At 46.4% G+C, this 70,643-nt stretch overlaps 7 protein-coding genes, 1 long non-coding RNA gene and 1 other non-coding gene across 9 annotated transcripts; 4 read left to right on the forward strand and 5 right to left on the reverse strand.

Moving 5' to 3' along the window:
• The first annotated feature begins 16,508 nt into the window (after window positions 1-16,508).
• On the forward strand, window positions 16,509-18,202 carry LOC109743557 (disease resistance protein RGA2-like). Its single transcript, XM_020302659.3, has one exon. The coding sequence runs from the start codon at window positions 16,509-16,511 to the stop codon at window positions 17,970-17,972; it is 1,464 nt and encodes a 487-aa protein (XP_020158248.1). The 3' UTR covers window positions 17,973-18,202.
• Window positions 18,203-19,167: 965 nt separating this feature from the next.
• Window positions 19,168-20,460, reverse strand: LOC109743556 (uncharacterized). The gene is made up of 2 exons (XM_020302658.1): window positions 20,010-20,460; window positions 19,168-19,751 (listed from the first exon to the last, which is right to left on the reverse strand). The coding sequence occupies exons 1-2, from the start codon at window positions 20,458-20,460 to the stop codon at window positions 19,168-19,170; spliced, it is 1,035 nt and encodes a 344-aa protein (XP_020158247.1).
• Window positions 20,461-23,353: 2,893 nt separating this feature from the next.
• On the reverse strand, window positions 23,354-26,792 carry LOC109743548 (disease resistance protein RGA2). The gene is made up of 2 exons (XM_020302650.4): window positions 25,118-26,792; window positions 23,354-25,016 (listed from the first exon to the last, which is right to left on the reverse strand). Exon 2 carries the CDS (start codon window positions 24,938-24,940, stop codon window positions 23,990-23,992), a length of 951 nt encoding a protein of 316 aa, XP_020158239.1. The 5' UTR covers window positions 24,941-25,016; window positions 25,118-26,792; the 3' UTR covers window positions 23,354-23,989.
• Window positions 26,793-27,853: 1,061 nt separating this feature from the next.
• LOC109743554 (putative disease resistance protein RGA4) lies at window positions 27,854-31,106 on the reverse strand. Its single transcript, XM_020302657.4, has 3 exons — window positions 30,587-31,106; window positions 30,275-30,463; window positions 27,854-29,671 (listed from the first exon to the last, which is right to left on the reverse strand). The coding sequence occupies exon 3, from the start codon at window positions 29,558-29,560 to the stop codon at window positions 28,070-28,072; it is 1,491 nt and encodes a 496-aa protein (XP_020158246.1). The 5' UTR covers window positions 29,561-29,671; window positions 30,275-30,463; window positions 30,587-31,106; the 3' UTR covers window positions 27,854-28,069.
• A 693-nt stretch (window positions 31,107-31,799) lies between these two features.
• LOC123493348 (uncharacterized) lies at window positions 31,800-33,851 on the reverse strand. Its single transcript, XM_020302656.4, has 2 exons — window positions 33,191-33,851; window positions 31,800-33,102 (listed from the first exon to the last, which is right to left on the reverse strand). Exons 1-2 carry the CDS (start codon window positions 33,479-33,481, stop codon window positions 31,996-31,998), a joined length of 1,398 nt encoding a protein of 465 aa, XP_020158245.1. The 5' UTR covers window positions 33,482-33,851; the 3' UTR covers window positions 31,800-31,995.
• A 2,048-nt stretch (window positions 33,852-35,899) lies between these two features.
• Window positions 35,900-37,405, reverse strand: LOC109743553 (uncharacterized). Its single transcript, XM_020302655.1, has one exon. The coding sequence runs from the start codon at window positions 37,403-37,405 to the stop codon at window positions 35,900-35,902; it is 1,506 nt and encodes a 501-aa protein (XP_020158244.1).
• A 5,473-nt stretch (window positions 37,406-42,878) lies between these two features.
• On the forward strand, window positions 42,879-44,967 carry LOC109743544 (uncharacterized). Its single transcript, XM_020302648.2, has 2 exons — window positions 42,879-42,968; window positions 43,459-44,967. Exons 1-2 carry the CDS (start codon window positions 42,879-42,881, stop codon window positions 44,965-44,967), a joined length of 1,599 nt encoding a protein of 532 aa, XP_020158237.2.
• A 2,270-nt stretch (window positions 44,968-47,237) lies between these two features.
• On the forward strand, window positions 47,238-47,376 carry LOC120973010 (small nucleolar RNA Z247). The gene has a single exon (XR_005767138.1). It is a non-coding gene; the product is annotated as a small nucleolar RNA Z247 (small nucleolar RNA).
• A 3,214-nt stretch (window positions 47,377-50,590) lies between these two features.
• On the forward strand, window positions 50,591-53,170 carry LOC141042209 (uncharacterized). The gene is made up of 3 exons (XR_012204012.1): window positions 50,591-51,392; window positions 51,546-51,797; window positions 52,006-53,170. It is a non-coding gene; the product is annotated as an uncharacterized lncRNA (long non-coding RNA).
• The last annotated feature ends 17,473 nt before the right edge of the window (window positions 53,171-70,643 follow it).

Below are 70,643 nucleotides of genomic sequence, written 5' to 3' on the forward strand. Positions count from 1 at the left end.
CGGGCCCCGCAGGCCCCGTTGACTGGGTTGACCCCAGTCAACTGCTGACTGGGCAGGCCCCGCCGCATAATTAACAAAAAAAATTATTTTTATAAATAAAACTAATTAATTAATCTAAATAGGCACTGACAGGTGGGGCCTACCTGCTAATAACCTTGTTTAAGTTAATTATAAAACTCTGTTAGTGCCCTGTCAATGACATGTGGGTCCCACTGGACCCACCTGTCTGGTTTGACTGGTCAGCCGACCTGTTGACCTGCTGACGTCAGCATTACATCATGCTGACATCATAATTCATTTTTTCTAAATTCAAATAATTCCAGAAATTCAAATAATCTTCAAAAATTCATATCTTTTAAACCGTAACTCGGATGAAAATGTTTTCTACATGAAAGTTGCTCAGAACGACGAGACGAATCCGAATACGCAGTCCGTTCGTCCACCACACCTCCCTAACCTATCGAACTAGCAACTTTCCCCCTCCGATCCGTCTGTCCGAAAACGCGAAACATCGGGAATACTTCCCGGATGTTCCCCCCCTTCGCCGGTACCACCTACTGTCGCGTTAGGACACACCTAGCACCGCTCATTGTCATGTCACGCATCGTCATGTTTATGTTTGCATTGTATTTACTGTTTCTTCCCCCCTCTTCTCTCCGGTAGACTACGAGACCGACCCTGCTGCTGCCCAGTTCGACTACGGAGTTGACGACCCCTCCTACTTGCCAGAGCAACCAGGCAAGCCCCCCCCCCTTGATCACCAGATATCGCCTAATCTTCTCTATATTGCTTGCATTAGAGTAGTGTAGCATGTTACTGCTTTTCGATATCCTATCCTGATTGCATAGCCTATCCTTGCTACTACTGTTGTTACCTTTACCTGCAATCCTACATGCTTAGTATAGGATGCTAGTTTTCCATCAGTGGCCCTACATTCTTGTCCGTCTGCTGTGCTATACTATCGGGCCGTGATCACCTGGGCGGTGATCACGGGTACATACTTATATACTATTTACATGACACATGTGATGACTAAAGTCGGGTCGGCTCGTAGGAGTACCCGCAAGTGGATCTTTGTGGCGGAGCGACAGGGCAGGTTGAGACCACCCAGGTGAGAGGTGGGCCTGGCCCTGGTCGGCGTTCGCGGTTACTTAACACGCTTAACGAGATCTTGGTATTTGATCTGAGTCTGGCCATTTGGTCTATACGCACTAACCATCTACGCGGGAGTAGTTATGGGTATCCCGGCGTCGTGGTATCAGCCGAAGCCTTCGTGACGTCAGCGACTGAGTGGCGCGCGCCGTGTTGGACCGCTTTGACGTAACCGCCGTGATCGTGTGGGTTGCTAGGTCTGCTCGCGGCCGCGTTCGCAACGTGCAGGTGTGCATAGGGCGATGGGCCCAGACCCCTGCGCACTTAGGATTAGACCGGCGTGCTGACCTCTCTGTTGGGCCTAGGTGGGGCTGCGACGTGTTGATCTTACGAGGCCGGGCATGACCCAGAAAAGTGTGTCCGGCCAAATGGGATCGAGCGTGTTGGGTTATGTGGTGCACCCCTGCAGGGAAGTTTATCTATTCGAATAGCCGTGTCCCTCGGTAAAAGGACGACCCGGAGTTGTACCTTGACCTTATGACAACTAGAACCGGATACTGAATAAAATACACCCTTCCAAGTGCCAGATACAACCCGGTGATCGCTCTCTAACAGGGCGACGAGGAGGGGATCGCCGGGTAGGATTATGCTATGCGATGCTACTTGGAGGACTTCAATCTGCTCTCTTCTACATGCTGTAAGATGGAGATGGCCAGAAGCGTAGTCTTCGACAGGACTAGCTACCCCCCTTTTATTCTGGCATTCTGCAGTTCAGTCCACTGATATGCCCCTTTACACATATACCCATGCATATGTAGTATAGCTCCTTGCTTGCGAGTACTTTGGATGAGTACTCACGGTTGCTTCTCTCCCTCTTTTCCCCCTTTTCCTTTCTATCTGGTTGCCGCAACCAGATGTTGGAGTCCAGGAGCCAGACGCCACCGTCGACGAAGACACCTACGACACTGGAGGTGCCTACTACTACGTGCAGCCCGCTGACGACGACCAGGAGTAGTTAGGAGGATCCCAGGCAGGAGGCCTGCGCCTCGTTCGATCTGTATCCCAGTTTGTGCTAGCCTTCTTAAGGCAAACTTGTTTAACTTATGTCTGTACTCAGATATTGTTGCTTCCGCTGACTCGTCTATGATCGAGCACTTGTATTCGAGCCCTCGAGGCCCCTGGCTTGTATTATGATGCTTGTATGACTTATTTATGTTTTAGAGTTGTGTTGTGATATCTTCCCGTGAGTCCCTGATCTTGATCGTACACATTTGCGTGCATGATTAGTGTACGGTCAAATCGGGGGCGTCACACCAGTTCTTCCTGGACGGAGGTGTGGAGCGAGAAGAGCGTAGCAATGACGGTGTGAGTGGCACGCAGAGACAACAGAGAACAGCTGGAAATTAGTACTCGCAGCTGCCAAAACTAGGGGCGGCTCAGACACTTTTTGCCTTTTCCATCGGATTACCATCCAACGGTGGAAACAAACGGAGTCCAAACGGAATGAAACCTTCGGGAACGTGATTTTCGGAACGAACATGATCCAGGAGACTTGGACCCTACGTCAAGGAAGCTTCTAGGAAGCCATGAGGTAGGGGGGCGCGCCCTCCACCCTCGTGGGCCCCATGTTGCTCCACCGACGTACTCCTTCCTCCTATATATACCTACGTACCCCCAAACGATCAGATACGGAGCCAAAAACCTAATTCCACCGCCGCAACCTTCTGTACCCACGAGATCCCATCTTGGGGCCTGTTCCGGAGCTCCGCCGGAGGGGGCATCCATCACGGAGGGCTTCTACATCAACACCATAGCCTCTCCGATGAAGTGTGAGTAGTTTACCTCAGACCTTCGGGTCCATAGTTATTAGCTAGATGGCTTCCTCTCTCTTTTTGGATCTCAATACAATGTTCTCCCCCTCTCTCGTGGAGATCTATTCGATGTAATCTTCTTTTGCGGTGTGTTTGTTGAGACCGATGAATTGTGGGTTTATGATCAAGTTTATCTATGAACAATATTTGAATCTTCTGAATTATTTTATGTATGATTGGTTATCTTTGCAAGTCTCTTCGAATTATCAGTTTGGTTTGGCCTACTAGATTGATCTTTCTTGCAATGGGAGAAGTGCTTAGCTTTGGGTTCAATCTTGCGGTGTCCTTTCCCAGTGACAGTAGGGGCAGCAAGGCACGTATTGTATTGTTGCCATCGACGATAACAAGATGGGTTTTTTTATCATATTGCATGAATTTATCCCTCTACATCATGTCATCTTGCTTAAGGCGTTACTCTGTTCTTATGAACTTAATACTCTAGATGCATGCTGGATAGCGGTCGATGTGTGGAGTAATAGTAGTAGATGCAGGCAGGAGTCGGTCTACTTGTCTCGGACGTGATGCCTATATACATGATCATACCTAGATGTTCTCATAACTATGCTCAATTCTGTCAATTGCTCAACAGTAATTTGTTCACCCACCGTAAAATACTTATGCTCTTGAGAGAAGCCACTAGTGAAACCTATGGCCCCCGGGTCTATCTTCATCATATTAATCTTCCAACATTTAGTTATTTCTGTTGCTTTTTATTTTGCTTTTATTTTACTTTGCATCTTTATCATAAAAATACCAAAAATATTATCCTATCATATCTATCAGATCTCACTCTCGTAAGTGACAGTGTAGGGATTGACAACCCCTTATCGCGTTGGTTGCGAGGATTTATTTGTTTGTGTAGGTGCGAGGGACTCGCGCGTAGCCTCCTACTGGATTGATACCTTGGTCCTCAAAAACCGAGGGAAATACTTTCGCTACTTTGCTGCATCACCCTTTCCTCTTCAAGGGAAAACCAACGCAGTGCTCAAGAGGTAGCAAGAAGGATTTATGGCGCCGTTGCCGGGGAGGTCTACGCAAAAGTCAACATACCAAGTACCCATCACAAATCATTATCTCCCGCATCACATTATTTGCCATTTGCCTCTTGTTTTCCTCTCCCCCACTTCACCCTTGCCGTTTTATTTGCCCTCTCTTTTTCGTTCGCCTCTTTTTCTCTTGCTTCTTGTTTGCTCGTGTGTTGGATTGCTTGCTTGTCACGATGGCTCAAGATAATACCAAATTATGTGATTTTCCAATACCAACAATAATGATTTCCTTAGCACTCCGATTGCTCCTCTTACCGATACTGAATCTTGTGAAATCAATGCTGCTTTGTTGAACCTTGTCATGAAAGATCAATTTGTCGGCCTTCCTAGTGAAGATGCCGCTACTCATCTAAATAGCTTAGTTGATTTGTGTGATATGCAAAAGAAGAAAGATGTTGACAATGATATTGTTAAATTGAAGCTATTCCTTTTTCGCTTAGAGATCGTGCTAAAGCTTGGCTTTCGTCTTTGCCTAAAAATAGTATTGATTCTTGGAATAAGTGCAAAGATGCTTTTATCTCTAAGTATTTTCCTCCCGCTAAGATTATCTCTCTTAGCAACGATATTATGAATTTTAAGCAACTTGATCATGAACATGTTGCACAAGCTTGGGAGAGGATGAAATTAATGATACGTAATTGCCCTACACATGGTTTGAATTTGTGGATGATTATACAAAAATTTTATGCCGGATTGAATTTTGCTTCTAGAAATCTTTTAGATTCGGCCGCGGGAGGCACTTTTATGGAAATCACTTTAGGAGAAGCTACTAAACTCGTAGATAATATTATGGTTAATTATTCTCAATGGCACACTGAAAGATCTACTAATAAAAAAGTGCATACGATAGAAGAAATTAATGTTTTAAGTGGAAAGATGGATGAACTTATGAAATTATTTGCTAGTAAAAGTGTTTCTTCTGATCCTAATGATATGCCTTTGTCTACTTTGATTGAGAATAATAATGAATCTATGGATGTGAATTTTGTTGGTAGGAATAATTTGGTAACAACGCGTATAGAGGAAACTTTAATCCTAGGCTTATCCTAGCAATTCCTCTAATAATTATGGTAATTCCTACAACAATTCTTATGGAAATTTTAATAAGATTCCCTCTGAATTTGAGATTATTGTTAAGGAGTTTATGAATTCGCAAAAGAATTCCAATGCCTTGCTTGAAGAAAAATTGCTTAAAGTTGATGAATTAGCTAGGAACGTTGATAGAATTTCTCTTGATGTTGATTCTTTGAAACTGAGATCTATTCCTCCTAACCATGATATCAATGAGTCTCTCAAAGCCATGAGAATTTCCATTGATGAGTGCAAAGAAAGAACCGCTAGGATGCGTGCTAAGAAAGATTGCTTTATAAAAGCGTGTGCTTCAAATTTTTATGAAAATAAAGATGAAGATCTAAAAGTTATTGATGTTTCCCCTATTAAATCTTTGTTTTTCAATATGAATCTTGATAATGATGGGACTGAATATGATCCACCTTTACCTAGAAGGCGTTCCAAAAATTCGGAGTTTTTAGATCTTGGTGCTAAAATTGATAAAAGTGGGATTGAAGAGAACAAAACCCTAGATATTAATAAACCCACTATTTTGGATTTCAAGGAATTTAATTATGATAATTTCTCTTTGATAGATTGTATTTCCTTGTTGCAATCAGTGCTAAATTCTTCTCATGCTTATAGTCAAAATAAAGCTTTACCAAACATATCGTTGATGCCTTGATGCAATCTTATGAAGAAAAGCTTGAGTTGGGAGTTTCTATCCCTAGAAAACTTTATGATGAGTGGGAACCTACTATTAAAATTATGATTAAAGATCATGAATGCTATGCTTTGTGTGATTTGGGTGCTAGTGTTTCCATGATTCCAAAAACTTTGTGCGATTTGCTAGGTTTCCGTGATTTTGATGATTGCTCTTTAAACTTGCACCTTGCGGATTCCACTATTAAGAAACCTATGGGAAGAATTAATGATGTTCTTATTGTTGCAAAAAAGAACTATGTGCCCGTAGATTTATTGTTCTTGATATAGATTCCAATCCTTCATGTCCTATTATTCTTGGTAGACCTTTCCTTAGAACGATTAGTGCAATTATTGATATGAAGGACGGGAATATTAGATTCCGATTTCCATTAAAGAAAGGCATGGAACACTTCCCTAGAAATAAAATAAAACTACCATATGAATCTATCATGAGAGCCACTTATGGATTGCCTACCAAAGATGGCAATACCTAGATCTATCCTTGCTATTATGCCTAGCTAGGGGCGTTAAACGATAGCGCTTGTTGGGAGGCAACCCAATTTTAGTTTTAGTTTTTTGCTTTTTGCTTATGTTTAGGAATAAATATTTTATCTAGCCTCTGGTTAGATGTGTTTTTATGTTTTAATTAGTGTTTGTGCCAAGTTAAACCTATAGGATCTTCTTGGATGATCGTTATTTGATCTTGCAGAAAATTCCAGAAACTTTCTGTTCACGAAAACAATTGTTAAAAATCACCAGAACGTGATAAAATATTGATTCCAATTGCTTCTGATCAATAAACAAATTTTCTAGGTCTTCCTATTTTGGCTGATTTTTTGCAGTTCCAGAAGTTTACGTTAGTTACAGATTACAACAGACTGTTCTGTTTTTGACAGATTCTGTTTTTCGTGTGTTGTTTGCTTATTTTGATGATTCTATGGCTAGAAAAAGAGTTTATAAACCATAGAGAAGTTGGAATACAGTAGGTTTAACACCAATATAAATAAATAATGATTTCATTATAGTACCTTGAAGTGGTCTTTTGTTTTCTTTCGCTAACGGAGCTCACGAGATTTTCTGCTGAGTTTTGTGTTGTGAAGTTTTCAAGTTTTGGGTGAAAGATTTGATGGATTATGGAACAAGGAGTGGAAAGAGCCTAAGCTTGGGGATGCCCAGGGAACCCCCAAGATAATCTAAGGACACCAAAAAGGCAAAGCTTGGGGATGCCCCGGAAGGCATCCCCTCTTTCGTCTACTTCCATCGGTAACTTTACTTGGAGCTATATTTTTATTCACCACATGATATGTGTTTTGCTTGGAGCGTCTTGTATGATTTGAGTCTTTGCTTTTTAGTTTACCACAATCATCCTTGCTGTACATACCTTTTGAGAGAGACACACATGATTAGGAAATTATTAGAATACTCTATGTGCTTCACTTATATCTTTTTGAGTTATATAGTTTTTGCTCTAGTACTTCACTTATATCTTTTAGAGCACTGTGGTGGATTTGTTTTATAGAAACTATTGATATCTCATGCTTCACTTAGATTATTTTGAGAGTCTTAAATAGCATGGTAATTTTCTTAAATAATCCTAATATGCTAGGTATTCAAGAATAGTAAAAACATTCTTATGAGTGTGTTGAATACTAAGAGAAGTTTGATGCTTGATGATTGTTTTGAGACATGGAGGTAGTGATATTAAAGTCGTGCTAGTTGAGTAGTTATGAATTTGAGAAATACTTGTGTTGAAGTTTGCAAGTCCCATAGCATGCATGTATGGTAAACGTTATGTAACAAACTTGAAACATGAGGTGTTCTTTGATTGTGCTTCTTATGAGTGGCGGTCGGGGACGAGCGATGGTTTTTTCCTACCAATCTATCCCCCTAGGAGCATGCCCGTAGTGCTTGGTTTTTGATGACTTGTAGATGTTTGCAATAAGTATGTGAGTTCTTTATGCCTAATGTTGAGTCCATGGATTATACGCACTCTCACCATTCCATCATTGCTAGCCTCTTCGGTACTGTGCATTGCCCTTTCTCACATTGAGAGTTGGTGCAAACTTCGCCGGTGCATCCAAACCGCGTGATATGATACGCTCTGTCACACATAAACCTCCTTATATCTTCCTCAAAACAGCCACCATACCTACCTATTATGGCATTTTCATAGCCATTCCGAGATATATTGCCATGCAACTTTTCACCATTCTGTTTATCATGACACATTCATCATTGTCTTATTGCTTTGCATGATCATGTAGTTGACATAGTATTTGTGGCAAAGCCACCGTTCATAATTCTTTCATACATGTCACTCTTGGTTCATTGCATATCCCGGCACACCGCTGGAGACATTCATATAGAGTCATACTTTGTTCTAGTATCGAGTTGTAATCATTGAGTTGTAAATAAATAGAAGTGTGATGATCATCATTTTCTAGAGCATTGTCCCAAGTGAGGAATAAAAAAAGAGAAAGGCCATAAAAAAAGAGAAGGCCCAAAAAAAGAGAGAAAAAGAGAGAAGGGACAATGTTACTATCCTTTTACCACACTTGTGCTTCAAAGTAGCACCATAATCTTCATGATAGAGAGTCTCTTGTTTTGTCACTTTCATATACTAGTGGGAATTTTTCATTGTAGAACTTGTCTTGTATATTCCAACAATGGGCCTCCTCAAGTACCCTAGGTCTTCGTGAGCAAGCAAGTTGGATGCACACCCACTTAGTTTCTTTTGTTGAGCTTTCGTATATTTATAGCTCTAGTGCATCTGTTGCATGGCAATCCCTACTCCTTGCATTAACATCAATCGATGGGCATCTCCATAGCTCATTGATTAGCCTCGTTGATGTGAGACTTTCTCCTTTTTTGTCTTCTCCACATAACCCCCACCATCATATTCTATTCCACCCATAGTGCTATGTCCATGGCTCACGCTCATGTATTGCGTGAAGGTTTATAAAGTTTGAGATTACTAAAGTATGAAACAATTGCTTGGCTTGTCATCGGGGTTGTGCATGATGAGGGCATTCTTGTGTGACGAAAATGGAGCATGACTAAACTATATGATTTTGTAGGGATGAACTTTCTTTGGCCATGTTATTTTGAGAGGACATAATTGCTTAGTTAGTATGCTTGAAGTATTATTATTCTTATGTCAATATGAAATTTTATCTTGAATCTTTCGGATCTGAATATTCATACCACAATTAAGAAGAATTACATTGAAATTATGCCAATAGCACTCCACATCAAAAATTCTGTTTTATCATTTACCTACTCGAGGACGAGCAGGAATTAAGCTTGGGGATGCTTGATACGTCTCCAACGTATCTATAATTTTTGATTGCTCCATGCTATATTATCTTCTGTTTTGGACATTATTGGGCTTTATTATTCACTTTTATATTATTTTTGGGACTAACCTACTAACCGGAGGCCCAGCCTAGAATTGTTGTTTTTTGCCTATTTCAGAGTTTCGCAGAAAAAGAATATCAAACGGAGTCCAAACGGAATGAAACCTTCGGGAACGTGATTTTCGGAACGAACATGATCCAGGAGACTTGGACCCTACGTCAAGGAAGCTTCTAGGAAGCCATGAGGTAGGGGGGCGCGCCCTCCACCCTCGTGGGCCCCACGTTGCTCCACCGACGTACTCCTTCCTCCTATATATACCTACGTACCCCCAAACGATCAGATACGGAGCCAAAAACCTAATTCCACTGCCGCAACCTTCTGTACCCACGAGATCCCATCTTGGGGCCTGTTCCGGAGCTCCGCCGGAGGGGGCATCCATCATGGAGGGCTTCTACATCAACACCATAGCCTCTCCGATGAAGTGTGAGTAGTTTACCTCAGACCTTCGGGTCCATAGTTATTAGCTAGATGGCTTCCTCTCTCTTTTTGGATCTCAATACAATGTTCTCCCCCTCTCTCGTGGAGATCTATTCGATGTAATCTTCTTTTGCGGTGTGTTTGTTGAGACCGATGAATTGTGGGTTTATGATCAAGTTTATCTATGAACAATATTTGAATCTTCTGAATTCTTTTATGTATGATTGGTTATCTTTGCAAGTCTCTTCGAATTATCAGTTTGGTTTGGCCTACTAGATTGATCTTTCTTGCAATGGGAGAAGTGCTTAGCTTTGGGTTCAATCTTGCGGTGTCCTTTCCCAGTGACAGTAGGGGCAGCAAGGCACGTATTGTATTGTTGCCATCGACGATAACAAGATGGGGTTTTTTTATCATATTGCATGAATTTATCCCTCTACATCATGTCGTCTTGCTTAAGGCGTTACTCTGTTCTTATGAACTTAATACTCTAGATGCATGCTGGATAGCGGTCGATGTGTGGAGTAATAGTAGTAGATGCAGGCAGGAGTCGGTCTACTTGTCTCGGACGTGATGCCTATATACATGATCATACCTAGATGTTCTCATAACTATGCTCAATTCTGTCAATTGCTCAACAGTAATTTGTTCATCCACCGTAAAATACTTATGCTCTTGAGAGAAGCCACTAGTGAAACCTATGGCCCCCGGGTCTATCTTCATCATATTAATCTTCCAACATTTAGTTATTTCCGTTGCTTTTTATTTTGCTTTTATTTTACTTTGCATCTTTATCATAAAAATACCAAAAATATTATCCTATCATATCTATCAGATCTCACTCTAGTAAGTGACCGTGTAGGGATTGACAACCCCTTATCGCGTTGGTTGTGATGATTTATTTGTTTGTGTAGGTGCGAGGGACTCGCGTGTAGCCTCCTACTGGATTGATACCTTGGTTCTCAAAAACGGAGGGAAATACTTACGCTACTTTGCTGCATCACCCTTTCCTCTTTAAGGGAAAACCAACGCAGTGCTCAAGAGGTAGCAGCGGTCGCGGCCAACCTTGCCCCGAAGGAGAAGGACGACGAGTGGCGGCGCATTCGCGAGGAGCAGAGATCGAAGTTCATCGATCTCGTCAGCTCCGACGAGGACTGAGCTCCTCCACCGCGTCGTCCTCGGCCGCGAGCTCGTCCATTTTGGTATATCGACCTCGGCCTCGCTGCCGCGAGATCCCCCTCCCTCTAGTAGTAGTAGTAGTAGTAGAATGCACTATGTATGATAATGTAGCATGTGGATATGTGATGATGAACTATGAATGATCATGTAGTATGGACGTATTTGGTTGCCTGCATACCCCTCGACCAGGCCCACATGGGAAGGATCTAGCCTGTTTGGTAGCCCGCATATACTATTGGGCCTGCACCGCATGCTTCTTAAAGCATCTCTGGGCCTGGCTCGCTGGAAACGCAAAGATCGGCAGTTTCTCTGGAGCCAGGCCGAGCGGGAGCGCAGCGAGCGGGCCCCTGCACGAGGAGAAACATGAGGATGCGAGGTGTTTACGTGGTGTCTTCTTCAACCTCCGGTAAGGTCCTATCTAATCTCCTCTCTTTCATGCCCCTCTAATCTACACAACGATGCTTCGATTCATGGTAAGCTCTACACGAAAAAGATGCACATCGATGCTACGGTTCCATTCAGACGATCGGTTCGTAGTTTCGCCGGCCGTAAGTTCTTAATCTCGTGTTCCCATTTGGAGCTATTCTGGACGAATTTTGTCAGATTCATCGCGCACGGTCGATCATTTGAAATTTCCTTTGACCAGCAGCCTAATCTCACAGTTCCTCACAACATTCATGTTGTAAGTTTTTGGTTTCGACGATTGTAGCATCATCTCTCTTTGAACAGCAGTCTACTGCACTGACGCCGTCATGTCGAGCTCCTCTGTCCTCTGCTTTGAGCCCTCCTATTCGTCCCTCTCGACGCCGAAGCCCTTCCCCTTGATCTCCTTGTCCGCGTGCTACTACACTAGAATCGTTTCCGGCGTCGCTCATCTCGGCCTACTCTCTGTCGTCCTCCTACTGCACTGACGCTGCAATGGCGCGCGCACTGCTTTCTTGTGTCCTCTGCCTCTGTGCACACTGCAGTTCGCCGCGCCGCCGACGAGGTCGATCATCTTCGCTTCCTCTCTCTCGCCCTACTACACTGGAGTCGTTTCCGACGTCGATCATCTCGGCCTCCTCTCTCGTCCACTGCACCGACGATACCATGGCACTAGCACTGCATTCTTCTCCTTTGTCCACTGTCTTTGTGCGAGCACCGCAACTAGTTCGCCGACGGTGTCACTCGCCGTGCCGCCGACAGGGGTCGCTCGTCATGTCGGACATGGCGCCACTGTCACTATCCACCACAGTCGCCATGGTCTGGCACACACTGCATTTCTTCTCCCCCTTCCTCTGCTAGCTCTTAACCCTGTGTGCTAAGTGCAAGTGCTAACTCTTAATCATACCCCATGCGGGCAACCAAACATCGTGTAGTTGCATGCGACGAGACAATGCAGGCAACCAAACAACGTGCCAAAGTTGATCTCCTAATGCAGGAAGTCCATATGCAGTCAACCAAACAACTCGCAAATGTCGCATATGAGGATGTTTTTCTAGAGCCAGGCTAAGTGGAGAAGGGTATGCAACGAAGGTCCTGTAGCGCACGGCAACCAAACACACCCTATGTGATGAACTACTATGGTTGCAATTTCTCCCGCGAAACTTTTTTTCAAATTATGCAGTTTCATATACGGTTTTGGTTCGGTCGCGCACGTTTTCAACCCGCAAACGAGATCTTCGTCGAACTACAAACGCGTTTTGCGGGTCCGGATTTTGCGGGGTCTGCTAGAGATGCTCTTCGATTTTACAAGTTCGAGAGAAAACAAATAGAGGATCCTGTGAATCTTTAGAATAGATCTCATATTTTCGTAGAAAAAAAAAGATCTGGCTCAACAGCCACACAAACACACGCGCACAGGATACAAACTCCGACACGGCGCTTAAGGCTCAAAAGCCAAGCAGACACCGAAGAGATAACACTCTCCGTCTGGGAGAAATTTGAGCCTGACTCAATGCCTTTGTTCCTTTTTTTTTGCGAGATAACGCCTTTGTTCCTGATGACTTTGTCTCTCCATGTGTGGCTATATGAATGTGGGCGATGCTCTTCCCAAGGCGAGCTCGACTCAACTGGGGCGGGGATGAGTGTCTCCATGGTAGTTCATGGTTGATATCTAATCTTGCTCAAGGATGAGCTTCCCTATCTTCCGATGGTACGGTGTCCCTCGAGCCAGCAAGAGGGGCAGGGGTCCCCTTCGGAGATGGTTTCAGATTGGTTGTTGCAGCTCACCTCTTGTGGTGTAGATGAGGGCTTGCTTCCTCCCTTTGTCGACGTCTCGTTTTCTTCGTGCTTCCACTTCAACTCTGGTGCTCATCCCGCGGTAGGGGGCATCATCTACATCAAACGAGCCACTGTTTTTCCATTCTGTTTTAGTGCTTAGTGTAGTTGATGTTTTTAAGTTGTTCGGTAGCACTCTGTATCTATTGTTTTATTTCTGTTGTAAGGTGTTGTCCGATGTAATTGCTAGCCGGTTGATGGCTTTGTTAATTCAAAGACGGGCACTCTCTCAAACCTTCGTTCTAAAAAAAGATTTGAGACGGACGTGCCTCAACTACCGGCTCTAACTTGCACCGCCTGAAAAGTACCAATATGATGGCACATGCGCTGGATGCCATCTTCAAGGGTCGATGAACCTTGTGCCTCGAACAATGGCTTCCACAACTGCAAAAAGATGGTCATTTTGTACACACAATTAATCATCCGACTGCCGGATAAAGTGCCCTTCAATAAGGACTTTGTTATGCACATGGCAAAGAATCCACACTAACGCGACAAAGGTGATCCAAGCGACGTGGCGTCCAGTTCCAGACAGCCTATTGATGAGGGTATGGAATTGAGGAAACTATGTCGGTGCCCTTGTGCAAGCGGAAACAACCCATATACAACTCCAATGTCGATGATTTTTGTTTTCAAATAGATGATTTTTTTCAAGTTCTGATTTTTTTTCTTTCAAAAATCATTAAACCTTTTCAAATCAGTGGACTATTTCCAAAATTTTATGTTTTTTTTTTCAAAATCGATGAACCGTTTTTTGAAATCCATGAGAATTTTTGTTTTCAATTCTTGTTTCTGTATTTTTTATAAAAAATCTCGAAACAGTAGAACAAAGATCGAATCAGCGAGCAGACAACTTTGGGTATTCATAGAAATAACCCATATAAGGACACTGTAGTCACCAGTTCTCCTTACTGGCGCCTTCAGCGTCAGTTAGGAGTTCCCATTAACAAGAGGGCTCCAAGAAGGGCAGCTCTATGTCGCGCTTATAGCGAGACCTAGCGTGCCCTCGCATCTGACGCTTCCCTAAATGGGTTGGCCCATGTGTGCGGGAGGCCATGGCTTTTTTTTGTTTTTTCACTTTTTCACTTTTTTTCTTACTTTCGTTTATACATTCAAATATTCTAAATAAATATAATACAAAAAGCACTTACCAAATAATATTTGGATTTTTTTAACCTAGCATTGGAAAAAATTTAAATGTGTATAAAGATAATGTTTTCATGTATATAAAGAATATACTATATATGTGAAAAAAGTTGATCATGTATATAAAAAATGTCAATCAAGCATTTGAAAAAAATGATAAACACTATTTGAAAATGTTAATCAATCATTTTAAAATATTAAATGTGTATAGAAAAAATATTCACAATGTATTAAAAATTTCAAAATTGTATTTGAAAAATGTTAAATTTGTAGAGAAAAAATGTTCACTATGTATTCCAAAATTAATATTGTATTCGAAAAATGTAAATCAAACATTTAAAAATGTTTAAATCTATATAGAACAAATGTGGCTCATATATTCACGAAATGTTAATCTTGTATATAAAACTGTTAATCAAGCATTTGAAAAATGTTAAAAACGTGTATAGAAAAATATTGACCATGTATTAAAAAAGGTTAAACTTGTGTTTGAAAAATGTTAGTCTAGCATTTATAAAATGTTAAATATGTATAGAAAAAATGTTGACCATGTACTTAAAAACAATATAAGCTTGTATTTCAAAAAAATTAATCAAGCATTTGAAAAATGTTACATGTGTATAGAAAACATTTTGACCATGTATTCAAAAAAATTATCCTTTATTTTAAAAATGACTTGTACATATATATATATATATATATATATATATATATATATATATATAGTAAAAACAAAGAGAATTTTTTTGATGAAAAACGAGAAAAAAAAAAAGAAAACCGAAGAAGCTGAAGAAAGAAACACTTTAGAGACATGGAAAAACGGAAACCCGAAAGCCGTGAAAATCCATGAGGAAATAAAGAACCAAGAAAAATAGGAAAGTAAACAAGAAAACCCAGAGAAAACTAGTGTAAAAAAGAAAAGGAAACACATAACAAGAACGAAGGAAAACGATAAAGAAACAAAAAAACTGAAGAAAAGAAGAAAGAAAATGAAAAACCTAGTGAAAACAAAGAAATATATGAAGAAAATGAAAAATCAAAGAAAATGAAAAACCAAAGAAAACCATGAAGAACGAAAGGAAACCCGTAAGAACTGTGTGAAAAAAAAATTAAAAACGATGAAAAAAGAAAGAAAAATAGAAAACTGGAAAAAAAACGTAAAGAAAAAGATAATAAAACAAAAAGGAAAAAAACTCGGACTGAACGAGCGACAGATCGAACAAGTTAACGAGTAGTGAGGGAGCAACAGTGCGAGGGAGGAGAAGAAAATGGACCTGCCCAATGCGTACACAAGAGCAAATTCCTTCATGCGAGAGCAGCTATAAAAGCAAGACATAGCTCTCGCGGTCCAATAGAGGCAAGAAACAAGTGGAAATTGCAGACTCCTGGTCCTGGGTATGAATTGCCCTGCACGCCAATTGCTGAGGTGTTGCACATAGAGACTTTTCATTGCCATTTGTGGTGTGAATTAATCCACTCATAACTTGGGGTGTTTCACGTGGATATAGACTAGTCCTGAGTCCTGACTCCTGGAAGAGCCAGTCTGTAGTATGGACGAACCGGGGAACTCCTTGTCCAGCAAACTTTTCTGATGCAACAGCTGCCATCGATGAGCATGGTGAGGAGGGTCATACAGTCATACTTCAGAAAGGGTTGTTTTGGCAATATGGCCTACATAAAATAGGTGTAAGAAATGCGATACAAGGGCACAAAAGTCCATCAGAAAGGGTTGCCTCAGCCAACCAAATGCCCTTAATTACCAGCTAACTAAGTCAGGGAAAAAAATCATTGTCTTTACTAATAGTAGTAGAGTACTACTAGACTACTAACGGTAGGAAAGGGCAAGAAACTAAGTAAGTTGGAAATGAAAGGAAGTGAAGATTACTCTTTTTTTTTCTCTCAAACGCGCCTTCAAAAGAAACTAAGTAAGTTGGAAATAAAAATAGCGACTTGAATGTATTACCTTCAAAAGGCAGACCGCAGTTTGGACAAGACCTTGACGAATTGCATCTAGCTTGCTGAAAGCTCAGAAGTTTGCTCCCATGCCATAGTCTTTCTTTTTCCTGTGATGGAGCAGCAGCCGTAGGCTCAGAAGGTTGACTAGAAATTCTGTCCATCTCACCAGCCTCGCAACAGCAGGAAAATAGCCGCTCACCTGTCACTATATATAAATAAAACAGGTTCCAGGACATCAACTGTGAACGCAGACATAGTACCTGACCAAGGGAGTTTTTCTTGACCGGAATATCGGTCGCATATATATACATACAGAGTATATCAATGACTTATACCGTGCTCTCATACACCACCTACCTTAGCACATCTCAAGATGGATCTTGTCATAGCCGCTGTCGCAGGTGATCTCTCGAACCGTTTCATCTCTTTCCTGATGAACAAGTACGCAGATCACGCGTGCTTGGAGGACAAGGTGGAGAGACTGCAACAGCTCTTGCTGAGAGTTGGCATGGTTGTTGAGGAGGCAGACTCGCGGTACATCACCAACTCTTGTATGCTCATACAGCTGAAGACCCTGGCGGCAGCCATGTACCAAGGCCACCATGCACTCGACACCATCAAGTATGGGAAACAGAAGGATGTTGCAGAGGAATTGGTATGTGACGCATTCGCCTTATCTGTCTCCACTCCTTGCAAACGTTCTCGCACATTCGGTAAACGTGCAACAAACAGGGTTCTCGAACCAGAGTTGCAAAGCGCGCTGCAGAACCTAGAGGCTAGTGTTGCTAACATGGCGGAGTTTGTCGTGCTTTTGGGGGGATGCGAGCGCATCTCCCGTAGACCCTATGATGCATATCTTTACATCGATAACTTCATGTTTGGTCGCCATGTCGAGAAGCAGCAGATCATCAGGTTCTTGCTGCACCACAACACCCCTGGTTCTCCGGCCGTGCTTCCAATCATTGGTGGTGCTGGAGTTGGGAAGAAAACTCTTGTCGCCCATGTATGCGACGATGAGAGGGTGCGTTCTCACTTTTCTGTGATTTTGCACCTGAATGGAGATCACCTTTTCAGAATGACAGACCATGAAAGATTGTCAGGGAGGATATTGGTAGTTATTGAGTTTGTTTCATATATAGATGAAGATGACTGGACAACATTCTATCATTTTGTTATGAACATGGACAGGGGAAGCAAGGTGATGATCTTAGGTCGATCCGCAGAGCTAGAGAAGTTTGGAACAGTTAAACCTATATCCCTGAAATGTTTGGCATTAGAAGAGTTCAGGTACCTGTTCAAGACACTCGCATTCGGAAGTGCGAACCCAACAGATTATCCGCGATTAGTCGCGATGGTCGAAGAGTTTGTCATGGTGTTGGGAGGGTCACTCATCTTAGCAAATGTGCTTGCAGATGCACTGAGGAAAAATCTAGGTGCCCGTTTCTGGATGTACAGGTTGAACGCGGTCAGAGATATGGTCAAGGCGAACATTTCTTGTTTTGGCGCCCATCCACAGATGCTTCTGAATCAAGGTCACCCAGTGCACCTAATCGGCGGCAACATTTTGTCTCCTGCTGCTCCATCGCGCGTTGTAGACTGTGCTATCGGTATGGCTAATGCGCCGGAAGATGGTCTACCTAGGATTATGTTTGGGGACTTAATATCAGCAGCAGGTCACCTTGTCTTACCCAAAGGAGATTTTAGGCTAATCTCATGGGAATCAAGGCTACCGCCTTACACACAATTTATTCACTTGGTGCACTCTGTTCCAAGCTGCCGCAATGATAAAACTGTAACACCCTTGTCAGGGAAGAAGCGTCCGGGTTTATTTGCCTAACTTTTATGTAATGATGTATTTGAGTAGTATTTTGTGAGACCTTAGGAGTTGTGCATCCAGTGAAGCATGCCAATTGAAGGCGGGTCATAATTTTAATTTGTCTAGACCATCAGACCGTGTTAATGTCTCTTGAGGAAGGGTTGTTAATTGTTATGGCAATATGGCCAACATAAAATTGGTATAAGAGATCAAAATACTAGTGCATAGAAGTCCATCTGAAAAAGGTTAGTTCAGCCAACTAAATACCCACCAACTAACCAAGTGAGAGAGCACATGTGCTAACCAAATCAGGCAACAAACTTTGTATGGCGTTGCTACTTGCCAGTTTCTAGTCGTATCTAACAAGTGAGAACCAATGCAAGAACCTTAAATTACTCGCAAGTCTAATAAGATGGGGAACCGTGCGCTGACCTTGGTGGCGTGGCAGACCAGCAATCTCACATCGTCAGCTCTTCAGACAAGGTGTTGGTGGCTTCATGGTCATACATGGAACACCATCCGGGCACCAGAGCGGCGCTGACTTCCCCCGCACCCTGCCTTATTGAAGACAGAGGAAGTGACACACAATAAAGATGGTTAACGAAAAACCGAGTGCACCAAAAAAGGTATTTTTTTCCAAGAGGTTTACTTTAATGAAAAAGTTTGTATGAAATGCAATACAAATGGTTCTTTGGATAAAATTCCTATGAGATAATATCCTATAAACCAAACATCGTACACACATACGCGCGCGCGCGCGCACACAGACAAAATACATGACTTCCAAGAAGGCTCGCATTCAATATTTTCTAACTTCCACTGCAAATATATATCCAAAATTATTTATATTAATTGAATGAAAATGGCATCATTAAAACTTTCAAAAAATTAAAAATATAACATTCCATGATCAAAAGATATGTATTGGAGACCATGTCAATATTTGAATTATCTCTTTATAAACTGAGCGAATACTTGAGATTCCAACTCTACAAAATCCCCGTAGAAATTGTCCGAATCAAAAGGCCTTACAAAGGCACTGCTCTACGCTTCCTCCCAGACAGGGGAGTACTCTGTTCCGCCACACCTGGAGCACCATTTCGATTTGGAACAAAATGAACAAACGAGGTGTAAGGCGGCAACCTTGATTCCCAAGAAACCACATTGAAATCCCCTCGTGGTCTAACTCCAGGATCCATCACCAGATCCCCAAACCTCACGCTCGGTAGCAATTCCCTTTCCGCCGTAACTTCAGTGCGGCTGCTGCCACTGGTACAGGAATACACGACCCGGAGTGGAGAATCCTGGGATGCAAGACCAAGTCAGTAACGTCTATCTGGTGGCGTCTCCGGGCGAGGAGCTTCGGGTGCTCCCCAAACAGGGATAAGTTCCTCTCGACTACCCTTCTCAGCCCGCTCAAGATGCAAAGCCAGAAATGGACACTGAGGTTCCTCCTCATGATGTCTGCAAATAGATTTGCAGTGCCGATTGACCATTCGGATTGGAATTCCCTGGCCAGCTCGTCTGCTATCCGCGCTAACCGTGGGTGCTGCGCCGGGTTTGCGCTCCCGAATGGTAGTGTCTTGAAGAGATAGCTGAACTCCTCGTATGACAGGGTGTTGAGGAAGATTGGCACTGTTCCAAGTTGCTCTGTACTTTTAAGCCAGCTGACGATGATCACCTTGCTTCCACTGTCCATGCTCACCACGAATGAGCAGAACTTGGCCCAATCCTCCTCCTCGACATCTGAGACAAGCTCGACAACCACCAGTATCTTCCCTGACATAAGACCACCATGGTCTGCAATTCTACAAAAGGAATCTCCATTCAGCTGCAGAATCGAAGAGAAGTGTGAGCGGACCCTCTCGTCCTTGCATACATGGGCGAGCATAGTCCTCTTTCCGACCAGTGGACCACCGATGATCGAGAGAACAGCCGGAACACCACCGGAAGAGCTATGCTGCAACATGAAGTTCAGGAGCTTTTGCTTCTCAGCGTGTCGTCAAAACATGATGTTGTCATTGTATAGACACGCATCGTATGGTCGACGCAGCATACGGTCGCATCCACCCAAAAGAACAACAAACTCCGTCATGGCAGCGACTACATCCTCCAAGCTCTCCAACGCGCCCTGCAAGTTGACGGGGTATGTGGCCTTGTTCTTTCTAGCACTGCAAAGAACCATGCGAAAACGTTTGGGAGCAGATGGACTGCGAACCTCCCCCTCCTCTATGGACTCTTCAAGTGAGATGTAGCTGGATGCACCTAGTGCCCAGTAGCCTTGGTACATGGTGTCCGCAAGCATACTGAGCTGCACCAGCATCCCAGAGTTGGTGATGTACCGCCCGTCTGCCTCCTCGATGACCGTGGGAGCTCTCAGGAGCAGCTTCTGCAGCCTCTTCAGCTCCTTCTCTTCCGAGTATTCGTGGCTCGAGTGGTACTTGTTGGCAAGGAAGGAGATGAATCGGCTCATGAGTTCACCTGCTGCTGCGGATATGGCAAGCTCCATCTTCAAATCCTCCAATGAAAGGTGCTAATTAACAAGGAGGGGGGCAAGAGAGGGCAAGAAGCAGGTGGAAATTGCAGACTCCTGGGTATAAATTGCCCTGCACATCAATGGCTGGGGGTGTTGCACCTATAGAGAGACATTTTTTAGGATACATAGAGAGACTTTTCATTGCCATTTGTGGTGTGAATTAGTCCACCCATAACTTGTGGATACGATTCCACGTGGATATAGACTAGTCCTGACTCCTGGAAGGGCACCTTTCATGCGCCACGGAAAGATGATGGTGAAATCTAGTTTTTGCTCAGCAAACTTTTGTGTGGACGAACTGGGGAAATCCTTGTCCAGCAAACTTTTGTGATTGATGAGCCTAATGAGGAGTGTCATACTTGTGCAAGACATGTTATTCTCTCTTCAGGAAGGCTTGTTATGGTAATTTGGATTAAATAAATTAGGTGTAAGAAATGAAAATACAAGGGCACAAAAGTCCATCCCGAAAGGTTGCCTCAGCCAACCAAATGCCCTTAATTACCAGCTAACTAAGTCAGTCAACAAAAAATCCATTGCCTTTGCTAATAACTAGTCGTAAGAAAGGGCAAGAAACTAAGTAAGTTGGAAATAAAAGGAAGTGGAGATTACTCTCTTTTTTCTCGACACGCCTTCGAAAGGAACTAACTAAGCTGGAAATAAAGATAGCAACAATTGAATGTATTACCTTCAAAACGCAGTCCGCAGTTTGGACAGGACCTTGACGAATTGCATCCAGCTAGCTGAAAGCTCAGGATCTTGACTAGAAAGTTTCCTCCCATGTCATAGTCGTTCTTTTAACTGTGATGGAGCAGCTGCCGTAGGCTCACAATGTTGACTAGAAAATTTGTTCGCACAACAGGAAAATATCCGCTCACCTGTCACTATAAAACAGGTTCCTGATTGGCGTAGGAACCAACGGAAAAAGCAAAAGGGAGAACCAACGCAAGCATTGAAATTTCTTGAAGCATTTTTCCAAGACGGGGAACAGCAGTGCTGACCTGACCTGATTGGCGCGGGAGGCTGGCTAGGCTTGATCACATCGTCGGCTAGCTGTCCCGAGAACCAGTCTTGGCCTCGCGGCCATTTCGTCGAACAACACCCAGGCTGGGCACCCGTGTTGGCGCGGGAGACTGGCTCGCTCGCATCGTCGGTGCTGCCGAGGATCCGTGTTGGCCTCACAGCCATTTCGTCGAACAATTTCCGGGCACCAGTGCGGCGCCGCCTTCTGCCCAGGATGGTGGCCTCCTGGTAGGGATGAAAACGGAGCAGAAACGAACGGAACTGAGTGTTACCATATTTGTTTTCCTATTTTTTTGCAGAAGCGGAAACGAATACAGAAACCCCGGAAATGAATACGAAAATAGATACTATCGGAAACGGACACGGAGCGAATACAAAGTGGATACGGTAACATAAGTGGGCGTTGATTGGAACTTAAAAACCCCTTGAATCATAGAGAAATACACACAAAAACAAACAAATTTAATGAGTTGTTAACATGGCTATAAAATAATATAATTATGTTAGCAACTTAGCTTAGTATTGTAGTAGTACTGGACAATTGCGCATAGGGTCAAGCTGAGTACATGTGTGGTCGTAGAAGTTAGGCCTCAGATTCACTCTACTAATTGTGTCATTATGTTCTCTTTGGTGGTTGGGCTACAAAGTAGCCATAGGTCTATAGTAAAAACAGAAATTCCATATTCACGGAAACAGAAAGTTCCGTTTTCATACATGTTCCACCGGAAAACACCGTTCCGTTTCTGTTTTCATTTCCGTATTAAAAATTCCATTTCCACTTCCGTTTTGCAAATTTCCATTTCCGTTTTCATATTTCCTCTTCGTTTCCATTTTTTCTCCGGAGAAACGGAAAGTTTCCGCTTCATTTTCATCCCTACCTCCTGGAGACAGAATAAATGACAAACGTCAGAGGAGAGTAGCCATGATGAAATTTGAGCGAGGGCTTGACCTGTGACGCACTGTATAGTGAGAATCGCAGTGCGGCGATGTTCTTCTTGACAGAGAGGTGTAGCAATGATGGCATGGCGCAGAGACAAAACAGAGCCGCTGGAAATTACTTGCAGCTGCCAAAAATCAGTGGCCAGGCGACTATGCCTCAGACGACTGTAAGCCGGTTCAGACACTTTTCTTTCCTTTTCCATCGGATTAGCATCCAACGGTGGAAACAAGCTCCGGATTGCTCAAACCCAACCTAGTTTTCTGTAAACCAAAACAAAAACTGAAAGAAAATCATATAAATGAACTAATTAAAACATAAGTTTTTTTTTCTAAAATAGAATGAATTAATACATTTGACTTTCTGTAGAAGACGCCAGCAATCCCTCCAATTTGACGTTGATCTCTTGTACCATAGAGAACGTATTTTTGTAAAAAGCGAGGCATATGCCCGGTTTTAGCGAACCGAACCCCTTTAGGTTTTACAAGTTCAAGAGAGAACAAAAAAAGGATCTGGCTCAACAGCCATACAAACACACGCACATGATACAAGCCTCGACACGGGGCTTAAGGCTCAAAATCTAAACAGACACCAAAGAGATAACACGTGGACCGACAGTGGCGAGGGGAGGGGATGGAGGTGGGGGACGCGGCTCCGGCGGCTAGGGTTTCCCCTCGGTCACTCGCATGAGTGACGCGAGGGGAGCCCTCTGCACCCTGCCTTACTGGAGACAGAGGAAGTGACACACAGTACATGTGGTTAATGAAAAACCAAGTGCACCAAAAAAATGAATTCTTTCCAAAAGTTTTAGGTTAATAAAAAACTTTGGATTAAATTCCTATGAGATACAATTACACAAATCAAACATCACACACACACACACACAAAATTAGTTCATAAATACATGACTTCCTCGAAGGCTTGCATTCAATATTAACTTTGACTACAAATATATCTAAAATTATTTAGATTGATCGAGTGAAAATGGTGTCATTACAACTTCAAAAAAATATAACATTCGATGAGTAAAAGGTATGCATTGGAGACCATGTCAATATTTAAATTATTTCTTCATGAACTGAGTGAGTACTTGAGATTCTAGCTCCACGAAATCCCAACAGAAGCCGTCCGAATCGAAAGGCCTTACCAAGGCTCCGCGGGACGCTTACTCCTAGACAGGGGAGTACTCTGTTTCGCCACACCTGGAGCACCATTTCCATTTGGAACGAAATGAACGAAAGAGGTATAAGGTGGCAACCTTGATTCCCACGAAACCACATTGAAATCCCCTTGTGGCCGAACTCCAGGATCCATCACCAGATCCCCAAGCATCACCCTTGGTAGCGATTCCCTTTCTACCGTAACTTCAGTGCGGCTGCTGCCACTGGTGGAGGTAGGCACGATGCAGAGTGGAGAGTCCATGGCATGCAAGACCAAGTCAGTAACGTCTATCTGGTGGCCTCTCTTGATGAGGAACTTCAGGTGCTCCCCAAACATGGAGATGTTCTTCTCGATTACCCTTCTCAGCCTGCTCAGCATGCAAAGCTAGAAATGGACGCTAAGGTTCCTCCTCATCAGGTCCGCAAACAGAATCGCAGCGCCGAGTGAGCTATCGTACTGGAATTCCCTGGCCAACTCGTCTGCTATCCGTGCTAACCGTGGGTGCTGTACCGGATTCGCGCTCCCGAACGCTAGTGTCTTGAAGAGGTAGCTGAACTCCTCATATGACAGGGTATTGAGAAGGATTGACTCAACTGTTCCGAGTCGCTCCGTACTTTTAAGCTGGCTGATGATGACCACCTTGCTTCCATTGTCCATGCTTGTTGCTACGGCTAAACAGAACTTGGCCCAATCGTCCTCGTCAACATCTGAAACAAGCTCAACAACCACTAGTATCTTGCCTAGCAAGAGGCTATGATCATGGTCTGCCAGTGTACTAAAGGAATCTCCATTCAGGTGCAGGATCGAAGAGAAGTGTGAGCGGACCCTCTCGTCCTTGCATACATGGGCGAGCAGAGTCCTCTTCATGACCATTGGACCACCGATGACCGGGAGAACAGCCGGAACACCACCGGAAGAGCCGTGCTCCAACATGAAGTTCATGAGCTTTTGCTTCTCAGCGTGTCGTCCAAACATGATGTTGTCGTTGTATAGATACGCATCGTATGGTTGTCGCAGCATACGGTCACATCCACCCAAAAGAACAACAAACTCCGTCATGCCAGCAACTACATCCTCCAAGCTCTCCAACGCGCCCTTCAAGTCGACGGGGTACGTGTCCTTGTTCTCTCTAGCACTGCCATGGACCATGCGCAAACGTTTGGGAGAAGATGGATTGCGAACCTCCCCCTCCTCCTCCATGGACTCTTGGAGTGAGATGTATCTGGACGCATCGAGTGCCCAGTAGCCTCTATACATGGCATCCGCGAGCATGCTGAGCTGCTCCAGCATCCCCAAGTTGGTGATGTACCGCCTGTCCGCCTCCTCGATGACCATGCGAGCTCTCAGGAGCAGTTGGTACAGCCTCTTCAGCTGCTTCTCTTCCGGTTGTACGCGGCGGCTAGAGTGGTACCTGTCGGCAAGGAAGGTGACGAATCGGGTTAAGAGTTCACCTGCTACTGCAGATATGACAAGCTCCATCTTCAGTTCCTCCGATGGAAGGGCGCTAATTACCAAGGGGGTCCAAGAGAAGAGGGCAGGAGGCTGGTGGAAGTTGCAGGGTATGTGCTCGCTCCCCTGCACGAATGGCCGGATGGTGCACATAGAGTGACTTTTCATGGCCAACAGGGAAAGGGCACGCCAATTGGTCCACCTATAGCTTCTGCATACAATTCCACGCCGGACTAGTCCCGACTCCTAGAAGGTGACCTCATCTGATCTTTTCATGTGGCATGGAAAAATCATGGTGAATTCGAGTCTTCACTTTGCTCAGCAAGTCTGTAGTAGGGATGTCCAGCAAACTTTTGCCATCCATGAGTGTAAGGAGGAAAATCATACTTTTCTAGACCTTCTCTCTTCACAAAATAGGTATAAGAAATGGAAATACAAATTGAAGGGCGTAAAAGTTCATCAGGAAAGGTTGCCTCAGCCAACCAAATGCCCTTAATTACTGGCTTAACCAAGTAGTAGGTGACAAAAAAATTATGCTCTTTACTAATAATAGTACTAGACTACTGTGTAAACAATGAAGGTTGACTTGGAGTCTTCCAAAACAGGTTCTTCTCTCTTCACAAAACAGGTCGTAACTAGAAGATAATTAAAAGCAAGTCAAAATTACTATTCTTTTTCTCGACGCGCCTTCAAAAGGAAGCATTGGAAATGAAGATAGCGACAATTAAATGTATTACCTTAAGAAAACTGAGTAGAATCGCTTGGCGAAGAGACCTTTACCAACATCAAGCTGAAAGCAATGGAGGTTGACTTGGAGTCTTCGGTTTGCTCTCCAGTAACATCAAGCTGGAAATTTTCTCTTTGGCATGTCATATATAGTCGTTCATTTAATTGTGACAGAGAAGCTGCCCTAGGAATTATGGCAGTTTGTCCATCTCACCTCCCCAACAGGATTCTTTGTTCACACAGCAGGAAAAATATCCGCTCACCTCTCACTATAAAACAGGTTCCTGTCCCAGACACCAACTGTTAACGTGGTACAGCGTAGCTGACCAGGGGAGTTTATTGTCCGGAATACCCCGGGTTCTCTGCCGTGCTTCCAATCATTGGTGACGCTAGATTTGGGAAGAAAACTCCTGTCTCCCATGTATGCGATGATGAGAGAGTGTGTTCTCACTTTTCTTTGATTTTGCACCTGAATGGAGATGATCTTTTCAGAATGACAGACCATGAAAGACTGTCTGGGAGGATATTAGTAGTCATTGATTTTGTTTCAGATGTAGATGAAGATGAGTGGACAACGTTCCATCATTTTGTTATGAACATGGACAGAAGAAGTAAAGTAATAATCTTGGGTCGAAGCGCAGGCTTGGAGAAGTTTGGAACCATCAAGCATGTTTCTCTGGACTCCCTGGTACTTGATGAGTACATGTACCTGTTCAAGACACTCGCATTTGGAAGTACGGACCCGGCAGACTACCCGCGGTTAGCAGCGATGGTGGAAGAGTTCGCCATGGTGTTGGGAGGGTCACTCATCTGGCTGTACAGGTTGAAGGGTGTCAAAAATTCTGTCAAGAAGAACATCTCTTGTTTGGCGCCCATCTACAGTTGCTTTTCAGCCCAGGTCACCCAGTGCACCTAATCGGCCGCAACATTTTGTCTCCTGCTGCTCCATCGCGCGCTGTAGACTGTTCAAGACACTCGCATTTGGAAGTACGAACCCGGCAGACTACCCGCGGCTAGCAGCGATGGTGGAAGAGTTCGCCATGGTGCTGGGAGGGTCATTCATCATAGCGAATGTGCTCGCAGATGCACTGCGGAAAAACTTGAGTGCTCATTTCTGGCTGTACAGGCTGAAGGGTGCCAGAGACTCGGTCAATAAGAACATCTCTTGTTTTAGTGCCCACCCGCAGGTGCTTTTTAGTCAAGGCCAACCGGTACACCTAATCGGCCGCTACATTTTAACTCCTGCTGCTCCATCAGGCATTGTAAACTCTGCCATTGGTATGGGTAATGTTCCAAAGGAGCAGGGTCTACCTAGGACTATGTTTGGGGACCTAATAGCAGCAGCAGGTCACGCTGTCTTACCCGAAGGAGATTTTAGGCTAATTTCATGGGAATCAAGGCTGCCGCCTTACACTTCATTTTCTCACTTGGTGCACGCTGTGCTGAGTTGCGTCCATGACAAGCCTGAAACATCCTTGTCAGGGAAGAAGCGTCCAGGTTTATTTGCCTAATTTTTATGTAACAATGTATTTCCGTTCTATTTTGTGAGACCTTAGGAGTTGTGCATGTGAATTGAAAGGCGGGTCATACATATGTAGAACATCAGACAATGTTCTTTTTTAAGGAAGGCTTGCTGTGGCAGCCTGCGTAAAATGGGTATAAGAAATGAAAATGCTAGTGCGTCGAAGTCCATCAGAAAAAGGTTTGTTCGGCCAACCAAACGCCCTTAATTACCGGCTAACCAAGTGAGAGCATATGTGCTAACCAATTCAGGCAACAAAAGTTGAATGGAGGTGCTACTTGCCAGTATCTAGTCATGTCTAACCAGCAGAGAGAAGCAATGCAAGAACCCAAAATTACTCGCAGTATTCTTACAAAATGGGGAACCCGTACGCTGACCTTGGTGGCACCAGAGCCGCCCCTCCTTCCCCCCAGCATCTTGCCTTACTGGAGACAGAGGAAGTGACATACAGTACAATGGTTGATGAAAAATCGAGTGCACCAAAAGAACAAATTTTTCCAAGAGGTTTAGGTCATTGAAAAACTTCCTATGTAATGCAATACAAATGGTTCTTTAGATAAAACCCCTGAGAGATAATCCTACAAATTAAACATCTTACACACACAAAATACAGTTCATAAATACATGACTTCCTAGAAGGTTTCCATGATTAAAAGATATGTATTGAAGATCATGTAAATATTTAAATTATCTATTTGTAAACTGAGCAAATACTTGAGATTCCAACTCTTCGAACTCCCTGTAGAAATCGTCCGAATCAAAAGGCCTTACAAAGGCACCGCTGCACGCTTCCTCCCAGACAAGGGAGTACTCTGTTCCACCACACCTGGAGCAACATCTCCATTTGGAACGAAATGAACAAACGAGGTGTAAGGCGGCAATCTTGATTCCCATGCAACCACATTGAAATCCCCCTGCGGCCGAACTCCAGGATCCATCACTAGATCCCCAAGCCTCACCCTTGGTAGCGATTCCCTTTCTGTCGTAACCTCAGTGCGGCTGCTGCCACTGGTGTAGGAAGGCACGACGTGGAGCGGAGAAGCGGCGGGATGCAAGACGAAGTCCCTAAGATCCATCTGGTGGTATCTCTGAACGAGGAACCTCGGGTGCTCCCCAAACATGGAGAGGTTCCTCTCAACGACCCTTCTCAGCCTGCTCAGCATGCCGGCCCAGAAACAAACATTCAGATTCCTTCTCATTAAGTCTGCAAATATGTTCGCAGCGGTGAGGGACCATTCGGAATGGAATTGCCTGGCCAACTTGTCTGCTATCCACGCTAACCGCGGGTGCTGTGCCGGATTCGCGCTCCCGAACGCGAGTGTCTTGAATAGGTAGCTGAACTCCTCGTATGACAGGGTGCTGAGGAAGATTGGCTCCACTGTTCCAAGTCGCTCTGTACTTTTAAGCCGGCTGATGATGATCACCTTGTTTCCACTGTCCATGCTCGCCACGAATGAGCAGAACTTGGCCCAATACTCCTCCTCCACATCTGAGACAAGCTCGACAACTACTAGTGTCTTCCCTGACATGATACTACCATGGTCTGCGATTCTACTGAAGGAATTTCCACTCAGGTACCGAACTGAAGAGAAGTGTGAGCTGAACCTCTCGTCCTTGCATACATGGGCAACCAGAGTCCTCTTCCCGACTTCAGAAGCACCGATGATCGGAAGGACAGCCGGTGCACCACCACCAGGAGAGTTGTGCCGCAACATGAAGTTCAGGAGCTTTTGCTTCTCGGCGTGTCGTCCGAACATGATGTTGTCGTTGTATAGATACGCATCGTATGGTCGACGCAGCATACGGTCGCATCCATCCAAAAGAACAACAAACTCCGTCATGCCGGCGACTACATCCTCCAAGCTCTCCAACGCGCCCTGCAAGTCGACGGGGTATGTGGCCTTGTTCTTTCTAGCACTGCCATGAACCATGCGAATACGTTTGGGAGCAGATGGATTGCAAACCTCCCCCACCTCCTCCATGGACTCTTCGAGTGAGATGTACCTGGACGCACCTAGTGCCCAATAGCCTCGGTACATGGCGTCCCCAAGCATGCTGAGCTGCACCAGCATCCCGGAGTTGGTGATGTACCGCCCGTCTGCCTCCTCGATGACCGTGCGAGCTCTCAGGAGTAGCTGCTGCAGCCTCTTCAGCTGCTTCTCTTTCGAGTGTTCGTGGCTCGAGTGGTACTTGTTGGCAAGGAAGGAGATGAATCGGCTCATAAGTTCACCTGCTGCTGCAGATACGGCGAGCTCCATCTTCAAATCTTCCAATGGGGAGGTGCTAATTAACAAGGTGGGGGGAGGGGGGGTGGTCCAAGAGAGGGCAGGAAGCTGGTGGAAATTGCAGACTCCTGGGTATAAATTGCCCTGCACATCAATGGCAGAGACATTTTTTAGGACACATAGAGAGACTTTTCATTGCCATTTGTGGTTTGAATTAATCCAGGCATAACTTCCGGATACGATTCCACGTGGATATAGACTAGTCCTGACTCCTGGAAGGCCACCTTTCATGCGCCAAGGAAAGATGATGGTGAAATCTAGTTTTCGCTTTGCTCAGCAAACTTTTGTGTGGACGAACTGGGGAAATCCTTGTCCAGCAAACTTTTGTGATTGATGAGCCTAATGAGGAGTGTCATACTTGTGCAAGACATGTTATTCTCTCTTCAGGAAGGCTTGTTATGGTAATTTGGATTAAATAAAATAGGTGTAAGAAATGAAAATACAAGGGCAGAAGAATCCATCCCGAAAGGTTGCCTCGGCCAACCAAATGCCCTTAATTACCAGCTAACTAAGTCAGTCAACAAAAATTCCATTGCCTTTGCTAATAACTAGTGGTGAGAAGAAAGGGCAAGAAACTAAGTAAGTTGGAAATAAAAGGAAGTGGAGATTACTCTCTTTTTTCTCGACACGCCTTCAAAAGGAACTAAGTAAGCTGGAAATAAAGATAGCAACAATTGAATATATTACCTTCAAAAGGCAGACCGCGGTTTGGACAGGCCCTTGACGAATTGCATCCAGCTGGCTGAAAGCTCAGAAGGTTGACTAGAAATTTTCCTCCCATGTCATAGTCGTTCTTTTAACTGTGATGGAGCAGCAGCCGTAGCCTCATAAAGTTGCTAGAAAATTTGTTCACACAGCAGGAAAATATCCGCTCACCTAACACAATAAAACAGGTTCCTGATTGGTGCGGGAACCAACGGAAAAAGCAAAAGGGAGAACCAACGCAAGCATTGAAATTTCTTGCAGCATTTTTCCAAGACGGGGAACAGCAGTGCTGACCTGACCTGATTGGCGCGGGAGGCTGGCTAGGCTTGATCACATCGTCGGCTAGCTGTCCCGAGAACGTACCAATCTTGGCCTCGCGGCCATTTCGTCGAACAACACCCAGGCTGGGTACTCGTGTTGGCCTCACAGCCATTTCATCGAACAATTTCCGGGCACCAGTGCGGCGCAACCTTCTGCCCAGCATGGTGGCCTCATGGAGAGAGAGAATAAGTGACAAACGTCAGAGGACAGAAGACAGTGGCCATGACGAAATTTGAGCGAGGGCTTGACCTGTGACGCACTGTATAGTGAGAATCGCGGTGCGGCGATGTTCTTCCTGACAGATTGGTGTAGCAATGATGGCGTGGTGAAGAGACAAAACAGAGCGGCTGGAAATTACTTGCAGCTGCCAAAATAAGGGGCGAGGCGACTATGCCTCAGACGACTGTAAGCCGGTTCAGAAACTTTTTTTCCTTTTCCATCGGATTAGCATCCAATGGTGGAAGCAAACTCCAGTTTGCACAAACCGAACCTAATTTTCTGTAAAGCGAAACAGAAACATAAATAAAATCAAATAAATCAATTAATTCACACAAATTTCTTTCTAAAATAGAATGAATTAATGCATTTGACTTTCTTTTGAAGACGTTCCAAGGATCCCTCCAATTCCACGTTGATCTTTTCTTGTACCATAGAAAACGTATTTTTGTAGAAAGAGGCATGCATATGCCCAGCTTTAGCGAACCGAACCATTTTAGGTTTTACAAGTTCGAGAGAGAACAAATAAAAAGGATCCGGCTCGACAGCCACACAAACACACGCACATTATACAAGCCTCGACATGGGGCTTAAGGCTCAAAAGCTAAACAGACACCAAAGGGATAACACGCGGACCGACAGTGGCAAGGGGAGGGGATGGAGGCGGGGGACGCGGCTCCGGTGGTTAGGGTTTCCCCTCGGTCGCTCGCATGAGCGACGCGAGGGGAGCCCTCTGCACCCTGCCTTACTGGAGACAGAGGAAGTGGCACACAATACATGTGGTTAATGAAAAACCAAGTGCACCCAAAAAATGAATTCTTTCCAAAAGTTTTAGGTTAATAAAAAACTTTGGATTAAATTCCTATGAGATACAATTATACAAATCAAACATCACACACACACACACAAAATGTAGTTCATAAATACATGACTTCCTCGTAGGCTTGCATTCAATATTAACTTTGACTACAAATATATTTAAAATTATTTAGATTGATCGAGTGAAAATGGTGTCATTACAACTTCAAAAAAATATAACATTCGATGATTAAAAGGTGTGCATTGGAGACCATGTCAATATTTAAATTATGCCTTCATGAACTGAGTGAGTACTTGAGATTCTAACTCTACGAAATCCCAACAGAAGCCGTCCGAATCGAAAGGCCTTACCAAGGCACCGCGGGACGCTTACTCCCAGACAGGGGAGTACTCTGTTTCGCCACACCTAGAGCACCATTTCCATTTGGAACGAAATGAACGAAAGAGGTGTAAGGTGGCAACCTTGATTCCCACGAAACCACATTGAAATCCCCTTGTGGCCGAACTCCAGGATCCATCATCAGATCCCCAAACCTCACCCTCGGTAGCAATTCCCTTTCCACCGTAACTTCAGTGCGGCTGCTGCCACTGGTACAGGAATACATGACACGGAGTGGAGAATCCATGGGATGCAAGACCAAGTCAGTAACGTCTATCTGGTGGCGTCTCCGGGCGAGGAGCTTCGGGTGCTCCCCAAACAGGGATAAGTTCCTCTCGACTACCCTTCTCAGCCCGCTCAGGATGCAGAGCCAGAAATGGACGCTGAGGTTCCTCCTCATGATGTCCGCAAACAGATTTGCAGTGGCGATTGACCATTCGGATTGGAATTCCCTGGCCAGCTCGTCTGCTATCCGCGCTAACCGTGGGTGCTGCGCGGGGTTCGCGCTCCCGAATGCGAGTGTCTTGAAGAGATAGCTGAACTCCTCGTATGACAGGGTGTTGAGGAAGATTGGCTCCAGTGTTCCAAGTTGCTCTGTACTTTTAAGCCAGCTGATGATGATCACCTTGCTTCCACTGTCCATGCTCACCACGAATGAGCAGAACTTGGCCCAATCCTCCTCCTCGACATCTGAGACAAGCTCGACAAGCACCAGTATCTTCCCTGACATAAGACCACCATGGTCTGCGATTCTACAAAAGGAAACTTCATTCAGCTGCAGAATCGAAGAGAAGTGTGAGCGGACCCTCTCGTCCTTGCATACATGGGCGAGCAGAGTCCTCTTCCCGACCAGTCGACCACCGATGATCGGGAGAACAGCCGGAACACCACCGGAAGAGCCGTGCTGCAACATGAAGTTCATGAGCTTTTGCTTCTCAGCGTGTCGTCCAAACATGATGTTGTCATTGTATAGATACGCATCGTCTGGTTGACGCAGCATACGGTCGCATCCACCCAAAAGAACAACAAACTCCGTCATGCCAGCGACCATATCCTCCAAGCTCTCCAACGCGCCCTGCAAGTCGACGGGGTATGTGGCCTTGTTCTTTCTAGCACTGCCAAGAACCATGCGAAAAACGTTTGGGAGCAGATGGATTGCGAACCTCCCCCTCCTCCATGGACTCTTCAAATGAGATGTACCTGGATGCACCTAGTGCCCAGTAGCCTCGGTACATGGCGTCCGCAAGCATACCGAGCTGCACCAGCATCCCAGAGTTGGTGATGTACCGCCCGTCTGCCTCCTCGATGACCGTGCGAGCTCTCAGGAGCAGCTGCTGCAGCCTCTTCAGCTCCTTCTCTTCCGAGTGTTCATGGCTCGAGTGGTACTTGTTGGCAAGGAAGGAGATGAATCGGCTCATGAGTTCACCTGCTGCTGCGGATATGGCAAGCTCCATCTTCAAATCCTCCAATGGAAAGGTGCTAATTAACAAGGAGGGGGGGCAAGAGAGGGCAGGAAGCAGGTGGAAATTGCAGACTCCTGGGTATAAATTGCCCTGCACGTCAATGGCTGGGGGTGCTGCACCTATAGAGACATTTTTTTAGGACACATAGAGAGACTTTTCATTGCCATTTGTGGTGTGAATTAGTCCACCCATAACTTGTGGATACGATTCCACGTGGATATAGACTAGTCCTGACTCCTGGAAGGGCACCTTTCATGTGCCACGGAAAGATGATCGTGAATTCGAGTCTTCGCATTGCTCAACAAGTCTGTAGTGTTGATGAACTGGGGAAATCCTTGTCCAGCAAACTTTTGTGATTGATGAGCATAGTGAGGACGAGAGTCATATGTTCTTCTCTCTTCAGGATGGCTTGTTATGGTAATTTGGATGAAATAAAATAGGTGTTAGAAATGAAAATACAAGGGCATAAAAGTCCATATCCCCAAAGGTTGCCTTAGTCAACCAAATGCCCTTAATTATTACCAGCAATCTAAAGTCAGGCAACAAATTTTTTATTGCCTTTGCTAATAACTAGTGGTAAGAAAGGGCAAGAAACTAAGTAAGCTGGAAATAAACGGAACTACTTTGCGCATGACTGGTGCATGGACGATTTATGCACGATGCGCAATCGAACGATGTCCTCCAGAGAGCTTGATGACACCAACGGCTTGATTAACAGTATCATGCGTAAATCGTGCAGAGGACATTGTGTGTATAGCAAAGTTCGAAAATAAGAAGTGGAGATTACTCTATTTTTTCTCGACGCGCCTTCAAAAGGAACTAAGTAAGCTGGAAATAAAGATAGCAACAATTGAATGTATTACCTTCAAAAAGGCAGATCGCGGTTTGGACAGGACCTTGACGAATTACATCCAGCTAGCTGAAAGCTCAGGATCTTGACTAGAAAGTTTCCTCCCATGCCATAGTCGTTCTTTTGACTGTGATGGAGCAGCAGCCGTAGCCTCAGAAGGTTGACTAGAAAATTTGTTCGCACGGCAGGAAAATATCCTGCTCACCTGTCACTATAAAACAGGTTCCTGATTGGCGTGGAAACCAATGCAAAAAACAAAAGGGAGAAGCAACACAAGCATTGAAACTTCTTGCAGCATTCTTCCAAGATGGGGAACAACACCGCTGACCTGATTGGTGCCGGAGGCTGGCTTGCTCACATCGTCGGCTGTCCTGAGAACCAGTCTTGGCCTCACGGCCATTTCGTCAAACAACAACCGGGCTGGGCACCCGTGTTGGCGCGGGAGACTGGCTCGCTCGCATCGTCGGCGCTGCCGAGGATCCGTGTTGGCCTCACAGCCATTTCGTCGAACAATTTCCGGGCACCAGTGCGGCGCCACCTCCTGCCCAGCATGGTGGCCTCGTGGAGAGACAGAATAAGTGACAAACGCCAGAGGACAGGAGACAGTAGCCATGATGAAATTTGAGCGAGGGCTTGACCTGTGCCACACTGTATAGTGAGAATCACGGTGCAGCGATGTTCTTCCTGACAGAGAGGTGTAGCAATGATGGTGTGGTGCAGAGACAACAGAGAACCGCTGGAAATTACTTGCAGCTGCCAAAAATCAGTGGCGAGGCGACTATGCCGGTTCAGAAACTATTTTTTCCTTTTCACTCAGATTAGCATCCAACAGTGGAAACAAGCTCCAGGTTGCTCAAACCCAACCTAATTTTCTGTAAAGCAAAACAGAAACATAAATAAAATCAAATAAATCAATTAATTCAAACAAATTTCTTTCTAAAATAGAATGAAATAATACATTTGACTTTCTTTTGAAGACGCTCCAATAATCCCTCCAATTCCACGTTGATCTTTTCTTGTACCATAGAAAACGTATTTTTTTTTAGAAATGGAGGCATATGCCCGACTTTAGCGAACCGAATCCCTTTAGGTTTTACAAGTTCGAGAGAGAACAAACAAAAAGGATCCGACTCAACAGCCACACAAACACACACACATGATACAAGCCCCGACATGGGGCTTAAGGCTCAAAAGCCGAACATACACCAAAGAGATAACACTCGCTGCCTGGCACAGATTCTGAGCTGGACGCGCCTCAACTACCAGCTCCAGCTAGCACCGCTTGAAGAGTACTACTAGCATGATGGCACAGGTGGTGGATGACATCTTCAAGAGTCGACAGGTCTTGCGTACACACAGTCGTCCGTTTGCCGGATAAAGTGCCCTTCAATAAGGGCTTTGTTACGCACATGCCAAAGAACCCACACTAGCATGGCCAAGGTGATCCAAGCGACGTGGTGTCTAGTTCCAGACAGCCTACTGGTGAGGGTGTGGAATTGAGGAAACTATGCCAGTGCCCTGGTCCAACTCTACAAAATCTCTGTAGAAATCAAAAGGCCTTATAAAGACAATGCTGGACGCTTCTTCCCAGACAGAAGAGTACTCTGTCCCACCACACCTGGAGCACAATCTCCATTTGGAACGAAATGAACAAATGAAGTGTAAGGCGGCATCCTTGATTCCCACGAAACCACAATAAAATCCCCTTGTGGCTGAACCCCGGGATCCATCACCAGATCCCCAAGCCTCACCCTTGGCAGTGCTTCCCTCTCCACCGCAACCTCAGTGCCACTGCTGCCACGAGCACGGGAAGGCACGACGCGGAGCGGAGGAGCAGCAGGATGCAAGACGAAGTCGGTCACATCTACCTGGTGGCGTCTCTGCAGGAGGTCCTTCGGGTGCTCTCCAAACATGGAGAAGTTCCTCTCGACTAGCCTTCTCAGGTTGCTCAACACACGGAGCCAGAAATGGACGCTCAGGTTCCTCCTCATCACGTCCGCCAAGATATTCGTGGCAACGAGCGACCACTCCGACTGCAACTCTCTGGCAAATTCATCTGCTATCCGCGTTAGCCGCGGGTACTGCGCCGGGTCCGCACTCCCAAACGCGAGTGTCTTGAAGAGGTAGCTGAACTCCTCGTACGATAGGCTGTTGAGGAAGATTGGCTCAACGGTTCCAAGTCGCTCCAAACTTTTCAACCGGCTGATAATGATCACCTTGCTTCCATCGCCCATGCTTGTTGCTATGGTTGAACGGAATTTAGCCCAATCCTCCTCGTCAACTTCTGCAACAAGCTCGACAACCGCCAGTATCTTTCCTGACATGATACCACCATGTTCCGCGATTCTACTGAAGGAATCTCCATTCAGGTGCAGAATCGAAGAGAAGTGTGAGCTGACCCTCTCGTCCTTGCATATATGGGCGACCAGGGTCCTCTTCCCGACCACTGGACCGCCGATGACTGGGAGAAAAGCCGGAGCGTCACCAGGAGAGCCGTGCTGCAGCACAAAGTTCAGGAGCTTCTGCTTCTCGGTGTAGCGTCCGAACATGATGTTGTCGCTGTAAAGGTACAAGTCGTAAGGCCTACGCAGCATACGATCGCATCCGCCCAAGAGAACAACAAGCTCCATCATGCCGGTGATGACATCCTCCAAGCTCTCCACCTCGCCTTGCAAGTCGACAAGGTACATCGACTTGTTCTTCTTAGCGCTGCCATGAACCGTGCGGAGACATTTGGGAGGAGATGAGTTGCGAACTCCCCCCTCCTCCATGGGAGTAGTCTCTGTCTCTTCGAGTGACATGTAGCCGAAGGCCCCTAGTGCCCAGTAGCCTCGGTACATGGCGTCCATGAGCATGCTGAGCTGGGCCAGCATCCCGGGGTTGGTGATGTATCGGCCATCTGCCTCGTGGACGACCGTGCGGGCTCGCAGGAGCAGCCGCTGCAGCTTCTTCACCTGCTTCTCTTCCGACTGTGCCGAGCGGCTAGAGTGGAGGTACCTGTCGGCGACGAAGGAGACGAATCGGCTCACGAGTTCACCAGCTACTGCAGATATGGCAAGCTCCATCTTCAGTTCCTCAGATCAAAAGGGTGCTAATAACTAGGGAATCCAAGAGAGGGCAGGAGGCGGTGGACATTGCAGAGTGCTGGTTATGTGCTGCCCTTGCACACAGAGTGACTTTTCATTGCCGACAGGGAAAGGGCACGCCAGTTGTGGTGTGAATTACTCCACTATAGCTTGGTGGCACAATTCCACACGGATAGAGACTAATCCTGGCTCCTAGAAGGGCACCTCATCTGATATTTTCATGCGCCACGGAAAAATCATGGTGAATTAATTCGAGTCTTCGCTTTGCTCAACAAGTCTGTACTCTGTAGTAGAGACGAACTGGGGAACTCCTTGTCCAGTAAACTTTTAAAGTTCTAATACAGCTTCCGCTCACCTCTCACTATAAAACAGGTTCCTGTCATAGTCGTTCTTTTAATACAGGAAAAAAGAAAGTTCCTACGCATGTCATAGTTGTTCTTTTAGCTATGATCCTTTGTTCACTTCTGTGAACGTAAGACACCGAAGCTGACCAGGGGAGTTTACTGTCCGGAATATCAGTGGCATACAGTATATCAATAACACTGCATCTTGCCCTCATACACCACACCTAGCTTACAACATCTCAAGATGGATCTTGCCATATCCACTGTCGCGGGTGATCTCACGAACCGTCTCATCTCTTTCCTGATCAACAAGTACGTAGATCACGCGTGTTTGGAGGAGAAGACGGAGAGGCTGCAACAGCTCTTGCCGAGAGTTGGCATGGTCATGAGGAGGCGGACTCATGGTACATCACCAAATCGTGTATGCTCATACAGCTAAAGATGCTGGCAGCAGCCATGTACCAGGGTCACCATGTGCTTGACACCATCAAGTACAGGAAACATAAGGAATTGCCATGTGACTCGTCCACACTATCTGTTTCCACTCCTAACAAACGTTCTCGCAAAATCCTTAGTAGTGCAGCACACAAGGTTTTCAACCTGGAACTAGAAAGGGCACCGCAAGACTTGAAGGCTGGTGTTGCTAACATGGCGGAGTTTCTAGCCGTATCTAACCAGAAGAGAACCAATGCAAGAACACAAAATTAGCCGCAGCACTCTTACAAGATGGGTACCGTGCGCTGACCTCGGTGGCGCTGCAGGCCAGCAGGCTCACAGCGTCGGCTCTGGCCTCAGGGTCATTTCATCGAACACCATCCGAGCACCCGACCAGAGCGGCGCCACCGAGGTCAGCATCCTGCCTTGCTGAAGAGAGAATGAAGGTGTACCGGCTCGGACGCCTCAATCTTGTGGTGCGCACTCTCGCCGCGACGCGGATGATCTACTCCTCCACACCAGCGTTCGCCCAGTTCCACGATCTCGCCAGGAGACTATGAAGGGTCGGCAGAGAAAGTGAACTCATGTCTAACATATTCTTCTTTTTTTTTGGGTGAAATGTCTAACATATTCTTGTCATCCAGTGTTTCTCTGCAGATCGATGCGTAAACTAATGGTTTACTTCTTCAGTTTTATTTATTTATTCTCGAGTAAATTTATCTTTTTAAGCATGTACAGCCGGATTTGGCAAACCCAGCCCCACAAAGTCTGCCCCGGACGCATGAGTGGGCACTGACCGGGCATGCCTCATATGTTGGCTTCCACACACTCGTCCCTCATATGTGAAATCTCAAACTCATCCAGCCCATGCAACGCTGCATATAAAGTATAAACTGTTGGAAATATGCCCTAAAGGCAATAATAAAATGGTTATTATTGTATTTCCTTGTTCATGATAATTGTCTATTGTTCATGCTATAATTGTATTAACTGGAAACCGTAATACATGTGTGAATACATAGACCACAACATGTCCCTAGTAAGCCTCTAATTGACTAGCTCGTTGATCAATAGATGGTTATGGTTTCCTGACCATGGACATTGGATGCCATTGATAACGGGATCACATCATTAGGAGAATGATGTGATGGGCAAGACCCAATCCTAAGCATAGCACAAGATCGTGTAGTTTGTTTTCTAAGAGCTTTTCTAATGTCAAGTATCGTTTTCTTAGACCATGAGATTGTGCAACTCCCGGATACCGTAGGAATGCTTTGGGTGTACCAAACGTCACAACGTAACTGGGTGGCTATAAAGGTGCACTACAGGTATCTCCGAAAGTGTCTGTTGGGTTGGCACGAATCGAGACTGGGATTTGTCACTCCGTATGACGGAGAGGTATCTCTGGGCCCACTCGGTAATGCATCATCATAATGAGCTCAATGTGACTAAGGAGTTAGCCACGGGATCATGCGTTACGGAACGAGTAAAGAGACTTGCCGGTAACAAGATTGAACGAGGTATTGGGATACCGACGATCGAATCTCGGGCAAGTAACATACCGGTGGACAAAGGGAGTTGTATACGGGATTGATTGAATCCCCGACATCGTGGTTCATCCGATGAGATCATCGTGGAACATGTGGGAGCCAATATGGGTATCCAGATCCCGCTATTGTTTATTGGCCGGAGAGGTGTCTCGGTCATGTCTGCATGGTTCCCGAACCCGTAGGGTCTACACACTTAAGGTTCGGTGACGCTAGAGTTGTTATGGGTAATAGTATGTGGTTACCGAAGGTTGTTCGGAGTCCCGGATGAGATCCCGGACATCACGAGGAGTTCCGGAATGGTCCGGCGATGAAGATCGATACATTGGACAAAGGGTATTGGAGTCCGGAAGTGTTCCGGGGGTACTAGGCTATGGCCAGCATGACCGAAAGGTGTTTCGGGAGCCCCAGCAAGTGTTGGAGGGCCTCATGGGCCAAAGGGGAAGGGGCAAACCAGCCCACTAAGGGGTGGTGCGCCCCCCACACCCTTTCCCACGTTACTTGGGGAGGTGGGGCGCCTCCACCTGGCTTGGGAGGCAAGCCTCCACCTGCTTGGCTTGGGGGGCAAGTCTCCCTAGGATTTTCCCTAGGGACATGCAATTTGCTTGGCCGCCGCCCCCTAGCCCCTTGCCCCTATATATAGTGGAGGGGTGGGAGGGCAGCTGCACCTCTTCCCTGGCGCAGCCCTCCCTCCTCATACACCTCCTCCTCCTCCTCCGTAGTGCTTAGCGAAGCTCTGCCGGAGAACCACGAGCTCCATTGCCACCACGCCGTCGTGCTGCTGGAGTTCTCCCTCAACTTCTCCTCTCCCCTTGCTGGATCAAGAAGGAGGAGACGTCCCCGGGCTGTACGTGTGTTGAACGCGGAGGCGCCGTCCGTTCGGCGCTAGATCGCATCTTCCGCGATTTGAATCGCTGCGAGTACGACTCCATCAACCGCGTTCTTGTAACGCTTCCGCTTAGCGATCTTCAAGGGTATGAAGATGCACTCCCTCTCTCTCGTTGCTAGCATCTCCTAGATTGATCTTGGTGATACGTAGGAAAATTTTGAATTATTGCTACGTTCCCCAACATAAACACGATCAACTAGCCGGATCATCGTTGCATTGCTAAACAAAAACACATAGTTCATCCAAGGACCGTGCAAATTCATACTACAAATACTTAGAACATAGATAAAACATAAATAAAACGGGGAAGGGCAGAGGAAATCACGATTTCCTCGCCAGTATCTTCCCCTTCCGGTTGTCGGCGCGACTGTGCCCCTCCTCCATGTAGGCGTCGGCGTACGGAGGTGTGTCATCGTCAGAGCTGGAGGTGGAGCCATCCGTCATGTCGGAGTCGAAGCTGCACCTTTTGCCCGACAGCATGCGGAGCAGGCAGTCCTGCTCCTTCGCATGGCGGGCCGCCTTCACCTTGGGCGCCGCCTCCTTGTTTGCCTTGCACTCCGACAACTCGATGGCGAGTCAGAGCACCTTGCATTCTTGCGGCGAAGGCGACGTGCATCCGTCTCCGTCGTCGTGAGAAAGCGGCGGATGACCGGTGCTAGGAGCGCGGCATCGGGATCAACCGGCACGCGGACAACGCCTCCCCACCACTTACATCTCCCTTGCTTGTTGTCGCTTGCGCCGGGCTGCTCGTGCCTCGGACTCAGGCGTCCTTGTGCGCGCCTTGCTCGGCCCGGGCACGAGGACCCAGCGGTGGCCGGGTACCACTTCTGGAGCAGAGGGTGGTGGTGGACGACGTACCAGAAAGAGCGGAGCGGCCGCAGCTGCGCGCCGGGCGGGATGGGCCGGCGACGTCGTCGGCTCTGCGTTGTCGGGCGCCGGGTGCCGACGAAGTAGATCCGCCATTGTCGGATCCGCCTTGGTCGAGTTGCGAGCGCCTCAACACGATGCGGAGGGCGACCTCCTCCACATTGCCGGGCTCTGCTTCGCGCAGTAGGCTTGCCTAGTCGTCGTCGAAGCCGGATTCACCACCGGAGGCAGCGCTGCTACAGTCGCCGGCCATCGAATGGGTTCACAGGGGATCGAAAAGTGAAGTGGACGGAGAGGGGACATAGGTGGAGTTCGGATTAACTGTGGTGTAGGGTTTTCCGGATGGGGATATTTGTGGGGCACGCGTGGGCCAGGTTGGTCCAAGCCGACGTGGCGAACACACCCGGACCACCCCATATTTAGGCTGGATATGAGGAGCGCTGGACAACCGAGCGTTTGTGGACGGTTTAAGACACCCGGATGCGTTGGTTTTTCATGACCAATCAATGACCGGACAGTCCATCCAGATGTTTGAGGACAGTTTTAGATGCCCGACTATAGATGATCTTACCCCTTACGGTGACCTTGTGACAGTTGATGTCTCTTTTCTTTTCTCATTTAAACAAAACTATTGTCACATTTTACATTCTGCTTCATTCGCTCACATTAATAGTCGCTGAAATAAACATATCTACGGAGGGTCATGCCCATGCACACGCACGTATACTCATCCTTATGAAGGTACACGCGCACATTCTATCCTGTGAGCACCTTCGAAATACTAAACGGATTGATGAAGTCGTCACAGGCGTCTTCGTAGTTGACGGAAGGGTATCTTTCCACTGAAGAAACAACGATCCCCTTCTTTTAGTCCTCCAAGCCCTATGCTGTGTGGATTTGGTTGCTGAGGTGGCATGCCTAGTCAGCATTGACTATGATTAGGACCTGTTTGACCGAGGGAAAATCAAGACGAGGTTTCAAAGTTCAGGGTCGTAAATTAAACCGACTGGATAGTTCGAGGTTGAAATATGGACTTTTGCAGAAATTTTATGCTTTTTTTGTGTGTGTAGGTTCTTGTTTTGTTTATGGTTTATAGTTTACTAAACTTAGGTCGAGCTTGTTCCACGGTTGGATGCTAATCCGATCGAATAGGAAAGAAACGTCATTGCTACCAAGGGACTCTCCTCGCGCCGCACCTCTCTGAACATCGCCTCACAGCGGATCTCATTATGCAGCGTGCCGCAGGTCGAGCCCTCGCTCAAAGCTTCGTCATGGCGACTCTCTCCTGTTCCCTGATGATTGTGCGTCACTCACTCCGTCTCCACGAAGGCGGCACGACCGGGAGTAGGCGGCTCTGCGCTGGTGCCCGGATGGTGTTCGACGAAATGGCCGTGAGGGTCCTCGGTCGTGAGGGAGCCACCTTCCCGCGCCAATCAGGTCAGCATGCTGTGCTGTGCCCGGTCTCGCAAGACTGCTGCCACTAATTTTGAATGCTCACGTGGGTTCTCTCTTGCTGTTACTACGTAGTACGTCTAGAAGCTGGTAGTTGCTGCCTGATTTGGTTAGCACATATCCTAATTAGCTCGCAATTTTGCCACAAGAAGCCTTCCTGAAAAGAGAAGATCATGGTCAAGGAAAGCTGCTGAGCAAAGCAAATGGCTCCCAAGTCACTATCATCTTTCTACGGTGCATGAAAAGAACAGCTGAGCTGCCCTTCCAGGACATTCTTTCACAAACTGGAGCGTGGAGGTGGAGTAGTTCACAACGCAACCGGTGATAGATAAGTTTCAGCACGTGTCTCTTTCCTGTTGGCAATACAAAATCGCTCTCTGCAACGTCCGGATATTGACGTCCGGGACAGCAAACACCAGCAGTCTGCAATTTCCACCAGCCTCCTGCCCTCTGCTCCGTTGGATTTTCTGGTTAGCTAGCACTCTTTTTCGCTTGCAGGAACTCAAGATGGAGCTTGCAATATCTGCAGTAACAGGTGAACTCGTGAGCCGATTCGTCTCCTACCTCGCCGACAAGTACCGCTCGTGCTGCCATGCCCAGTCGGGAGAGACGCAGCTGAGGAGGCTGCAGCAGCTGCTCCTCAGAGCCCGCACGGTCGTCGAGGAGGCGGATGGGCGGTACATCACCAACTCCGGGATGCTGGCGCAGCTCACCATGCTTGCGGACGCCATGTACCGAGGCTACTGGGCGCTAGGGGCCTTTGGGTACATGTCCCTTGATGAGACAGAGACTAGTCCAATGGAGGTTAGCAGCTCATCTCCCCGCAAACGTCTTCGCACGGTTCATGGCAGTGCTAGGAAGAACAAGGCCATGTACTTTGCCGACCTGCAAAGTGTGGTTGAGAGCTTGGAGGATGTCGTCGATGGCTTGACGGAGTTTGTTGTTCTTTTGGGTGGATGCGACCGTATGTTGCGTCGACCATACGATGCGTATCTTTACAACGACAACATCATGTTCGGACGCCACACTCAGAAGCAAAAGCTCCTGAACTTCATGCTGCAGCACAGTTCAAGCTCGCCTGGTGGTAAGCCTGCTGTTCTCCCGATCATCGGTGCTCCTGCGGTTGGGAAGAGGACTCTGGTGGCCCATGTATGCAAGGACGAGAGGGTCAGCTCACATTTCTCCTCGATTCTGCACCTGAACGGAGACTCCTTCCGCAGAATCGCAGACCATGATCGGAGCTTCTTGCGAGGGAAGATATTGGTCGTTGTTGAGCTTGTCGCAGACGTCGACAAGAAGGATTGGGTCGAGTTTTGCTCAACCTTGGCAAGCATGGACAGTGGAAGCAAAGTGATCATCATCAGCCGGCTTAGAAGTACAGAGCGATTCGGGACAGTGCGGCCGATCTTCCTCGACACCCTGTCATACGAGGAGTTCAACTACCTCTTCAAGACACTCGCATTCGGGAGCGCAAACCCGGCGCATCACCCGCAGCTGGCACGGATTGCAGACGAATTGGCCGAGGAGTTCCGGACGGAATGTTCGCTCGTCGGCACAAACATATTTGCGGATGTGATGAGGAGGAATCTGAACGTCCATTTCTGGTTCGGCATGCTGAGCAGGCTGAGAAGATTTGCTGAGAGGAACGTCTCCATGTTTGGGGAACACCCAAGGTTGCTCGTCGAGAGACGCCATCAGATAGACGTTACAGACTTCGTCTTGCATCCTGCTGCTTCTCCGCTCCGCATCGTGCCTTCCTGCACCAGTGGCAGCAGCCGCACTGAGGTTACAGCGGAGAGGGTATCGCTACCAAGGGTGAGGCTTGGGGATCTTATGATGGATCCCGGAGTCCGACCGCAAGGGGATTTCAATGTGGTTTCCTGGGAATCAAGGTTACCTCCTTACACCTCATTTGTTCATTTCGTTCCAAATGGAAATGGTGCTCCAGGTTTGGCGAAACAGAGTACTCCCCTGTCTGGGAGGAAGCGTCCAGCAGTTGCTTTGTAAGGCCTTCTGATTAGAATGATTTTTATAGGGATTGTGTAGAGTTGGAATCTCTAGTACTCCCCAGTTCATAGTTCAATAGAATTTAGATATTGACAGAGTCTCCCATATGTATCTTTAACCTTTATCTTTCATCTTGGAATTTTATATTGTGAAAAAATATGAAAATTTAATTTTGTACATATCTGTAGTCTTTTTTTAGGGTACATATCTGTAGTTGAAGTTAGAAAATGTTGAATACAAGCCTTTTTTGTAAGGCATGCATTTATGAAAAGTATTTTTCGTGTGTAAGATGTTTGAATTGTGGGACTGTCCATTAACTTAAACCTCTCGAGGGGAGAAATTCTTGTTTGTGCACTCAAAATAACTTCAGTGCAGAATATATCCAGGCAAGAGTGCCGATGATGAATAGTGTTCGACACAACAGAGGGACCAAATCTTGAAGAATTTGCCAACCATGGTAAAAACTCAAAACCGTCAATCAAGATGATTGTCGAGGGCCTTAGGAAGAAGCGAAACATATATGAATCTCGAGGCTTGCGTTGTGGCATCGCTCCATATGTGTTTGGGCCACAATTTGAGGGTACCTACGAATAGCTGAGCTACCCATTACTTCGTTTGAAACCACCATGGCGTCCTGCCGTCCTCATAGATAGTCACCACAGGCTACCACCGGAACTCCTCTTGATCGTGCATTGACTGGCAGGTCCTGATCAAATAGTCCTCAAACCTTCACTCGTTGATGAATGGGAGAGGTCGATGCCATGAGTAAACACCAAGATCGACTAATCTGGATTCACTTGTGGGCACATCGTTGCATGCCTGCGGTATCGATTTAAAGCCTCATTGTTGCATCGCCACATAGAGCCTCACACGGTAGAGGGAGCCACCGCTACAACCATCTGTGCTAGAGGAAAGCCCTGCCCTGCCGCCTCTCGAGACAACTGGGTTGCCACCACTGCCCTAGAAGAGAATCACACTCCTGCTCCCCAAGAAGACACCTTCGACACTTTGGCAGTGGGGCCTAGTGCCCCATCGGTGCAGGTATAAGGATCAGATCAATGGTGACACACTTGGACATTGGCCCTTGTCGCCACCTAGCAAGTGCGGGTACGGGAGAATTTTATGAAGGGAGGCGACGACAAAATATTTGGATGCGTCATATAAAATAATAATTTTCAGACAATAAATACCACAATAGCTGATTGATTAAAGTCCAAAGTCTTGAGTGGTTGAGCCATATATCTCTATATATATGCTTGTGTGGTCGAGGGCCGATGGTTCATCTACAAATTACTAGCTAGCTTTTGTCCATGTAAATCAACACTACATGGAATCGTAGAGTGTTAATGTAAGAATATGTATGGAGAACTCGATGGTTGGCTGCGAGATCAATGGTGATATAACTTAAAGTGGCACCGGACTATAAGGGCGATTCATCAGCAATAGGAATATGATGCACGGGGAATTCGAGTCGAAGATCAACCACAAGTGTACACGCAACATATGCTCTTCTTTCTGCACTTGGATACATGTGCTAGCTGTGTGCCGGTTGGTGTCGTGCGGCAATATGCCCTTGCACAACGTACAGTGCCACACTAGTTGCTTCGGATGAGACTCATACTTCTTTTCTTTAAGCTAATCGTGCTCAGGCACTTTATTCAATAGGACAAAGCATGTCTGTCTGTACAATATCAGTCAGCCAGCCAGGGATTACATCAAAATTCAAAACAGAAACATCTAAAGATAAAGCTTCCTTTGCAAGCCGATGTGCCGCCAAATTCGTTTAGCGACCAGAACACCCGAGCTTCAATCCCGGGAAGAGAACATTCAGCTCCTTCATCTCACATAGAATACGAGAACTTGGTAAACGACGTTCCTCGATTCAAACACCGTGCAGGGGAGCACAGATGGCGGCGTTCCTCGACGTCGAGCAACCGGTGCCACCCATGACCATTGAAGTCACCGGCGACGACGGCAAGACCAAGTCCCAGGCTCCCAACTCGGAGTTTGGCGTGTGGTATGCGCGCGATCAGCAAGTCTTCTCGTATCTGCTGACCACGCTACCGCGTGAGATGGCTGTCCAAGTGGCTACCTGCCACACCGCAGCGGAGCTATGGAACACCGTGCAGGGGATACTCACGTCGCAGACCCGTGCACAGACCTTCAACGTCAGGATCGCCCTCGCCAATCTTCAGAAGGGCAACTCCACGATCACTGAATATGTTGGTAAGGTCAGAACTCTTTGTGATGAACTCGTTGCTTCAGGGAAGAAGGTGGATGAAGAAGATGTCGTGTCCCACATCCTGGCTGGACTCGACGAGGAGTTTGATCCCGTGATCTCGGCCATGTGCTCTCGGGTCGAGCCAGTCAAGGTTCCGGAGATGTACTCACAGCTCCTGAGCTTCGAAACCCGCATGAATCTTCGTGGTGGGTCCTCACAGTCGTCTGCAAAAGCAGTCGAGCGTGGGCGCTTCAACAACAAAAATGGCGGCGGCGGCGGTGACCGCGGCCGTGGCAAGCAAGGCGGTGGCGGTGATCGCGGCCGCGGCAACTCCTCCAGGCATCCCAACCATGGAGGCAGCAACGGTGGCGGTGTGAACTACAACAACAATCCAACCACCAAGCTGACGTGCCAGATCTGCGGCAAGCTCGGCCATCCAGCCTGGAAGTGCTGGAAACGCTACGGCTCCTCTTATCAAGGAGGAGAAGAGCGCTCTGCAAACATGACCGCACCACAGTATGGGGTAGACACCAACTAGGACATGGACAGTGGTGCCACTGACCATATCACCGGTGATCTAGAGAAGCTCACCGTGCGGGAGAGGTACACGGGCAATGAGCAGATTCACACAGCCAATGGATCAGGTATGACTATTAATCATATTGGTCATGCAACTATTTCAACCCCAGATCGTGATCTATATCTAAACTATGTTCTTCATGTCCCGGAGGCTACAAAAAATCTAATCTCAGCAAGCAAACTTGCCCTTGATAATAATACTTTTGTTGAAATTCACCCTCACTTTTTTCTTGTAGAGGATCTGGAAACGAGGAGGGTTCTTCTTCGAGGCAAGGGTAGGAGGGGTCTCTACCCTGTCAAGCACGTCGGGACAAACGTCAAGAAGCAAGTGTTAAGTGTCACCAAACCATCTTTGGATTGGTGGCATCGACGTTTTGGTCATCCATCTTCCACTCTTGTTAGGAAGATCATTAGTGAAAATAAACTCCCGTGTGCTAGTAGTGATGATAATAAACTTGTATGTGACGCCTGTCAAAAAGGCAAAAGTCACCAGTTAATTACCTTACCCTCAATCTGTGAGTGAATCAAAATTTCCTTTGGAACTTATTTTCTCTGATGTTTGGGGTCCTGCTATTGAAATCGTAGGACAAAAAAAAATACTATGTTAGTTTCATAGATGACTTCAGCAAGTTTACATGAATCTACCTCATAAAACACAAGTCTGAAGTTTTTCAAAAAAATTATGACTTCCAAAAACTTGTCGAAAGACAGTTTGATCGAAAGATCCTCGCCCTTAAAACTGATTGGGGAGGAGAGTACATAAAGTTGAAATCTTTCTTCACCAAAATTGGCATGTCTCACCACATCTCATACCCTCATGCCCACCAGCAAAATGGCTCGGCCGAACGAAAACACAGACACATAGTTGAAGTTGGTCTGTCCCTACTTGCTCAAGCTTCTATGCCCTTAAAATTTTCGGATGAAGCTCTCATAGCTGCAACCTATCTAATCAACAGGATGCCAAGCAAAGTCATACATTTTGAAACACCTCTCACCAGACTCTTTGTTGAAACCCCAAACTACTCATCACTTCGTATCTTTGGATGCTCTTGTTTTGGCCCAACCTACGACCATACAATACACATAAACTTCAATTTCGTTCCAAACAGTGCGCATTTCTTGGATATAGCAACCTTCACAAAGGCTACAAGTGCTTGGACATCTCCACCGGACGTGGTGTTTGACGAAACCAGCCTTTCCTTCTCTGAACTGCATCCAAATGCAGGTGCTAGGCTACGTGCTGAAATTATTTTGTTACCACCGGAGCTCCTGAATCCTACTGATCAAGGGGGCGAAAAAGTTGTTGATCATTTGGTCAATAGTACTACTAATCCTGATCCTGATAATGGTGCTGAATGGATTAAGAAAATTGCAGCAGAAAATGCAGTTGGGCAGCATGATTTTATGCAACATATAATGCCAAAGGAGTCTGGCACAAGACACGATGATGATCCAGCTGCAGGCACTGATCCCGAGAGATTCGACGGCGATCTGGCGTAGGTGGCGCAGGCTCTGGCGCGGATGTCACGCGCGCAGAGCCCCAGGAAGGTCCACCGACTCCATCCACCACTGGGTCCGCGGGTGGCCCGTCAGCGTGCGACACGCGGCGTAACCCCATCGAGCGGTCGGGCGGGTCCGGGCCCGGTGCCCCGCCGCGCCCGCGTCCAGTTCCCCGTGTGATGATGACACTGGCACGTGGTCCCCAGGGCGTGTGTTGCATGTACGCCAGCCGGCCCTGTCGCAGAGCATCCCACGCCTGATCACGCGGCAGTCGAGGGAGGTCGTCCTTTGGCCGCACGGTTGGCGGCGGTACGAGGAGAAGGATCCTCTGCAGCGGCGGGATCGTCTGTGGCCGCAAATTTTGATCGCCTGAGTACACGGTGTGGCACCCCGGCTCAGAGGAACTGGAAGCCCCGTATTCTAGCGAGGAGAAGTCTATAGAATACGGCACTGCTTGACATAGAACAAATCAGCTCTTATTACAAAGGATAATAATACAAGGGTCTGATGTTGCAAAGAAGCACATCAGCACGGCGACACTATGCCTGCGATACTACACTTGCTCTATGCTAGCAGCGGAACAACTCGTAGCAGCGGAATACTTCTAGCAGCGGAACAACGACGAAGGTGGTGAACACTCCATAGGGACTCTGGCTGGGACACGATCTAGCTCGCACGAACGGTAATCTCGACAAGCAATCAATCAATCACGGGATCACCTGCAATCTGGCATGACACGCCAGGTCAGTACATTGAATGTACTTGCAAGCTTACAACAACCAAAATCATCAAGGCAAGACAACAACAAAGCAGTTAACAGGTTAATTAACAACTACTATGATATGAAAGCAACTGCTAAACATGATATGAAACTACTACAATCTATCTATCTATATCTATCTCTCTATCTATATCTATATCTATATCTATCTACATCTACATTTATATCTATCTATATCTATAATAATTAGAGATTCCCAAGAAATTACCATGTTAATTAGCAATTAGGAGCGGTTTATCTGGTGGGACCGAATTCGGTTCAGATCTACTCATATAATTATGGAAAAAAACTGAAGTCCAATTTTTTTTCTTAATTCAGGCCAATAATATTAATAATCAGTCAAAAGGCCCAGAAACTATCAACGCAAACCACGTCAGAGAGTCCATAATTTCCCATTATCAAGAAATAGAGTCCATAATTGCCCATTGTTAGGGACTCACAAACCACGTCACGTTACAGCGGCACCAAAAGCCTCGCTCCCAGTCCGGCTCTCTTTGGCTTCCTCGACGTATACGCCGCCGCCGCCAACCCACGATGTCGCCGCCGCCAACCCACGATGTCAACCCCGCCGCCGCTTCCGCCAACCCGCGATGTCGCCGCCGCCAACCCGCGATGCCGCCGCCGATTCCTTCCTGACGCTCATGGTGGTGCGCGTTAGCGCTGCACGGTCCCGCCGCCCCTGGCGCCCGTCGTCGCGCTGTGGTGACTGCACCGCGAGGGCGCCTCCTGCTGGCACGTTGTAGGTCCTCTTGCTAATCCTTTTCTATCTCATATCAATGATATCTTGAGCTTAAGATTTCCATCAACTCATCAATTGATCTGAACAAGGGTCACAGACTCACGGTGTAATCTAATCTCCCCAATCCCTTTCTCTTTTGTTCTATAAATAATATCTCATATTTCGAGTTCTGACTGACTATGCAGCATGCCAACATAAATCTTTTAGGCCAATTACTGAATCAATCACAGGATGGCTGATGCAGCGGCTAACCGAATTAGTTTTCCAATATTGCCCTGTGTTAGCCAACCGAATTAGTTTTTTTTCATGGCCAACTTCATTCGTTGATGTCTTTTCATATGAGCAGAATTGAAGGATGTGTTTTTCTCTCGAGTACATGCTAAATCTTGGATTATCTCCATGGCATATCCAATCATCCTGCCATTTAATGGAGGTACGATGCTTGGAGTTTAAATATTCTTTCATGTGTTAGCTGCTAAATTGTGCACTTTTGTTGTTGTTAGATCAACTGGTAGTCAGATTTTAGAACTATTTGACAACCACAGTAAGCTTCAAGTACGAGCTGTACATGCATAATTTTTCTGGCAAAACTTTATTCCTTAAAGGTACACTCCATTTCTTTCTATATCGCACACATATAAGGTTTTATCTTTGTTATGGCCCTAACTGTACTCTACTATGCAACTATTCAAGTACTACACTCCACTTAATTTATTTCGTGCTAAGTATGGTCATTGTTTTGTGTAATATTTTTGCAGGTATATCCTCCTTAGATCTCTCATGGTGTTCGAGTCCCCGATATCTTCTCTTCTGCATGCCATGCATGGATGTGGAAGATCAATCAAGTCAGATAAGCATGTGAAGGGAAAAAAAGTTAAGAGCTATGCCGTCGGTGTCCTAGCCAAGAATCTCGGATCAGGTTTTCCCCAAAGCAATGCACACAAGGTGCTTCCATCAGCAACAGGGTTGCCTGGATGCCCGCTTACCTGCCCATTTATAAACCACATAAGGTACATGGTAGCTCCTCCCCAGTCGGATCTAGAAGTATATCACATAATCTTGTGACTGGCCCGTTTTGTGCATTGATCTTGAAAAAGGGCAGAGGCTCAGAGTACATGATGGCCTCGATTTGTTAATACAGTGTCCCAGCCACCTACGATCCCTTTCCTTTCCAATTTTTAAATCCTCTCCGTTTCACCCAGCATGCTGCCTTTTCAGAATATAATCAGTGAATCAATTGGTTAGTGGGAACATAGTTGATGGAACGGAGCATATTTTGTATGGACCATACTTTGTCTGAAGCAGATTGAGTTGGCGTGGTGACCTGCAAGGCTGTAGAGTGGAGAAACTACACTCTGCCCCAACTATATAGGCAAGTGTCCCCTTAGTCATAAATTTCCTTCTGCATTTTACACTTCATTGAACTCATTAAATAGCCCCACAAATTGGCTTATATCTAACATGGAGAAAAAAATAACATTCAGTTTTTTTAGGTCTGCCAGCAATAATACTATTGATTGGTGTATGAGACAAAGAACAGCATAGAGATTTGATCTGCTTCTCCTCAAGCGGCACGACACAATCCTTGCACTAGGTCTATGGTCTTTGCAACATAAAGTAAATATTGGACAACAAGTTCACTTTGATGCTTACATGAGGCTTTATGAAGATTCGCATGCCACGTTCATATTTAGATGAAGTTTAAAGATATTTACCAGTTTACTTGACCTAATATTTCCTAAAAGGAGTGTTAGCTAATGAAATTAGTTGATGTTTCTCATAGTTTTAAATAGTGCGCTATCTTGGCGCTAGATTGCTATGGGTTAAATAAAGTTACCTAAGTCAGTTTTCACCAAATTATTATATTCGGCATTCTGCCATGCACAAATTAGTATTCAGAGATTTATGTACTAACCTTATTATATATCCCCATATCAAATAAGATTTAGAATCTTCATCTTCAATGTCATATGATTTTAGGTACTACCAACATGCAGTATGACATAACTATATATCACACTAAACTGCTTATGCTCTTGCAGCCTTGCATATACAACTCAAGTCCCCACTTCTGTATGTATTGCTGATATACCTTTTTCCCTTTCTAATCCATGTATAGACCTGTTGTGTGTGTGGACAGAGGAGTAGTTATATCTGTGATTAGAGAAGCATTGATGGGGTTGAGTTGGTGGACGTTTTTCTCTCAAAAAATGCAGACTACGTGTTTGTGCATTGATCTCCCATTGTAATCTTGATTTGCATAGCTAGAGTATTTCAGTTTGGTATGTGTCTCCTTAGTAAGTTGTAACGACCCCGTCGGGATCGACAGGAGGGGATGAGGGATCGAGCAAGAACAAGGGGAGATTGAGAAGAAAGAGGGGTAGGTGAGGGGCAGAGCTTGGAGAAGGGGAAAGAATTCTCTGATATTTCTCAATCGCTGTTCGTTACAACGCACGCTCCACTACATATCACCTCTGCGGGTCTTGGTTCCCACCTGTCATACACACACACACACACACACACACACACAAGACTAGTCCTCTCTTTCTCTCTGACCGTGGACCCCTTGCTTGCCTCTACTCGTCTCCTTCCTGGCTCTCTGACTCATCCCTCTGTTGCACTGGTGCCTCACTGTCCGCCTCCTCGTCAGGTTGGCTAGATGGCGAGGAGTGCGTGACATTCGCCCCTCCTTGAGATGGATCCCCGTCGGCTAGGTCGACCTCGGGAAACCGCTGCTTGAGGACATTGTAGTTCTCCCATGTTGCGCTTGCCGGAGACAGGGTGCGCCAATGCACGAGTACTTGAGAGATTACTGCGTTACCTTGCTTGACAAGTCTGCGCTCGAGAATTGCTTGTGGGATCAGGTCGCCGATTGTGAGATCTGGTGGTGCTGGTAGCTGATTGAAGACGGGCGAGTAATCAGCAGTGAATGGCTTGAGCTGCGAGACGTGAAAGACAGGGTGAACCTGACTCCCAGTAGGCAATTCCAGCTTGTAGGCGAGAGATCCGACGCGGCCGATTATCTTGTAAGGTCCAAAGAACTTGTAAGCTAGCTTGGGGCATGGCCTGTTGATGATGGATGATTGAACATATGGCTGAAGCTTCAACAACACTTGATCGCCAATGGAGAATTCACGCTCTGTCCGCTTGCGATCGGCTTGATGCTTCATCCTGTGTTGGGCCCGCAGAAGGTGAGTCTTGAGCATCTCTGGGAATTGTTGGTGCTCCGCTGCGAGCTCGTGCAAGGAGTCCAGCGTCTTGGAGTTGAACTGGTTAGGGAGGGCGCCGAAGTTGGGATCCACACCGTAGAGGGCTTTGAATGGTGAGCATCCGAGGGCGCTGTGGTGGCTGGAGTTGTACCAGAACTCGGCCATTGGCAACCATCGCTTCCAGCGGTGGGGTGTGTCGTGGATGGCGCAACGCAGGTAGTGTTCGACACACTGGTTCACCCGCTCGCTCTACCCATCCATCTGAGGGTGGTAGGCAGTGGTGTAGAGCAGTTTGGTGCCGACTAGTGTGAACAGCTCCCGCCAGAACACACTGGTGAAGATCTTGTCACGATCGGAGACGATCGAGTCTGGGACGCATGAAGTTTGACAATATTGTCGAGGAACGCCCGCGCCACCTGTGGAGCCGTGAAAGGATGATGAAGAGGGATGAAGTGTGCGTACTTGGACAGGCGATCCACCACCACCAGAATGACGTCGGCGCCCTCTGATTTTGGCAGACCTTCGATAAAATCCATGGTGGCTTATCCCCAGGCACGCGCTGGTATGGGTAGGGGTTGGAGAGCTCCAGCTGGATTAGTGTGCTCATGTTTGGCGTGTTGACAGGTGCTGCACTGCTTAACAAATTCCTCCACTTGTAATTTCATATCGGGCCAGTAGAAGAGATTCTTCAGGCGCATGTACGTTGGGCGGATGCCCGAGTGGCCACCCACTGCTGCAGTGTGCATCTCCATAATCAACTTGGTCTGCAGCGCAGCATTGTCCCCAATCCAAAGGCGACCTTTGTATTTGATCAAGCCCCGTCCAGTTCATGGCCTTGTTCATCTGGACTGTGCACCGCCAGAGCTTGCAGTAATTGGGTTGCCTTGGCGTCCATAACATATGAGTTTCTGACTTCCTGGATCCATGAAGGTTGACAAGTAGATGTGGCCTAGATGGTCAGCAAATGACCAATCCTGGACAGAGAATCTGCGGCCACATTGTCGGCTCCTCTACGGTACTTGAATTTGAATTGTAAACCGCCCAACTTTGCCATTGCTTTGCGCTGCAGCTCAGATCCGAGGTGCTGCTCCCCCAGGTTGCACAAACTCTTGTGGTCTGTCAGAATTTCAAAGGGTCCTCGCTCCAAGTACTGACGCCAATGATCGACAGCAAGTAGGACTGCCAAGAACTCCTTCTCATAGACTGATAACTTGCGATTGTTCACCCCCAAGGCACGACTGAGGAAGGCAATTGGGTGGCCTTGTTGCATCAGGACAGCGCCGACACCTGTGTTGCAAGCGTCTGTTTCAACAGTGAAGGGCAAGGAGAAATCCGGTAGTGCAAGGACTGGTGTTGTTGTCATTGCCACTTTGAGTTTGGCAAAGGCTTCGGTTGCTGCTGGTGACCAGACAAACCCTTTCTTACTGAGTAGCAGTGTCAATGGTTTAGTGATGATGCTGTAATTGCGAACGAATTTGCGATAATACCCTGTTAGACCGAGGAACGCTCGCAATTCTGTCGCTGTTGTGGGTTGTGGCCACTGTCGAATTGCTTCCGTCTTGTCTGTCTCTGTTGCAACTCCATCAGCTGAGATGATGTGGCCGAGATAGTTGATGGATGGCTGGGCAAATGAGCATTTGGAGAGCTTTGCGTATAACTGATGGTGACGCAGAGTATCAAAGACCTGACGAAGATGCTGTAAATGCTCGTCAAACGATGAACTATATGTCAGAATGTCATCCAGAAAGGCGAGGACAAACTTCCGTGTTACCAGCGCAAAGACTGAGTTGATCAAGCACTGGAATGTTGGCGGTCCGTTCGTCACACCGAAGGGCATCACGCGAAATTGGAAATGACCATGATGCGTTTTGAAAGCCGTTTTGGCTTCATCTTTCGGGCGCATCCGGATCTGGTGATATCCTGCGCGAAGATCCAGTTTGGAGAAGAATCGAGCGCCCGCCAACTCGTCAAGGAGCTCGTCAATGACTGGCAACGGAAACTTGTTTTTGATGGTGATGTCATTCAAGCGACGGTAGTCCACGCAAAAGCGCCATGTACCATCCTTTTTCTTCAACAAGAGGACCGGTGCGGCGAACGGGCTGATGCTTGTGGTGATCAGGCCTGCTTGCAACATTTCTGATACTTGGCGCTCAATCTCGTCCTTCTGAAGAGGAGAGTACCGATAGGGTCGGACATTTGGTGGAGATGTTCCTGGCTCCAGGTGGATCGCGTGGTCAAAATCCCGATGCGGTGGCAAAGTTTTGGGTTCCTGGAAGACGTCGGCATATTCATCCAGCAAGGCTTGCAGTTGTGGTGGAACTTCATCAGTTGTTACTGTAGGATGATTATCTATGTGAACGACAGCCAATGCCCATACCTCGTTGCCCTGAATCCACTTAGACAGCTGATCGGCTCGCATCTCTGTCAGTGTAGGCTCGGTGGGAGTGCGCACACCTTGCAACTTGATGTTAACACTGTCATAACGGAATTCCATGGTCTTGAGTCCCCAATGACAGTTCATGGGGCTGAACTGGGCTAGCCAATCGACTCAGAGGACCGCATCGTAGGCACCCAACTCAAGCAGACGCATGTCAGTGCTGAATGTGTGTCCCTGGCACCACCAATTCAGTTGGGATACTTGCTGTGTAGATTGGAGAGTGTCACCATTGGCCACACGCACGGTGACTGGCTCTGCCGCTTGCACGACACAGCCTGCCCGGGCAGCGCACGCAGCATTGACGAATGTGTGTGTGCTGCCGGAGTCCACCAGCAACAGCATTACTTGGTTTCCAACAAGAGCGCGGAGGCGCATGGTTCCGGTTGCTTCCGTGCCTGCGACGGCGTGAACTGAAATCTGGTAACAGGTTGCGGCGTCTTCTGGACGTTCATCAAGCAGTTCAAGGGCACGGAGGGCACGGATGGCATCATCTGACAGAAGTTCACCATGATCGCCGACCTCGATGGTGAGCAGCTGGCCGATCTTGTTGCACTTGTGTTCTCTCCTGTACTTGTCGCTGCAGTTGAAGCACAAGCCATTGGCGCGCCTGAATTCCCGCAGTTGGCGCTCTCTGCCGAAGTCACCCGGGCCACGTTTGGCGCCGTCGTTGCATGGTGAAACTGGTCCCGCCACTGGTGGTGGCGGCAGAGCACGCGCGTAGATCGCGGGGCGCCCGCGTGGCTTGGCTTGCTTGGTCTCTTCCTCTTGGATGCGTGCCAGGGCCGCCGCTCTGGACACGCTTGTGGGCGCGTGCTGGCGCACACTCGTGCGGACGTCGTCGCGCAGGCCGATGATGAATTGAGAGACGAAGAACTTGTTGTTGAGTGACGAGTCCAGCGCGATTAGATGGTACATGATGGACTCGAAGGCGAGACGGTAGTCCGTGACAATTGCTTCAGATGATGAAGGCGGTGTAGGAGTGCATCAAACTCATCCTGACCGAACTCTGCCTGCACAGCGGCAGTGAACGTAGCCCAGTCCCCGAGTCCATGGACTCGTTTGAAGGCTTGACACCACAAAGCGGCATGCTCCTCCATGTAGAGCACCGCCGTGGTCACCCACTGCTCCGGTGGCGTCTGGTAGAGCTCGAAGTAGGTGTGGCATAGGTCGAACCAGAGGCATGGCGCTTCACCCCCGAAGCGCGGAAAATCATGCTTGGGTGGTTTGTGGCGATAGTTGTCACGGGGAGATGGTGGAGGAGAGGGTCGACGCTCGCGGTGGTCGTCGTGGCGACCCTGAGCGGGGCGAGCGTGGACCGGTGGTGGATGGAGCAGCGGTGGCCCGTTGTTGATGAGGAGAGCCGCCGCGGGTGCCGTTGTGGAGGAGGGTGCAGCACGAGCGGCTGCATCCTGTTGAGCCTGCTTCCGCTTGACTGTGTCGAGGCCCTCGCCGAAATCGGCCACCTACGTGCCCAGTTGTTGGACCTCTGTTGTGAGGGAAGAAATTTTTTTGCAGCAAATCCTCCAAGGTTTTCTGGACGCCCTCCATGGCCTGCAAGACGAATTTCGTCTGCGCAGATGGGGCTGCCGGCGGCGCCGTTGCAGCCGCCCCAAATCGGACCTACCTCGCTTGGGATTTTGCGTCCAGTCGCCGGAGCAACCAGACACCCTTCGCGGTGGATGTTACGGCCGGATCGAGGGAGTGAGGCGCAGTGGCGGACCGAGAGGCTCTGAGTACCAAATCTGTAACGACCCCGTCGGGATCGACAAGAGGGGATGAGGGATCGAGCAAGAACCAGGGGAGATTGAGAAGAAAGACGGGTAGGTGAGGGGCAGAGCTTGGAGAAGGGGAAAGAATTCTCTGATATTTCTGAATCGTTGTTCGTTACAACGCACGCTCCACTATATATCACCTCTGCGGGTCTTGGTTCCACCTGTCATACACACACACACAAGACTAGTCCTCTCTTTCTCTCTAACCGTGGACCCCTTGCTTGCCTCTACTCGTCTCCTTCCTGGCTCTCTGATTCATCCCTCTGTTGCACTGGTGCCTCACTGTCCGCCTCCTCGTCAGGTTGGCTAGATGGCGAGGAGTGCGTGACATAAGTGGAGTAATATGATCTAAAAGACAGAAGATGGTCACACAACTGGAGATGAATACTGATTGGATTTGTAAGCCTCCACAATGTTTTTTTGACACTTTTGTACATATAATCAAACAAAAAAAACATTGTCACTACTCCTGTTTAAGTGTGGGTAGGGATGATGCTCTGTATATTTGCAGTCTCCATTGGTGTCGACCAATAATATACCTATTATAAGAAATATACGGCCCTGTCATATTTTCTGTCATGTCAACACTTGGATAAATCATACTTTAATTTAATTTTATATTAGCCCACATCTGCTTTAATTTTATTGATGAACTTATTTTTATATTACATATACGGTTTAGCTAGCTATCTTCACCATGTGACATGACCCAAAATTATTCTTAAAAAGGCTATTATCAGGTTATATGCAGTTACTATGAGCCTATGAGGTGATATTTAATTAGTACGTAAATGAATACTACTCATGATTGTTCTAACGTATTGCCTCTTAAAAGGTCTACCTGGATACGCTTTTAAATAATGACTTGCATTATTTGCAAAAAAATTCCCCACTTACCAGATGATCCTTGGCCCTGAGAAATAGTTGCATCCGCTGTTCAGGCTAATTTTGTTTAGCTTGCTACTTACTATTGGACGGGAGAAATATGTGAACATAAATTAGTTGCTTCTTTCTGGACCTGCTTTAAAATTAAATTATTAACTGATGATTAGTTGTCATGGAGATGATTTCAAAATATTCTTTAATTGAATTATGGCAACCAAGCTGGAGCAAGTTATCTAAATACATATTTATCTATGAAAACTTGCATATTTGTACCTTGCAAGATCACTAGCTCTCGGAGAGGGCTGAGACCACTTCTGTATGTATTGCCGATATACCTTTTTTCCCTTTCTAATCCATGTACAGATCTGTTGTGTGTGTGGACAGAGTAGTAGTCATATCTGTGATTAGAGAAGCATTGATGGGGTTGAGTTGGTGGACGTTTTTCTCTCAAAAAATGCAGACTACGTGTTTGTGCATTGATCTCCCATTGTAATCTTGATTTGCATAGCTAGAGTATTTAAGTTTGGTATGTGTCTCCTTAGTAAGTGGAGTAATATGATCTAAAAGACAGAAGATGGTCACACAACTGGAGATGAATACTGACTGGATTTGTAAACCTCCACAATGTTTTTTTTCGACACTTTTGTACATATAATCAAACAAAAAAAACATTGTCGCTACTCCTGTTTAAGTGTGGGTAGGGATGATGCACTAGTAGAAAACAGGGCTTTGGTTCGGCCAGAAAAGAGCATTAATCCCGGTTGCATTACGAACCGGGACTAATGTGAGCATTAGTTCCGGTTCAAGCGGCTAGAGCACCGTACAGGCATTAGTCCCGGTTCAAATGGGACCTTTAGTCCTGGTTGGTGCCACGAACCGGGACTAAAGGGTGCGATGCCCATTAGTACCGGTTCATGGCACCAACCGGTACTAAAGGTTAGACCTTTAGTCCCGGTTCGAGCCACCCACCGGTACTAATGGGGTTTGAGGCATTAGTACCGGTTCGTGGCACGAACCGGTACTAAAGGTCCCATTTTCAAACTCTAACCCCCCCCTCCCCACGTCGATCGCCTTTTCAGTTTTGTAAAAAGCAAAAGAAAATGATAAAAACTTCAAAAATTAAAATCCTTCCACATGTAGTTATGTTACTACATGTACTAGTTAGGAAAATTTAAAAACTTAAATTTGGACATGTTTTGCAAAAAGTGTAGGGAAAATTTAAAACGGCTATAACTTTTGCATACGATGTCAGAAAAAACGTATAATAAATCAAAATGTTCAGCACGAAAATCCGCATCCGATTTTGACCGCCTACGGCCTGTTCGCAAATTTTTAGAATCCTCAAATTCTAAAAGGAAAAAAAGTTATGCTCAAATTTCTGTTTTTTTTAATTTTTGTTAAATCTGGTCAAACTACTTATTCAAGAAGTATTAGTGTTACTAAATAATTATTCAAGAATATTAGTGTTACTAAATAATTATTCAAGAATATTAGTGTTACTAAATAATTATTTCAGTTTTTTTGAATTTTGGTCAAATCTGGTCAAATTGTGATCAAACTGTGGGCAAACAATGGTCAAACTAATTATTCAAGAAATATTAGTGTTACGAAATAATTATTTTAGTTTTTTTGAATTTTGGTCAAATCTGGTCAAACTGTGGTCAAATTGTGGTCAAACTATGGTCAAACTACTTATTCAAGGAATATTAGTGTTACTAAATAATTATTGTTTTTTAGAACAATAGTTTCAAACTCAAACAGTGAAATGTGTGACTTCATGCTCAAGCTAAATTTCTGAGGGTTAATAGGATTGACATCTTACTATTGTCAGGAGAACAACAAGTGCAGACTTGGAAACGAGGAAGAATAGAACCCGGAAGTTAAGCGTGCTCGGAGTAGTGAGAGGATGGGTGACCGTCTGGGAAGTTAGATGATTTGGAATGATGAGGGGTGATTAGAGATTAGAGGTTAAATTGAGTAGTGATGAGGGGTGATTAGAGATTAGAGGTTAAAATAATTCAGAAATTTGAAAATTAAAAATATTCAAAAAAAATTATAAAATTTCCTTTAGTACCGGTTCGTGTTACCAACCGGGACTAAAGGTGGACCTCCAGGCAGCGGCCACGTGGAGGGCCTTAAAGGGAGTGCGGCGAATCTGCACCCGGGCTCAGCTGCACCCACGCTCACGGAAAAAATCAAAACAAATACAAAAAATTCCAATTTTTTGTGTGTGGTAGATAATTAGATGCGTGAGGTTCGCTGAAAAATTCAACTCGTTTGGACATTTGAGCAAGTCTGTGCAAAAAAGACAAAATCGGGGTCTGTAAAAAAGTTTACTGTTCATGAACTGTTTTGACCCGATTTGTCTTTTTTGCTGAGACCTGCTCAAATATCCAAATGAGTTGAAATTTGGTGCGGACCTCACGCATCAAATTAACTACCACACAATTTTTTTTTGGATTTTTTTGAATTTTTCTAGTATTTGTTTTGAATTTTTTACTGACCGGGAGCAGCTGAGCCCGGGCTCCAAGATGAATTATCGGACTAAAGGCCCCTTTTCTACTAGTGATGCTTTGTATATTTGCAGTCTCCATTGGTGTCGACCAATAATATACCTATTATAAGAAATATACGGTCCTGTCATATTTTCTGTCAGGTCAACACTTGGATAAATCATACTTTCATTTAATTTTATATTAGCCAACATCTGCTTTAATTTTATGGAAGAACTTATTTTTATATTACATATACGGTTTAGCTAGCTATCTTCACCATGTGACAAGACCCAAAAATATTCTTAAAAAGGCTATTATCAGGTTATATGCAGTTACTATGAGCCTATGAGGTGATATTTAATTAGTACGTAAATGAATACTCATGATTGTTCTAACGTATTGCCTCTTAAAAGGTCTACCTGGATATGCTTTTAAATAATGACTTGCATTATTTTCAAGAAAATTCCCCACTTACCAGATGATCCTTGGCCGTGAGAAATAGTTGCATCCGCTGTTCAGGCTAATTTTGTCTAGCTTGCTACTTACTATTGGACGGGAGAAATATGTGAACATAAATAGTTGCTTCTTTCTGGACCTGCTTTAAAATTAAGTTATTAACTGATGATTAGTTGTCATGGAGATGATTTCAAAATATTCTCTAATTGAATTATGGCAATCAAGCTGGAGCAAGTTATCTAAATACATATTTATCTATGAAAACTTGCATATTTTGTACCTTGCAAGATCACTAGCTGTTGGAGGGGGCTGAGAGAAGCTGCATCCGTTTCTTCAAAAAAAATAAAGGTGTGTCAAACTCTGCTTGAGCTTTTCCACACATGAACGAAAAATCTGATGGGGATCGTTGCAGAAATTAAAAAATTTCTACGCATCACCAAGATCAATCTATGGAGTCATCTAGCAACGAGAGAGAGGAGTGCATCTACATACCCTTGTAGATCGCGAGCGGAAGCGTTCAAGTGAACGGGGTTGATGTAGTCGTACTCGTCGTGATACAAATCACCGATGATCCTAGCGCCGAACGGACGGCACCTCCACGTTCAACACACGTATGGAGCAGCGACGTCTCCTCCTTCTTGATCCAGCAAGGGGGAAGGAGAGGTTGATGGAGATCCAGCAGCACGACGGCGTGGTGGTGGAAGTAGCGGGATTCCGACAGGGCTTCGCTAAGCGCTGCGGGAGGAGGGAGATGTGTCACGGGAGGGAGAGGGAGGCGCCAGGGCTTGGGTGCTGCTGCCCTCCCTCCCCCCCTCTATATATAGGGCCCCTGGGGGGCGCCAGCCCTAGGAGATGCAATCTCCAAGGGGGGCGGCGGCCGAGGGGGTGGCTTGCCCCCCAAGCCAAGTGGGGCGCCCCCACCCCTAGGGTTTCCAACCCTAGGCGCAGGGGGAGGCCCAAGGGGGGCGCCCCAGCCCACCAGGGGCTGGTTCCCCTCCAACTTCAGCCCATGGGGCCCTCCGGGATAGGTGGCCCCACCCGGTGGACCCCCGGGACCCTTCCGATGGTCCCGGTACAATACCGGTGACCCCCGAAACTTTCCCGGTGGCCGAAACTGGACTTCCTATATATAATTCTTCACCTACGGACCATTCCGGAACTCTTCGTGATGTCCGGGATCTCATCCGGGACTCCGAACAACTTTCGGGCTACCGCATACTAGTATCTCTACAACCCTAGCGTCACCGAACCTCAAGTGTGTAGACCCTACGGGTTCGGGAGACATGCAGACATGACTGAGACGACTCTCCGGTCAATAACCAACAGCGGGATCTGGATACCCATGTTGGCTCCCACATGTTCCACGATGATCTCATCGGATGAACCACGATGTCGAGGATTCAATCAATCCCGTATACAATTCCCTTTGTCAATCGGTACGTTACTTGCCCGAGATTCGATCGTCGGTATCCCAATACCTTGTTCAATCTCGTTACCGGCAAGTCACTTTACTCGTACCGTAATGCATGATCCCGTGACCAAACACTTGGTCACATTGAGCTCATTATGATGATGCATTACCGAGTGGGCCCAGAGATACCTCTCCGTCATACGGAGTGACAAATCCCAGTCTCGATTCGTGCCAACCCAACAGACACTTTCGGAGATACCCGTAGTGCACCTTTATAGCCACCCAGTTACGTTGTGACGTTTGGCACACCCAAAGCACTCCTACGGTATCCGGGAGTTGCACAATCTCATGGTCTAAGGAAATGATACTTGACATTTGGAAAAGCTCTAGCAAACGAACTACACGATCTTGTGCTATGCTTAGGATTGGGTCTTGTCCATCACATCATTCTCCTAATGATGTGATCCCGTTATCAATGACATCCAATGTCCATAGTCAGGAAACCATGACTATCTGTTGATCAACGAGCTAGTCAACTAGAGGCTCACTAGGGACATGTTGTAGTCTATGTATTCACACATGTATTACGATTTCCGGATAACACAATTATAGCATGAACAATAGACAATTATCATGAACAAGGAAATATAATAATAACCATTTTATTATTGCCTCTAGGGCATATTTCCAACAGTCTCCCACTTGCACTAGAGTCAATAATCTAGTTACATTGTGATGAATCGAACACCCATAGAGTTCTGGTGTTGATCATGTTTTGCTCTAGGGAGAGGTATAGTCAACGGATCTGCTACATTCAGGTCCGTATGTACTTTACAAATATCTATGTCTCTATTTTGAACACTTTCACGAATGGAGTTGAAGCGACGCTTGATATGCCTGGTCTTCCTGTGAAACCTAGGCTCCTTGGCAAGGGCAATAGCTCCAGTGTTGTCACAGAAGAGAGTCATCGGGCCCGACGCATTGGGAATAACTCCTAGGTCGGTAATGAACTCCTTCACCCAGATTGCTTCTTGTGCTGCCTCTGAGGCCGACATGTATTCCGCTTCACATGTAGATCCCGCCACAACGCTTTGCTTGCAACTGCACCAGCTTACTGCCCCACCATTCAAAATATACACGTAACCGATTTGTGACTTAGAGTCATCCAGATCTGTGTCGAAGCTAGCATCGACGTAACCCTTTACGACGAGCTCTTCGTCACCTCCATAAACGAGAAACATATCCTTAGTCCTCTTCAGGTACTTCAGGATATTCTTGACCGCTGTCCAGTGTTCCATGCCGGGATTACTTTGGTACCTTCCTACCAAACTTACGGCAAGGTTTACATCAGGTTTGGTACACAGCATGGCATACATAATAGACCCTATGGCCGAGGCATAGGGGATGACACTCATCTTTTCTCTATCTTCTGCCGTGGTCGGGCATTGAGCCGTGCTCAATTGCACACCTTGCAATACAGGCAAGAACCCCTTCTTGGACTGATCCATATTGAACTTCTTCAATATTTTGTCAAGGTACGTACTTTGTGAAAGACCAATGAGGCGTCTTGATCTATCTCTATCGATCTTGATGCCTAATATATAAGCAGCTTCTCCAAGGTCCTTCATTGAAAAACACTTGTTCAAGTAGGCCTTTATGCTTCCCAAGAATTCTATATCATTTCCCATCAACAGTATGTCATCCACATATAATATGAGAAATGCTACAGAGCTCCCACTCACTTTCTTGTAAACACAGGCTTCTCCATAAGTCTGTGTAAACCCAAACGCTTTGATCATCTCATCAAATCGAATGTTCCAACTCCGAGATGCTTGCACCAGCCCATAGATGGAGCGCTGGAGCTTGCATACCTTGTTAGCATTCTTAGGATCGACAAAACCTTCCGGCTGCATCATATACAATTCTTCCTTAAGAAAGCCGTTAAGGAATGCCATTTTGACGTCCATTTGCCATATCCCATAATCATAGAATGCGGCAATTGCTAACATGATTCGGACGGACTTCAGCTTCGCTACGGGTGAGAAAGTCTCATCGTAGTGAACCCCTTGAACTTGTCGATAACCCTTAGAGACAAGTCGAGCCTTATAGATGGTCACATTACCATCCGCGTCTGTCTTCTTCTTAAAGATCCATTTATTTTCTATGGCTCGGCGATCATCGGGCAAGTCAGTCAAAGTCCACACTTTGTTTTCATACATGGATCCTATCTCGGATTGCATGGCTTCAAGCCATTTGTTGGAATCTGGGCCCGCCATTGCTTCTTCATAGTTCGAAGGTTCACCGTTGTCTAACAACATGATTTCCAGGACAGGGTTGCCATACCACTCTGGTGTGGAACGTGTTCTCGTGGACCTACGAAGTTCAGTAGTAACTTGATCCGAAGTACCTTGATCATCGTCATTAGCTTCCTCTCTAGTCAGTGCAGGCACCACAGGAACATCTTCCTGAGCTTCGCTACTTTCCGGTTCAAGAGGTAGTACTTCATCAAGTTCCACCTTCCTCCCACTTACTTCTTTTGAGAGAAACTCTTTCTCCAGAAAGGACCCGTTCTTGGCAACAAAGATCTTGCCTTCGGATCTGAGGTAGAAGGTATACCCAATGGTTTCCTTAGGGTATCCTATGAAGACGCATTTTTCCGACTTGGGTTCGAGCTTTTCAGGTTGAAGTTTCTTGACATAAGCATCGCATCCCCAAACTTTTAGAAACGACAGCTTAGGTTTCTTCCCAAACCATAATTCATACGGTGTCATCTCAACGGATTTCGACGGAGCCCTATTTAAAGTGAATGCGGAAGTCTCTAAAGCATAGCCCCAAAATGAGAGCGGTAGATCGGTAAGAGACATCATAGATCGCACCATATCCAATATAGTGCGATTACGACGTTCGGACACACCATTTCGCTGAGGTGTTCCAGGCGGCGTGAGTTGTGAAACTATTCCACATTTCCTTAAGTGTGTGCCAAATTCGTGACTCAAATATTCCCCTCCACGATCTGATCGTAAGAATTTTATTTTCTTGTCACGTTGATTCTCAACCTCACTCTGAAATTCCTTGAACTTTTCAAAGGTCTCAGACTTGTGTTTCATTAGGTAGACATACCCATATCTACTCAAGTCATCAGTGAGAGTGAGAACATAACGATAGCCTCCGCGAGCCTCAACACTCATTGGACCGCACACATCAGTATGTATGATTTCTAATAAGTTGGTTGCTCGCTCCATTGTTCCGGAGAACGGAGTCTTGCTCATTTTGCCCATGAGGCATGGTTCGCATGTGTCAAATGATTCATAATCGAGAGACTCTAAAAGTCCATTAGCATGGAGCTTCTTCATGCGCTTGACACCAATGTGACCAAGGCGGCAGTGCCACAAGTATGTGGGACTATCGTTATCAACTTTACATCTTTTGGTATTCACACTATGAATATGTGTAACATCACGTTTGAGATTCATTAAGAATAAACCATTGACCAGCGGGGCATGACCATAAAACATATCTCTCATATAAATAGAACAACCATTATTCTCGGATTTAAATGAGTAGCCATCTCACATTAAACGAGATCCAGATACAATGTTCATGCTCAAAGCTGGCACTAAATAACAATTATTGAGGTTTAAAACTAATCCTGTAGGTAAATGTAGAGGTAGCGTGCCGATGGCGATCACATCGACCTTGGAACCATTCCCGACGCGCATCGTCACCTCGTCCTTTGCCAGTCTCCGTTTATTCCGCAGCTCCTGCTTTGAGTTACAAATATGAGCAACCGCACCGGTATCAAATATCCAGGAGCTACTACGAGTGTTGGTAAGGTACACATCAATAACATGTATATCACATATACCTTTGGTGTTGCCGGCCTTCTTGTCCGCTAAGTACTTGGGGCAGTTCCGCTTCCAGTGACCACTTCCCTTGCAATAAAAGCACTCAGTCTCAGGCTTGGGTCCATTCTTTGGCTTCTTCCCGGCAACTGGCTTACCGGGCGCGGCAACTCCCTTGCCGTCCTTCTTGAAGTTCTTCTTACCCTTGCCTTTCTTGAACTTAGTGGTTTTATTCACCATCAACACTTGATGTTCCTTTTTTATCTCCACCTCCGCTGATTTCATCATTGAATATACCTCAGGAATGGTCTTTTCCATCCCCTGCATATTGAAGTTCATCACAAAGCTCTTGTAGCTCGGTGGAAGCGACTGAAGGATTCTGTCAATGACCGCGTCATCCGGGAGATTAACTCCCAGCTGAGACAAGCGGTTGTGTAACCCAGACATTTTGAGTATGTGCTCACTGACAGAACTATTTTCCTCCATCTTACAACTGAAGAACTTGTCGGAGACTTCATATCTCTCGATCCGGGCATGAGCTTGGAAAACCATTTTCAGCTCTTCGAACATCTCATATGCTCCGTGTTGCTCAAAACGCTTTTGGAGCCCCGGTTCTAAGCTGTAAAGCATGCCGCACTGAACGAGGGAGTAATCATCAGCACGCTGCTGCCAAGCGTTCATAACGTCTTGGTTCTCTGGGATGGGTGCGTCACCTAGTGGTGCTTCTAGGACATAATCTTTCTTGGCAGCTATGAGGATGATCCTCAGGTTCCGGACCCAGTCCGTATAGTTGCTGCCATCATCTTTCAGCTTGGTTTTCTCTAGGAACGCGTTGAAGTTGAGAGCAACATTAGCGTGGGCCATTTGATCTACAAGACATATTGTAAAGATTTTAGACTAAGTTCATGATAATTAAGTTCATCTAATCAAATTATTCAATGAACTCCCACTCAGATAGACATCCCTCTAGTCATCTAAGTGAAACATGATCCGAGTCAACTAGGCCGTGTCCGATCATCACGTGAGACGGACTAGTCAACATCGGTGAACATCTTCCTGTTGATCGTATCTTCTATACGACTCATGCTCGACCTTTCGGCCTTCCGTGTTCCGAGGCCATGTCTGTACATGCTAGGCTCGTCAAGTCAACCTAAGTGTATTGCGTGTGTAAATCTGGCTTACACCTGTTGTATTCGAACGTTAGAATCTATCACACCCGATCATCACGAGGTGCTTCGAAACAACGAACCTTCGCAACGGTGCACCGTTAGGGGGAACACTTTCTTGAAATTATTGCGAGGGATCATCTTATTTGAGCTACCGTCATTCTAAGCAAATAAGATGTAAAACATGATAAACATCACATGCAATCAAATAGTGACATGATATGGCCAATATCATTTTGCTCCTTTTGATCTCCATCTTCGGGGCGCCATGATCATCTTCGTCACCGGCATGACACCATGATCTCCATCATCATGATCTCCATCATCGTGTCTTCATGAAGTTCTCACGTCAACGATTACTTCTACTTCTATGGCTAACGTGTTTAGCAATAAAGTAAAGTAATTTACATGGCGTTATTCAATGACACGCAGGTCATACAAAAAATAAAGACAACTCCTATGGCTCCTTCCGATTGTCATACTCATCGACATGCAAGTCGTGATTCCTATTACAAGAACATGATCAATCTCATACATCACATATATCTCATTCATCACATCCTTTTGGCCATATCACATCACAAGGCATATGATGCAAAAACAAGTTAGACGTCCTCTAATTGTTGTTGCATGTTTTTACGTGGCTTCTATAGGTTTCTAGCAAGAATGTTTCTTACCTACGAAAAACCACAACGTGATATGCCAACTTCTATTTACCCTTCATAAGGACCCTTTTCATCGAATCCAATTCGACTAAAGTGGGAGAGACAGACACCCGCGAGCCACCTTATGCAACTAGTGCATGTCAGTTGGTGGAACCTGTCTCACGTAAGCGTACGTGTAAGGTCGGTCCTGGCCGCTTCATCCCACGATGTCGCCGAAACAAGATAAGACTAGTAGTGGCAAGAAAGTTGACAACATCTACGCCCATAACAAGTTTGTGTTCTACTCGTGCATAGAAACTACGCATAAACCTGGCTCTGATCCACTGATGGGGATCGTTTCAGAAATTAAAAAATTTCTACGCATCACCAAGATCAATCTATGGAGTCATCTAGCAACGAGAGAGAGGAGTGCATCTACATACCCTTGTAGATCGCGAGCGGAAGCGTTCAAGTGAACGGGGTTGATGGAGTCGTACTCGTCGTGATACAAATCACCGATGATCCTAGCGCCGAACGGACGGCACCTACGCGTTCAACACACGTACGGAGTAGCGACGTCTCCTCCTTCTTGATCCAGCAAGGGGAAGGAGAGGTTGATGGAGATCCAGCAGCACGACGGCGTGGTGGTGGAAGTAGCGGGATTCCGACAGGGCTTCGCTAAGCGCTGCGGGAGGAGGGAGATGTGTCATGGGAGGGAGAGGGAGGCGCCAGGGCTTGGGTGCTGCTGCCCTCCCTCCCCCCTCTATATATAGGCCCCCAGGGGGGGCGCCGGCCCTAGGAGATGCAATCTCCAAGGGGGGGCGGCGGCCAAGGGGGTGGCTTGCCCCCCAAGCCAAGTGGGGCGCCCCCCACCCCTAGGGTTTCCAACCCTAGGCGCAGGGGGAGGCCCAAGGGGGGCGCCCCAGCCCACCAGGGGCTGGTTCCCCTCTCACTTCAGCCCATGGGGCCCTCCGGGATAGGTGGCCCCACCCGGTGGACCCCCGGGACCCTTCCGGTGGTCCCGGTACAATACAGGTGACCCCCGAAACTTTCCCGGTGGCCGAAACTGGACTTCCTATATATAATTCTTCACCTCCGGACCATTCCGGAACTCCTCGTGACGTCCGGGATCTCATCCGGGACTCCGAACAACTTTCGGGTTACCGCATACTAGTATCTCTACAACCCTAGCGTCACCGAACCTTAAGTGTGTTGACCCTACGGGTTCGGGAGACATGCAGACATGACCGAGACGACTCTCTGGTCAATAACCAACAGCGGGATCTGGATACCCATGTTGGCTCCACATGTTCCACGATGATCTCATCGGATGAACCGCGATGTCGAGGATTCAATCAGTCCCGTATACAATTCCCTTTGTCAATCGGTACGTTACTTGCCCGAGATTCGATCGTCGGTATCCCAATACCTTGTTCAATCTCGTTACCGGCAAGTCACTTTACTCGTACCGTAATGCATGATCCCGTGACCAAACACTTGGTCACATTGAGCTCATTATGATGATGCATTACCGAGTGG

This window comes from Aegilops tauschii, chromosome 1, assembly GCF_002575655.3.
Source record: "Aegilops tauschii subsp. strangulata cultivar AL8/78 chromosome 1, Aet v6.0, whole genome shotgun sequence".
NCBI lineage: Eukaryota > Viridiplantae > Streptophyta > Magnoliopsida > Poales > Poaceae > Aegilops > Aegilops tauschii.

Coding starts and splice junctions, on each gene's coding strand:
- LOC109743557 (XM_020302659.3), top strand. CDS start 16,509: ATGGATCTTGTCATAGCCGCTGTCGCAGGTGATCTCTCGAACCGTTTC.
- LOC109743556 (XM_020302658.1), bottom strand. CDS start 20,460: ATGGAGCTTGCCATATCCGCAGCAGCAGGTGAACTCATGAGCCGATTC. Junction 19,752..20,009: donor TCTTTTGGGTGGATGCGACC/GTATGCTGCGTC, acceptor GTAGAATTGCAG/ACCATGGTGGTCTTATGTCA.
- LOC109743548 (XM_020302650.4), bottom strand. CDS start 24,940: ATGGTCATCGAGGAGGCGGACAGGCGGTACATCACCAACTTGGGGATG.
- LOC109743554 (XM_020302657.4), bottom strand. CDS start 29,560: ATGGAGCTCGCCGTATCTGCAGCAGCAGGTGAACTTATGAGCCGATTC.
- LOC123493348 (XM_020302656.4), bottom strand. CDS start 33,481: ATGGAGCTTGCCATATCCGCAGCAGCAGGTGAACTCATGAGCCGATTC. Junction 33,103..33,190: donor AGTCCATGGAGGAGGGGGAG/GTTCGCAATCCA, acceptor GTCGACTTGCAG/GGCGCGTTGGAGAGCTTGGA.
- LOC109743553 (XM_020302655.1), bottom strand. CDS start 37,405: ATGGAGCTTGCCATATCTGCAGTAGCTGGTGAACTCGTGAGCCGATTC.
- LOC109743544 (XM_020302648.2), top strand. CDS start 42,879: ATGGTGTTCGACGAAATGGCCGTGAGGGTCCTCGGTCGTGAGGGAGCC. Junction 42,969..43,458: donor AGCATGCTGTGCTGTGCCCG/GTCTCGCAAGAC, acceptor TTTCGCTTGCAG/GAACTCAAGATGGAGCTTGC.